Raw genomic sequence first — 71643 nt, 5'->3', positions numbered from 1 at the left:
GCAGTCGTTTTAATGTAAGAAATTGTTTGCACTATCTTTTTTCTTTATTTGTGTAAGTATGCTACTAATATTTTGTTGGAATCTCATTGTGTAGGACGAGGAGAGGCTGTTCTATTTCAGACTGATGATTTGAAAGTGCATTTGCCCCCTATGTGGGTTTTGGTGTATTGATGACATCCAAATTAGGGACTAATGTGATCTTAATGAGATATGTCGTAGCTATTACTCATTATGCGCTCTCCAATGGTTTTGTTTTTGTTTTTGTTTTTGTTTTTGAGTTTAGGATCCACTGCAGTATAAAGAGGGATGGAAACTTAGTTGGTCTGAGGAAGATATAGTGCTCAAGCATAAAAATAAAATCAAAAGAGAGACACTCTAGCACTCTACGAGCACGTAGAATATTTTTCACTGACTGTTGGTGTCGGAAGTCCCGACGTAAGCCGAAACTCCTGACAGTCGGAAGTCACGACTCATGCCGGAAGTCCTGACGCCCAGTCACTTAGCCTGTGCAATGATTGTGGTCGTCGAAAGTCCCGACGTGAGTCGGAAGACTTTCGACAGTCGGAAGTCCCGACCCAAGTCTGTATGATACGATTGGACTATATACATTCTAATAAATTTACATTTAATCTGTGTACTAGATTTGTGCCTTTTCAACACACAAACACATGAAATGGCATGTGAGATCATGTACCGAACTAGGGTACATAATTCATTCGACTAAACCTAACATGCCTTAGGTAATTAAACCAAACAACAAACACATAGATGTGCCATGTGAATAAGATAAAGTTGTCCTGGTAGTGTGGCCACATAGCAAATTGTGTTGCACCTTCTCCAAAGTAGCCTCCCATTGTTGGTGGTGGTGGTGGCGGGGGTGGCGGTGGAGAACCCTTGTTCCTATGATTAGGGCAGGTGCAATATGGATCATTGCAGAGTGCCTCCTGTGAATCGGCACCGTTGTTGTTGTCGTCCTGTCCGTCGTCCTTGTAACCGCTGTTAACTTTCCTTTCTAGATCGAAGATACGGTCCTGCAGGTAGTAGATGTACTCCGCATGCGGATAAATAGGTCGAGGATCGACCCACCTAGTGAACCCACAGTTTTCTTCGGCCATGGAAGACTGCAATAAGTATGTCATGTAAGTTGTATAGATGAGGAACATATTGAAGAAACAAATACTAATAGCAAGTATCCATGCTCGCGGGTATTTGAAGAAACGACGACCTTCATCTATTCCCTCGGTGAACATCTGCACTAGGCAGTCCTCACCATGCATGCATTTTGGCCACTCTTCTTTCCGTTCATCGTATCCTCTCAATGGTGCCTCTTTGGTGAAATCGCTTTTGCTCTCAACTGGGAACCTCTCATAAAGAGCTTCCTCAAAGAAATCGGGACCAAGAGGACCCTCCCACCTAATGGTTGTTCCCTTCCCCTTTCCTCTCCCTCTGGACGACCCTCCAGACATTGGTACTGCAATGAAAGAAAATGCTGAGTGCTCTTCTTTCTTGTGTTTGTCTGTGAATGAGAGGGAGTGAGGAGTTATTTATAGGTTGAGAGGAGGAATGGAGGCCTCTCAATGTGCCATGTCAGCGATCCGTGTGCCTCTTCACCTCAGCCCTTGGATCAAACAGTCATAAGATGGATGGTGGAGATGGAGTGGAGTTGTGCTTCCTTGCATGCCAGTACTATATCAGTGAAGTGATAAATCATTGCTGTCCTTGTAACCAAAAAGTCTATTTTCATTGTCTGAAAAGCCTTTATTCGTTTGTTGTTACTTGAAAAGCCTAGATTCATCTACAAAGCGTCTGTACGATACGATTGGACTATACATGTTCTAATGAATTTACATTTAATCTGTATACTACATTTGTGCCTTTTTAACAGTGTAGAATGATTAATGATTCACGGGAAAAAATCACAAGAGTTTCCATTGTTTCAGGAGCATCCACAGTTACAAACAGAGACAACATTATATAATCCAAACATTTAATCATCCAGAGAGCGCAATGCAACCACAAAGAACATCACAATCAACATAACATGTCCTACACAGTCCAAATAGTCCACAATGTTCATATACAGTCCCAAATAGTTATAGGAAAGTAAATACAAAATCCATAATAGTGCATACTAACATCTACCACAATCCTCATAGCCTCCTACTCTTACCCTTACCCTTGTGACCGAGAGTGGCTCGTACCTAAAGTGTAAGGGTCAGGTGGACGACATCACCTAGTGCCTGGAGGCTGTGTAGGCTAAATCGAGGGAGTGTCATAGAGCTGAGAGGGGCCAAGCTCCTTGTGCCTCTGGTCCACGTCATCCTCATCGTCGTCGTCGTCCCCATCCCCTGTAGCTGCTTGGCTAGAGGAACCTAAGCCTCCTCTGCCTATGGAAGGAACATACATGTCTTGCATTGTGTCTGTCCTGCAACCACAATGAGCAGCCGTACGGCATAGCCGACGTGACAGCCTCTGTTGTACAAAATTATGTTAACTCGATGTTGGCGTAGTCAAATTCTGTCTACTGTACCCTCAGCCTGCAACGTGTCGCACGCTGGTACCAAGCTTGGTACTGCCTGAACTCATGGTTCGTCTATGGCTCATTGTTCTCATCCACGTTGTCGTGCATCTCCTCCCATTGCTCAATGTAGAACTGGTGGTGCTTCTCCTAGTCAAAAATCTTTCTATTCTTCTAACGATCCAACATGCACGTATGTCATCGTTACTTGAATCCATGTACATGTCACCATATTAATAGAAATGGACCATCATGAGACATTTGAAATAGCAAAACACTTACTTGTGTAAGTCAACGCCAGTCGAGAACGAAGCCGTAGGCCAAAGCTGTCTCACTCCAAATTGGTGTGCCACTCTATCTAGCAGGTGGAACTCGATAGCGTAGAAGCATATTAGAGGGCACCTCGTCCTATAGAAGTCATCGTCGAACCCACAAATGTTGCTCAACTGAAAAGGAAGTGCCCCCTCTCTATCGTACGGCTCCCACTCCACCTGCAACATGTCCAAACAAGATGTTAGATGGTAGACTAATCCATTTCAAACCAGCATGGGAAATAAAATTTACTTACACTAGACATCGTCAGTGTGTCTAGCTCGTTCGTGAACTCAATGTACGTCCGCTCTAACCTTGCGTACGGAACCCTGACCTAGTCCCAAAGGTACGCCCACGTTGGCTGCTGACTTGGAGGCTGACCTTGGAACCACTCATGATGAGCCAGAACCTCTGGACGGCCAACTAAAGACGAGCCCACATCCACAGCTGGAGCAGGTACATGCATCCACCAAGTGACGCATTGGATGAAGTCCGACGACACCCCTCGCACAGCTATCGGTATAGAAAACCCAAGACTACAGAGCCCCAGTTGTAGTGACCCGCTAGGTCCTAGTCACTGAGGCAGTGGACCCACATTCAGGACATAGTGTCACCCATGGCGTCGGGGAAGAGAACACAAGCAAATAGGTGTAGGATCCACGCCCTAGAGTAGTACCCAACCGTCTCCTAATCTACTTCCTCAGGGCACTGTGTGAAATCTTGCCGGGGCCAGGAGATGAGAACTTCAGAAGTGCGAGCCCCTTGCTCGCCAAGCTCACACCTAAGGAAGGCCTCCACTCATGCTCTCCAGCCTTCTGACCTACATTGCCCGGTGACTGGATTGCCGTGAATCCTCAGGCCTAGCATCTTGAAAGCTCTAGTTTGGTTTTGGTTAATTGATGAAACCCTAAGTGCTAACCTAGTTTATCAAAGTGATTATGAGATAGGTAGCACTACTCCAAGTGATGAAGCAATGACGAAGATCATGACAATGGTGATAGCATGGTGATGATCAAATGCTTGAACTTGGAAAAGAAGAAAGAGAAAAACAAAAGGCTCAAGGCAAAGGTATAAAATGTAGGAGCCATTTTGTTTTAGTGATCAAGACACTTAGTGAGTGTGATCACATTTAGGATAGATAGCCGTACTATTAAGAGGAGTGAAACTCATATCGGAATGCAGTTATCAAAGTGCCACTAGATGCTCTAACTCATTGCATATGCATTTAGGATCTAGTGGAGTGCTAACACCCTTGAAAATGTTTGTGAAAATATGCTAACACTTGTGCACAAGGTGATACACTTGGTGGTGTGGGCACATCTACAAAGGAGGTGGTGTTTGAAGGGTTGAGATGGGTTTGGGGTCCCTCTCTCCCTCCCGCCGAGCTTGCGAGGCAGGATTCGGCGCTTTCAGGAAAATGAAATGCCTATTTTCTATTGCGCCGGATGTAAATTCTTGTGGTTGGCACATTGGATCAAGGGTGAAGAAGTTAGAAGTGAAAACGAGTTGATCGCGAAGACGCTGGCATCGGTCAACTGACCGGACGCTGGGTCTAAAAACACCGGACGCTGGTTTCTGCGTCTGGTCAAACTGACGGGTCTACACAGTGCCGAGGGTATTGCACCGGACGTTGGTCTGTGTCCGGTCAAGGTGGACCGGACGCGTTCGGTCGAAGTAATATGCCTCGAGGAGCTTACTGGAAACGACCGGACGCTGAGATTCTGCGTTCGGTCAGTTTTTGCCAGAGCGTCCGGTCAATTAATAGCCGTTGTGATCTGGCGGCTCAAGTTTAACTCAAAATGACACATGGCTTACATCTATGGACCGGACGCTGAGTCCAGGGTCCGGTCAGTATGACCGGAGCGTCCGGTCAGAGCGCGTTTTGCCCAGTGAAGGGGTATAACGGCTCTATTTGATGGGGGCTCTATTTATAGCCCCATGGCCGGCTCAAGGGACATCTCTTGCACATTTTCATTGACATAGCAACCTTGTGAGCTTAGCCAAAGTCCTCCCACTCATCTCCATCATTGATTCATCATCTTTGTGAGATTGGGAGAGAATCCAAGTGCATTGCTTGAGTGATTGCATCTAGAGGCACTTGGTATTCGTGTTGCGCTGCGGATTTCACTTGTTTTTCTTGGTGGTTGCCACCACCTAGACGGTTGGAGCAGCGGTGAAGGATCGGCACGAGTTGGTGATTGTTCGTGGCTGCCTTCGGTGATTGTGAGGGGAGTTGTACCTTCCCCGGCGGAGTGCCGAAAGGTAACTCTAGTAAATTGCTCGTGTCATTGAGTTACCTCACTTGTGGGTCAGTTCTTGCGGTGTCCTATCGTGTGGACGAGGTTTGTGAAACACCTCTTAGCCACCGAACCACCAAGTGTTGGTCGACACAACGGGGACGTAGCGTGTTGGCAAGCACGTGAACCTTGGGAGAAAATCAATTGTCTCTTGTCTTTGGCATTCTCCCGGTGATTGGTTATATATTCTTCTTGTGATTGGTTCATCCCCTACACGTCGGTATAATCACCTTACTCACTTATTTACATTCTTGCAAACTAGTTGATACAAGCTCTTTAGTGTAATTAGAATTAAAAGCTTGCTTTATTATTTACATTCATCTAGTTGAGCTCTTTAGAGTTGCAAGATTGAGAGCTCTTAGTGAGTAATTACTGTGGAAGTTGTGTGCCTAAGTAATCATTGCAACTAGGATTGTTGGATAGGTGGCTTGCAACCCTTGTAGAGCTAGAGCAAGTTTGCATTACGCTATTTGTCATACTAATCAAATTGCTCTAGTTGATTTGTAGAATTTTAAATAGGCTATTCACCCCCCCTCTAGCCATATTAGGACCTTTCACATCTTCTGACAGTCCTGGAGCGTGACTATCATCTCCCGAAAGGTAGGTGGAAGCTGTGAGTCTCTAGCCACCACCTATATTTTAGACAAAGCAATATTACATGTCAAAAGGCAAGCGCATGAACAAATGGCCATGAATGAAGGCAATGATTGAATATAATACCTATCAACCAACGTAGTTATGGCCGCTGAGTTGAACTTGGGCAACCCACAACGAACCTAAAAAGAGATGACATCCAGGCCAGCTCTTTGTAGGAAAAGAGTGTACATGTCGTCGTACTGCATGTCGAAGAACTCGTTGTGGGTTCTAGGATGAAGGAGCAGAAGGTCTTGCATGGAATAAAACATAGTCTCCTATAACTTCACGAACAAATGTACACTCACCAAAATTTGAACAAAACGTATAGATTATTACCTTCCCCTACTCTATGAGATGTCCTCGGTGGGTCGCCTCATACGTCGGGTCGAGCAGGTGGAATTGCGCCATCCTATAAAAAAATCAATGAATTAGAAATTCAATATACAATGAAACATGAACTTAGAAATGTACAAGTAATTTACACAATTACATGCATAAATTGAGACATGCATATTTAATAAAATGAATTCAACAAATATTAAATAATATAATCAACCAATAATCGCACCTCACTAATCTGCCAATAGCAACTTCATGAATTGTGGCCAAGTCTACCACACTTGCCACACTTGTACTGCTCGAGGTCAGTAACAAATGGGGTTCCTCTTCCACGCCTCGTTCTTCCAGGTATCTGATCCATAATCATCCTATGCCTCGTCCTCTTCCTTGATCCACGCTTGTTCCAACGGTAAGCTGGATCCGCAATATACTTCGGCCCATCATATGGAGGCCACTCTCTAGGGTCCCGGAAAGGCATGAAGCGGGGGCTCCATGTGTGCATAAGTGTGTCGACACTGAACTCGTGAGGTATCCTGCTCTTGATATCATAGTTGTGATGCCTAGCTGCTGCCACCAAATGGGAACATAGAAAGTGGTACTGTCTTGGTTTACCACAAGTGCATTTGAAATCTTGGAGGACAACCACATGCATACTCGACTCTTGGACCTCACCGTCGGACGTTGTACCGCCCCTATGCTCGACCTGATAAGTCCCTGTGGCATGGTCAAAGCATGTAAGCTCATGTGTGCCAGCCCTTTCATTTGCATTCTCTAGGTGTGCCTTTGGTTTTGGAGCCTATATCTCTCCATCACTCTGCAACTTCAATGCATGTGTGTGTCTATCGTTGAACCAGGCAACAAGCTTATAGAAGGTGAATTGAACGATTGCATTTATAGGCATACCACGTATCCCCAATAACAACTTATTGAATGACTCTGCTATGTTGCTGCACTGAAACTCGTACCTCCATCCACTGGCGTCGTGAGCTCTTGTCCATTTCTCCAAATCCCTCATCAAACCTATGAGCCATTGTCTACCTTCTGCATTTGATGTGGTTCTAACCTGCTCCAACTTTTTTTGAAAGTACTTATCCTCAAGCTATCGAGCCGCCTTCTGTAACAGATCAAAGTTACCCTTCACACCATCCTTCCGGAGTAGATTCTTGGCAAGGTGCCGAGTACACCAACGATGGTGCAAAGGTGCATACCCCTCTATCTGCTCTCGCACGACATTAAGTATGCCCTAGTGCCTATCAGATATGACGCCAACCTCCCTGTCAGACCCAACCATGTGTATCCAGACTAGCCTCAAGAACCATCCCCAACTATCATTGTTCTCCTTCTCAACCAAAGCAAATGCCAAAGAAACCAACTTGTTGTTCACGTCACAAGATATGGCTATAAGAAGTGTGCCCTGGTATTTGCCAATCAAGAACGTACCATCAATGGAGAAGACAGGACGACAGTGCCTAAAGGCCTTGACACACTGAGGGAAGCACCAAAAAGCATGGAAGAATATATGCGTCCCATCCTTCCATGCATTTGGTTTTGGGATGTACTCATAATGCATGTCTGGATTCATCACTTTGATTGCATTGAAAAGTACTAATAGCTGCTCGTACCATCCTCCCAGTCCCCATATATCATGTTCCACGCTCGCTGCTTAGCCCTCCAAGCTTTACCATAAGTTATCACATAACCTCCATACAACGCCTCAATGGTCCTGATAATTGTTCTCACCTTCATGTTGGGTTCTCTTTGCAATATTCCCATCATCCGCTTGGCAATGAGGGTAGATGTCAACTACCGATGCCTTAGTGTCAGCTCATGGTCAGCATAATTGTGTGGCCCGACAACTTTTGTGATCTTCCACTTTCCGGTGACCTTTTGCTTCCTTGCACAAACCCTCCATGGGCAGCGTTCTTTGTCACACACAACTGTGTAACGGCGCTCCGTATATGAATGCAAGACCTTGTAAGGTCTCTTTTGTATCACTGCAAATGCCTGCAACCACCTCTTTAATGCAGGGAGGTCCTTGAACACCCTCCCACTCTCAATTACCATGTTAGGGTCGGCCTCAGGAGCTTCTAAGAGCTCATCATCATGTCCTTCTACACACGCCTAATTGGAATGAGCAAGACACTGAACTCGTGAACTCTTGGATCATGGCGGTTGGGAAAGATACGCCTCAGCATCTCAACATCACTCTTTGTCAGCTCTCCAACAGGGCGATCATCATCAGAATCAAGAGCCCTTGCCATCTCATATGGCTCCGAATCATTCATAATTTTAACACTATTGGAGCCACGAAATCCATCTCCATAGTGCACCTGCATAGCAATAGGGGGCACATCAACATTCTCAGGAATGTCTCCTGCAACATAAGCAGAGAAATGAGGAAATAATGAAAGAAATGGATGTAAGGAAGGGGGTAAGCTCCCAATAACCATGCGATTAAGACACTTACTCAGATGATTATGTGTCAAAGGGATCTCATGAGGAGGATCTGCCACAACAACATAAGTTTGACAAGCATCTCTAACTACCGCATTGGGGACAGATTGAGCATCGAGAACCGTAGGTGCAACCTCCACATCCATATTAGGTTCCGGGATGGGAGGGTCGATGTGTGCCTACTGACCCATTGGTGGGGAAAACCCATGAGGGATGGGATCAACTAACACTCGATGCATGACCACGTCCAAACATTACAACCGGCTCTTCATAGCCGATCTCACATAGTTCTCCCACTGATCCGCACAACTAATTGGGATCATTCGACTAAGGATGTTGGGAGGAGAACCTAGGTGCAGTACACCCTCAACTGCAATGCCATCATCTCCAAGGTAATGCAGCTCCTGCCTAGCCCTTGCAACCATCTCACTAAATGAAGGTCTATCATTGAATAGCACAGGCACGCTTTGCATGTCAACAAACTCAACATATCCAAAGCGATCGTATTCAATGGTGCCTCCATGATATATGGTCACTAGGTTGTCCATCTAGTTTAAACACGTAACAAAACACATGCACTTTAGTCCAAATTAGACGATAGATAGTACCTAACAAGTACTTTCTAACTATAAACTAAGTAAATAAGATAATAACTACATACATAGATACAATGTACTAACTAAATAGCTAGGTCCTATTTAGTTAACTAAATATGTAACTACCTAGCTATCTAACTATATCTATGTACCTATGTATCTATGTTTCTATCTATAAACATATATATCTCACTAGATCACTAACTAAATCAACTACATGAGTCATCACATTAACTAGTAAATAACAAATATCAAAACTACTACACTACAATCAAAGCTAACTAAGTACGCACATTGTAAATTCATAACTTTTACCTATCCGACGATGGATTCGTGGACGTCGACGGAGTCACAGCGGACGCTGGGCATGGGTCCTACCGACGAGCCAGGCCGGCGGTGGCATGGTCGGGCGCTGCAGGTGCCGGGGCCGACAGGGGCGCGTCTGACGACGGTGGTGGCATGAGGCGGGCGTGGGATGCCCAACGCTCCGTGTGGCGAGGCGAGGGCAACATGTCGGGCGGTGCAAGGGCGCGACACGTCGGGCGCCGGGCACGATGGTCCGGCGAGGCCACGAGGTCCGGCGGTCCAGTGGGGGCGCGGGGCATGGTGCGGCGTGGGTAGTCGGGCATGGGGCACGGCGAGGGAGAGGATGCGCGGGCGCAGACGGCCGAGTGTGGGAAAGGGCGCCGGCGGTGGCGGCGGTTTGGCGCTCAGGTGAGGGAAAAGCAAGAGAGAGAGAGAGGGAGAGGGAGAGGAGAGAAAGGATTGGGGCCCATACATAAGGCAGGTTCGGCACCAGTCACCCTGCCGCCAAGCTCGGTGCCAAGATCTACGGCGCCGAGCTTGGCGCTAGGGTGACTGGCGCCGAGGTTCTCTGCCATGTCCCCGCCACATTGGATTCGAGCTCAATAGCTCGACGCCAGGGACGCTGGCGCCAAGCAATGTAAGCTCGGCGCCAACAATGATGGCGCCGAGCTAAGGGTCTAGATTTTGATATCTTTCCTCTAGGGATATATTTGCAAAAAAATTTCAAAAAAGGGCTAAAATATAAAAAATTTGGTCGACCTACACACCGTTGGCCAAGCAACTCTGCACTTGCCGCCCAAAACCGATTCAAAACCAGCCCAAAGGAAAGCTCACCGGCGTTTGTCAATCTACTTGATGGCCCAGTCTAATAGGCTGCAGGCAATGCTCAGGTGCATCGGGATAGCCAACAGGGTGACTTTGGTGAGGAGCACCCTACCGGCATTGGTGAGCAGACCCACTTTCCATGTCGGTATTCTGGTGGCGACAACATCGACCAGTGGCTGCTCCACCGATCAAATCGGCCTCCATAGCGACAGCGGGATACCGAGATACTTGCATGGGAAGGGCTGCACCACACATGGGAAGTAGATTTTTTTAATAACAATGGATCACCTTTTTTTGAATCAAATAACAATGGATCACCTTGTCTTCATCTCAATTGAGTTGAAGGGTTGAACATTATCAAGCATGTCCCTCGGTTGTGTACATTCCTCTGCCTCCTAGTCCTATGGGCCTAGTGGTCTCTTGAAGTCAAAGCCCCATTCTCTTTCCTCACAACGTTATGCTATACTACAAAATCTATTTGTACTCCCTCCGTTCCAAATTATAAGTCACTTTGACTTTTTTGGTACATCCATTTTGCTATGCATCTAGATATAATAATATGTCTAGATACGTAGAAAAATGGATGAACAAAAAATCAAAGTGACTTATAATTTGGAATGGAGGGAGTAGAATTTTTGGGACAACTGTTTAAGAGGTACATCAATTATCTACGTGCCCTCCCCAAACAAAGTCCCATTACCCCTATTTACTTTGAAGGTGGCTCCCCATTTGAAATAATGTTTCCCCTTTTCGGTTCCTTCCCAAAATTTTAGACCCCCTCATCCCAATACTTTTAGCAAAGAGATAATTAGACAAATATATCTTCTTTAAGAGATTGCACCATATAGCATTGGGGTTTCCATTATACAATCACCACACCCATTTCAGTAAAGTGCGTCATTTATCATTCTTGTATTCGTAATGCCCATTCCCCCATAATCATTAGGTAACACAACTTCTCCCATTTCACTATATGGTACTTGAATTTCTCTATCCTCTCTTTAGAAGAATTTGGCTTTGGCTAAATCCATATGTTGATGATTGTGGCAGAACCGCCCAAAATAACATGCTTCTGGAGGCGCTCGTCTTCCACTAGACACTAAGCACCTCAAAAGGGAGCTACATCGGACGGTTCCGTCGAGCACACCCTAAGGGAGAACTTGAACAATCCACGTTTTTAATCCAGGATCCAATAATGAGAATGAGTTTACAATACTTAGTACATTTCATACAACAAGAGTTCTCGAAAAATACATTATTACAATACCAAGTTTAGAGTGTGGAATTTTAATAGTGGAATTGAAATAAACATCTAACGATAAGATACAAGGATCCATCTGTGCCCACCAGAAAAATCCTCCACACAACTACCACTCCTCAAGCTGCACCTGCAATAGGGGTAAATAAACTCTAAGTACACAATGTACTCGCAAGACTTACCCGACTAGTGGGAATAATTTCCTAACTCCAAAGGATATGATAAGTTTTATGGTTTGTTGGGTTTCCTTTTTGCGAAAAGCATTACTAGTAGTGAATCCTTATATATGTGTTTTATTAGCAGTCATGATTAGTTCATTAGCTAACCATTCTATGTAAGCACCTGTTCTACTTTCAAGCAAGAGTTGAGCAATCAGATCCATTCATCCCCTTTCATCTTCTAGTTCTTACTACGGTGCTAGACCATAGCCAGGTCGTACCGTATCACACGGCAATTCGCGAACCAATGTATCCCAACTGGGTACCCCAAAACACACGTCCCACGTGTACCTCAGGCACAAGCAAGACCAACCCACCACTCTCCTGTCAAGGGGTCCAGGTCCCCGTCCAAACTTGAACTCCAAGCCCCCACTCCTGAGTCCCAGACTCAGTGTGGTGCTTAGACCTCCACCATCCCTGCCTCCAACCAGTCAATCCGGAAAGAGCCGGAACCCATGACAAGAGAGCAACGAGACTTCCTGCTCCCATAAGCAAGTATGTGCTTAGGATAATAAGTCTGTGACCTGACTACAATCCATAGCAACGAATGGTCCTTAACCGACACAGACAGGGAAAACAGTGTAACCAAGCTATGCCCCGTTGGCCATAGGACACAACCTATTATACCCACCAATACCCATACCATATCCCTGCCCAGTCTCCATTTTCCTTTTTCACTATTTTATTAAGAGAGTGATAATAATAATCACCTATTATGAGTAACAGCAGTTTACTGACGCTACCGATAGCCTAAGCATAGCAGCTACTCGACCTATGTTAGTAGGACTTATAGGTAGGTTTATCTATGCATGTAGTTTCAATATAAATCCTGTAACATAAACGCACATCACATATATATCCAGTGATTATTCAAAATAAGGGTTATGCACCGGGGCTTACCGTGGGCAGGCGGGGTGTCAACAAAGTCAGTCACTGGTGGCTCTAGGGCTCCCTCTTGTATGAGAACCTCCTCCTCGTACTCCTCGATCACCTCCTCGTACTCCTGCTCATCCGCAGTCACGAACTCCACCAACTCATTCTCTATATGCATGCAATGATAATGCAACATTTAGTATTACTACTACAACAACTCTTAAAATAACAATATATCTACCAAGCTACTAAGCTAACTCTAATGACTAAGATGGTAAGCTACCTGTCCTTTCCACTAAATAAGTATGAAACATTCAAGTATTATCTTAGCAACTAAAATGCATTTTTTCTTTTATTAACGATTTAATGTATATTAAAACAAAGAGCACCTAACTACCTTATTTCTCAATCTATTCTAGGGCCACAAAAATTACAGTGAGCACATAATAATACAATGAACCTAATGTAAAATTTCATGAACAAAACTATTACCAATTTGCCATAAAAATTCCTACAAATATTAACCTAAATAATGTTAAACACTCTCAAATGATTTAATAAGCCTTAGCATCAACTCAGACCTGCATAATCTAGTCATACCATTAGATAGACAACATTTTTAGGAACTCAACAAAATTTATTTCTCAATTTTTGGACACCTATGTGAATTGATATTAATTTTCAAAGGTCAGCTCAGAAATTAAAACATAAAGCTATTTCTAATTCCTTAAGAAAAGGAAAAACGAATTCACCAGCGCGGCCCACAACAACACGGACTCGGCCCACGCATACAGGCCGACCCACGATGGAAGACAGCCCATGAGCTGGCGCTTTTGCAGAGATGCCCCTACGCTACCTAGTATTCACATGGCATTGTTCGCACTATTCCTATAGACAACAACTTTGCAAGAACACCCTCGCAATCTCCCTCTACAACGATATGGTCCTCGACCATCCCCACGCGGGCCGACATGGCAAGCGATGGCACTAGCGCTTGCACCGACCACACGGGACCTACACTGACCTATCTACGAGGCCGACGCTCACCTAGGGTTTGACGCGAAGCGATGGGTGGTGGCTGCATGAACTGAGACGCAGTAGAAGGGCCTCTCCACAACGGCGGGCACCCTACGACAATGGCGATGGCATTCCGGTGAGCCATAGTATTAACAAGGCAGTAGGGATAACGAGTGAGCAACAGGGACTCACCACTGACCTAGCGGAGGTGATGGTTCGACCGGAGATGCCCCGAGCGAGCCTGACCACATACACCACAGTGACAGGGCCGTGCCAGCGACGAGGAGGCAACAGTAGAGGTGTGGCTTAGGTGCGCACGACGAGGAGGGGTTCTAGGCGGCACTAGTGGTGCAGCTAATTCGGCTCGAGACGTTGAGGATGGGGCTGGCCATGGTGAGGGCGGTGATGGGTCTTAATGGCGTGGTGGCAGGGCGAAGCTCCAAATTGGAGCTTGGCCTTGCACGGTTGAAAGGTCCTAATGGCTAGAGGGGGGTGAATAGCCTAATAAAAATTTCTACAACAACACTTAACAAAATGGTTAGACAATTATGAGGCGAAGCAAGTGTTGCGCTAGCCTACTCAAAATGCAAGCTACCTACCACAATTCTAGTTTAGATAGTATCTATTCACACAATAGCTATGACACTACCCTATGTTAGTGTGCTCTCAAAGGCTAACTAAAGAGCCACACCAAGCAAGCAAGCAAGCTCTCACAACTAGCTACATTAAAGAGCTTGACAACTAGTTTGCGGTAATATAAAGAGAGTGATCAAGAAGGTTATACCGCCGTGTAGATGAAGGAACCAATCAATCACAAGGATGAATAACAATGAATACCAATCACCTCGGAATCAATGATGAACACAATGATTTTTTACCGAGGTTCACTTGCTTGCCGGCAAGCTAGTCCTCGTTGTGGCGATTCACTCACTTGAAGGTTCACGCGCTAATTGGCTTCACACACCAAACCCTTAATAGGGTGCCGCACAACCAACATAAGATGAGGATCACACAAGCCATGAGCAATCCACTAGAGTACCTTTTGGCTCTCCGCCGAGAAAATGTCAAGAACCCCTCACAATCACCACGATCAGAGCCGGAGACAATCACCAACCTCCGCTCGATGATCCTCGCTGCTCCAAGCCATCTAGATGGCGGCAACCACCAAGAGTAACAAGTGAATCACACAGCGAAACACGAACACCAAGTGCCTCTAGATGTAATCACTCAAGCAATGCACTTGGATTCTCTCCCAATCTCACCAAAGATGATGAATCAATGATGGAGATGAGTGGGAGGGCTTTGGCTAAGCTCACAAGGTTGCTATGTCAATGCAAATAGACAAGAGAGTGAGTTTGAGCCGGCTATGGGGCTTAAATAGAAGCCCCCACAAAATAGAGCCGTTGTACCCCCTCACTGGGCACAACGCGGGGTGACCGGACGCTCCGGTCCAATCGACCGGACGCTGGCCCTCAGCGTCCGATCACGTGATTCACTCCACGTGTCCCCTGCTTCAAATATTGTTCGTCTGATTTCAATGGTCATCTGTTGACCAGACACAGTGCACAAAACTGACCGGACGCTCAGCCTCTAGCGTCCGATCATTTCCAGTAAGGTTCTAGAAATGATTTTCTTCGACCGGACACGTCCAGTCATGCTTGACCGGACCCTGCCAGCGTCCGGTCACTCTGTGACTTTTCTCTGCGCTGCCCGACAACAGGACCGGACCCTGGACCTCAGTGTCTGGTCAATCCAAGACCTAGTGTCCGGTCAGAGACCAACACTGGCGTCTTCACTGCCACACTTGACCGGACGCGTCGGTCCCTCTGAGACCAGCATCCGGTCACCTTGTGACCAACGAGACTAACTCCTTTTCACCTCTAACTTCTTCACCTTTGCTCAAATGTGCCAACCACCAAGTGTATCACCTTGTGCACATGTGTTAGCATATTTTCACAAACATTTTCAAGGGTGTTAGCATTCCACTAGATCCTAAATGCATATGCAATGAGTTAGAGCATCTAGTGGCACTTTGATAACCGCATTCCGATACGAGTTTCACCCCTCTTAATAGTACGGCTATCAAACCTAAATGTGATCACACTATCTAAGTGTCTTGATCACTAAAATAAAATAGCTCCTATGGTTTATACCTTTGCCTTGAGCTTTTTGTTTTTCTCTTTCTTCTCTTCAAGTCCAAGCACTTGATCATCATTATGGCATCATCATCATTATGCTATGATCTTCATTTGCTTCATCACTTGGAGTGTGCTACCTATCTCATGATCACTTGATAAACTAGGTTAGCACTTAGGGTTTCATCAATTCACCAAAACCAAACTAGAGCTTTCAATGGTTCAAGTCTGGGTGGAGGCGGGCAACGAGAGGACGTGAGAGCGTAGGCATAGGCATGTGGAATTGATGGGGAATGGCTTCTCGCATGCAGGCGGGCTGGCGCGGCTCGACGGCGGCAGCAAAGAAGAGGACAGGGGAGGGGCGAGAGACAGTGGGGACGCAGTCAAGGCTCGGCCTATGCTTGCTTGGTGGGACACGGTTGACGTGACCGGAGCGACCACGACCGGCACTAGCCGACGACACGCGCTCGAGGTTGGCGTGGCCCACGCGCTGCAGTGCCATAAATGGCATGGCGACGGTGGTTCGGCCTCGTGCATGCAACGTCTAGGCAGGCCAGTGGCATAGCATTGCGTAGCGATGCGACGGCAACGACAGTGGCAGCGACGTTGTCGTGGCGCGGCACAGAGGGCAGCAGCAACATGCGGCAACGGCAGCAGGCGAGGGCAGCGCGATATGATGAGTCGGGCAGCCACGGCTCCGCGCGGTGGTAGCCCGAGGCGGCCAATGATGCGGCCAGAGCGCTGGCAGCTCTGGCCGGCCAGCTTGCGGCCATGCGCACACTTGCACGCACCGAGCGCCACGACGTCGATGCCGCTCGGCATGGTGATCGCGTCCAGCCGGGAAAAACAGCCCGAGAACATGCTGTGCACGGATTTTAAAGCGTTCAAAACAACTACACAGTTGATCCAATCCCCAAACCACCTTCACTATTCTAAAGAGGGCACATTAGGCTATCAACAAGAGCTAAAGAACGACACCACTCCTAAACTCAATTTTTACAGAATAAATTACCAAACATAGCTTTATCAATCTGTTTCGAGACTTAAGAAATTGACTAAGTCTTGAGTTGGATTTGCTTCAAATTCATTTTCCAACCTATTAAAAATGTTAGCTAGCGTTATTATATTGTTAAAACAAAAGTTGCACTATCTTCTACAAAATGTGTACTTCAAACTTTATTAAGGTGTCACATATATGTTTTATAACGTTTTTGTTCAATAAAAAGTAGTTAACATCTCTACTTGCTAACTTTATAAATCATGAATTAACTTTTTGTTTTACGTTTTTACGACTCGTTTAAGTTACAATGCTTTACCTGTCCATCACACCACATGCAATATCACTTAAGTATGATGCTCATGACATGTTTTAGCAAGTGATTCACTGTGTAACACCGAGGGTGTTACAATGATTTTCTTCATACAATTGAGACATGCACATGTCATATACCGATAGACTACTTAGTGAGGTAGGAGTATTAGTCAAGACAAGTGTTCCCCAAGGTCAAGTGTTTGCCTTTCAACTTTCAAAACTTGAACTGTTTGCCTTTCCATGGTTGTAGTCTTTTCCTTATTTTTCTCAACTATCTCATCAAAACATGTATCCCCAAGTCTTTATCACTGAGGGTAACCCCGTGTGTTTCTTAGTTAACACCACTAATTCTTTTAGTTGAGCGTATTGGCTATCCTTACCTCCTCTTCGTTTTCGCCCAAAAAAATACACTTTTGTGTTAATTGATCTTACGCTTAGTCCACCAAAAGAGGACGATATGAAGACTAGGACATGAAACCCTAGCGCTCCCATGCCAAGGGAGCTTCCAAAACAAAATTCTTTGTACTCCTCTAGTCCTCTGGCATATAAGGCAGGGCAGGGGCACCTGTAGAAGGGATCAGGCCCCCATACAAATCCGAGAAACCCTAGATCACTACTCTCCCCGTCCCCAAAAAAAATGACATTATGGGATACGTGTCGGTCAAGGTTTCTCTAGTTTGACTAGCTTTATAGAAAATATTAGCAACATTTATATCGCTAAATAAATTTATTATGAAAGTATATTCTACGATTTATCTAACGATACTAATTATATATTACAAATATTAATATTCTTTTATATATAATGGATCAAAGTTAAAAAATGATTGACTTCTCGGAATGTGAGAATGAAATTCTTTGTGGGACGGAGAGAGCACGAGCTACGCTCTCCTACCATTTCTCTCTGCTCCATTGTAAGAACTCGATTGATCATTTTAACATGAAGAACTAGCTGCTAGACATAGGGTTTAGATGTTCGAACTAGGATAAATCAATCGTTAGAGTCCCACACATCGACCCATCCATCGAGCCACTAATCATTGTCGTGGTTACGAACCCACGACAATATATCTTTTGTCTTAAAAAATTGTTTGACTAAACTCTAAACCCTAAATCCTTACCAGACTAATTGGTATATTTGCCCTTTCTCATAAGAAGTAGCCGGAACGCGGGATTTTTTTTGTACTCATGTGCTTTTTATGTGAAAATTAAATTTATTACTGTGAAATTCTTATACACTTCCTGTGAAAACCCTATTTTCAAAAGGGGCATGAGATGTTGAGATTCCTAAACTGGGCCATTCTTATAATTTTTTTAATTCACATCAAAGAGGTGCCAGCGCGGGAGGATATCCGGTACAAAATTTTCACAATTCACCTACTCCGTGGTACTCAGCCGGGAGAAATGCATCTGGACATTTTTTAGAAACAAAAATGAATCACAACAGGTGAAACAGCTTCTATCTTACAATATACCATGAAACAGCTTTCTATCTTTACATTAATACAATACCATGGAACAGCCCATCGAAAACAGGATACTGGATACAGTTCATCTCAAAATACGGGCGCAGTTGTATCCGTGTGAAAAAGCTTGGACCTCATGTCACGAAATGCATGCGCCGCCGCGGCCTGGATGGAGCCAGCAGGATCATCTTCCTACCTTCCGTTTCTGTTCTTCTCCACTGCTTGTGCTTAACCCTGAGGCAAACCCTAATGGAGGATCCTGGCTAACCCGGCTCTTCTAAGCGGGCCAACAAATCCAAATCGTCCCCAGCCAGCAGCCAGCCACAGTGCCAGCCCCAAGACTTGAGAGGCAGCCGCTCCAGCAGCCCCACGGCCACGTGAACGCCATGGGGTTATTACCCTCGTTAAAACCTATGGATGTAGCATCATCTCAAGAACCCCAGACAAAAATCTCGCTTGCTTAACTTGTGAAACCACTGAGGTAGAAACAAAACCTTCCAAAAAGGGTTGGAAAGCAGATGATAAAAAGCCCACCCGGATCATCCCGAATAGAAGTGTTCAAGTAATCGAATAAAAAATTACATTTCTTTATCCCTCTGCCTTGACGGCGGCGGCGACCATGGCGGGGTGCGGGGCAGCGGCGGACGGGAACCCGGCGGCGGCGGCGGACGAGCTCGCGAGCGGCGCGGACGCCAGCTTGAATGCCTTCTTTGACCACGCGGTACCCGTTCTCGTTTCTCCCATGGCTGCTGCGGATGGGGTTGGGTTTGCGACATGGGCGCTAAAAAAATTCATCCTTTTTTTGGGGTGGTTCTTGCAGGGGTTGGACCTGGCGGCCGCCGGAGGTGGGCAGGGGGCGGACGAAGAGGAGGAGCTGGAGTGGCTCTCGAATATGGACGCGTTCCCTTCGGTGGAGACCATGTCGGCGGAGGTGGAGGCGGCGCCGTCGGCGCCGGCGGCGGGCGTGGGCCGCCTGGAGCCGCTGCCCCACGCGCACGCGGTGGGGCCGAGGACCAAGGGTTTGCGGCGGCGGCGGCGGGTGTCGGCGCCGTGGAGCGTCCCGCCGGTCCTGCCGCCGGCGCCCCCGCCCCCGCCCCCGGCCCCGCCCGCGGGCGGCGCGCCGCCGCGGCGCCGGTGCACGCACTGCGCGTCGGAGGAGACGCCGCAGTGGCGGCAGGGCCCCAAGGGGCCCAGCACGCTGTGCAACGCGTGCGGCGTGCGCTTCAAGTCCGGGCGCCTGTTCCCGGAGTACCGCCCCATCCTGAGCCCCACCTTCTCCCCGCTGCTGCACTCCAACTCCCACCGCCGCGTCATGGAGATGCGCCACCACGTGGAGGTGGAGACCGCCACCGCCGGCGGCCGTGCCGGCGCCAGGGCCCGCCGCGCCGAGCGCGCCGCGGCGCGCGCCGCCGCCGCCGCCAAGGGCAAGTGATGATACAGTGACCGGCCGAGAGGGACATGGGTCTTTTGGTTCCTTGGCGATGGAGGATGGAGGTGACTCGAGACCGGCCATGATTACCTTACCTCCGCTCGTTATCTGCGTAGTTTTCCCTTTGCAATTCTAGTTTTGTTAGGACTGGTAGGATTAGGAGGTCGATGAAGCAGCTGCAGACGAGAGAGACAAGAGCGTCATCGTGATCAAATGTTCTGTGCAACCTTGCTTCTGCTGTAACAAGACTCATGGAGTCATGGCGATGAGCTTGTGGGACTGTGTCCCTATATATCCAGCGCCAAACTGGATAAGCGCTTGTCAGGTCACCTCGCCTGTTATTACTCCTCAGTCCATCGGCCATCGCAGCGCAGTAGGGATGGGACATGGGAGGGTCAATCATCGAGAGCATGTGAGCATACATGGAGGGCGACATGTCTGGCACTCACCGGCCTTGCCTTTCCACCTCGCTAGGCGCATACGATTTTGACGGTTTTTGCTTCCGTCTCCCCGTGATTGAGGCCGGCAAATCACGCTCATCCATGTGATACTCTCCAACTACACGGAAGAGAAGAGACGGCTGCCTTCGTGGCACTGGCACGGTGGCACCGTCCGCGGATATGCTCTGCTCAGTGACCGTCGTGCAGCGCTTCCTGGCATTCTTCTTTCATCTTTCCTCCTGGCTGGCTGGAACTGGAATTGGCAACTGGCAACCTGCTCGCAGTCAGCTGAGTCGCAGCCTTCCAGAGCCAAGGAGGTCGGCAGGTCGCAAAGCCTAAGAGCCTAATCGTTGTTGGTTTTGTGGCTGATAAGCCCGACTAATGTTAGTTTGTTGTGAGAGAAAAACGCTATTGGTTGGCTGAGAAGCCCTCGCTGAAACCAACGAGGCTGTAAACCGGGCAAAGCTTATCACTGCATTGCATCCTCAGTGTCACTGGCTAGAACCCACATGGCGTTGCATTGCATTGCAACTTTGCTCGCTAGCAGCTGCTGGGTCTCAGCCGTCGTTGCAGCGCACGGCCCTGGCATTAGTTTGGCGAGCAGTGGCAGGAGCAAATGGAGTCTTTATGGCGGCAGAAGAGGGTACGACCCCAGGCGCATGTGGGCTGGATGTGGTGCTGCACTGCTTGCTGGTACTACCATGCTCGCTACTGTTTGCTTGGATTGTGCACTCGCAGGACCTCCGGATTCACAGAACTCACCTCTGCTTTCCACTGCCCTGTGAGCGGTTGCCGCTTGAATGATGCCGGGGTTTGATGTACTCTTCGTAACCATGTTCCCGCGGTGTTTTCCCCCCTCCAGACTTGCATAAAATGCAGCATAACTTTTGCTGACCCAATAACTTGCGTTTCAGGTCCGGTTTGGTTCTCGAGGGATCGAAAAGTAATCTAATAATAAAATAGAAAGTATTTTCTAGATATTAGTTTCAATTCATAGGATCTAAACATATTAGAGTAGCGCTAAGAGACTATTTATATCATTCCTAACTTATAGAAATAGAGATTTTTGTGAAACAAATACCCTCCAACAACCCCTTTAAATAGATCTCCAAATAACATATTTTATTTCGGATTTCTAGCTAGTTACAGATGGTAAACGATCCTTGCTCTCTATAGTGTGCATGAGACATAGAAAAGTTGTCGTACATTCAGAGAGGCAGCTGTTGCACCTGTCGACCTCGTCTCGGCCATCAGAGCAGAAGCGGATCGCTGGGCAAAAGCCGGAGCTTCAGGACTGTCCAGCTTGACGTTGCCGGGCGCACGATAGAACACAACGACAAACCCGTGCTCACAGATAGTTCTTAACGGCCATGTAATCTCTTTTAAGTTCCTGTTGTCGGGCCGGCGTAGGCTATTTGTAACATAAACTCTCTTCCTTCTTAATACAAATGATACGCATGCTCTTGCGTATTCAAGAAAAAAGACAGAAAAGCTGTTGAAGGGTACAAAGATATAGAAAGCGGTATTTACTCAAGTGAATATTATACTTTAGAGAGTAAATTTTAGAAAGACTCTTAGAGATTTTCTTAGTGTGTTTTATGAGATGGAAATTATAGCAATTCGGTAAGGTTCTCAACCAAACTAAAAAGTTTGCTTATACCTTCTGGTTAAGATAAAAAAACAACGTTATAGGACATAGTATCATCACTTGGCACTGACAAGTCATATATGTTTTTTGACTTAGCACGGGATTTGAACAAAAGTGAATATCAAGTCGTTCTTGATTTTTTTCACTTAGCCGTGAAAATGAAACCAAGTGAATGTTTCACGCAGAAGGAACCACTTTTTTTTTTAACAAAAATAAAGTTTGTTTATCCACCAACTGCTGTAAATCAACCATGGGACGCATCGTCGTCTGATATTCACATGACGAAGTCCTATTTTGGTTTTGGACGGCGGTTAAACCAAAGATAATAAGATGCACGTGAAATAGACTTTCTTGAAAAAACCTTTTGCTGGTAGCTTCCGGCCGTTGCACGTAAAGGCCTGATGCCAAACCCATCGAAGATGCACACACTGACAGTCTGACACACACCAAACGAAGGATTCACGAAGGACAGGCCGAGTCTCATCAGTTTCACCAGCCGCCCACCAAACTTGGCAAACTTTCCTCTTCCCCTACCGCGCGGCTCTCCCTCCCGCAGGCGCAGAGCAGCAGAACGCAGAAACCCAGAAAATTTCCCCACTCCCCCCGTGCAATGCAATCCGCCGCGGCGGCCGCGCCCTCCGCCCTGCCGCACAGCGTCTTCCCCAAGGACTCCCGCCCGCTCCCGTGCCTCCTCCTCACCTCCCTGCTGCTGCTGCTGCTGACCCTCCACCTCCTCACCTCCTCCTCCTCCCCCGCCCCCTCGCCGCCTCCACCACCACAGCCCCGCCTCGCGCCGCTCCCCTCCGCAGCCTCCGCGGGCCCCACGCCGCCCTCGCTCGCGTTCCTCCTCACGGGATCCGCGGGCGACGCAGACCGCCTCCAGCGGCTTCTCCTCGCCACCTACCACCCCCGCAACGTCTACCTCCTCCTGCTCGACCGCGCCGCCTCCGCGGACGACCGCGCACGGCTCGCTCGCAGCGCGCGGGCTGCCCCCGGCCGCGCCAACGTCCATGTCGTCGGGGACCCCGGGTTCGCCAACCCGCGCGGGGCCTCCGCGCTCGCCGCCACGCTGCACGGCGCCGCGCTGCTGCTGAGGGTCGACCGGGGCTGGGACTGGTTCGTGCACCTCGACGCCGATGAGTACCCGCTCGTGACACCCGATGGTGATTCCTCTCAACACCTATCCTGCTACATTTTGATGTATATATGCGGTAGACCCTAGTGTTCCTGAGAATTTTTATGTAGATCTAGGTATTTGGGTGATCAGAAGTGTATTTATCTATATCTATTTTGTTTTAATAGATTATTAATGTTTGCATGAAATGTGCCGTAGTTTGTTTAACATTGATAGATCTGTCTGCAACTCTGGATTTGGCGTTATCAAGTAGGTGAATCAATTTATTGTACATGATAGTTCCCTTTCAGAAGATCATACTAATGCATGAGAATGAATATAGAAAGGTTTGAAAGAATGGGGCTAGGATGGCTTTAAGGAATATAACTCGTTTTTTTGGTAGGTCTCTAAAGGAACAGGTTGAAACTAAATAATCAGTTTGTTGTATCATCTTATGCCGATTTACCAAGGAAAAAAATTCACTTCATCTATAAAAGCATGCTCATGTTAGTATTTTAATTGAATTAACACTCCCAACGATTAATGGAAGTGTCACGCTAGAGTTTGTAAATAAGATTGTATTAGCTAGCTTTACTCCTGGCCACTATTTTTAAATTTCCTGCCCCGTTTTTTTTTTAGTTTGGAAATAATACAATTAGAATGGGGGACAGAATTTGTCCCACAAAGAATATTGTAGTCTTAGTCAACCAATGCTTTCGATTGGTTTTCATTGAGCTTGGGCAGCAGATTATTTTTTTTCTAAGGTTTATGCTATTACTGCCTACTTGAGTCCTATGCACCTAGCATGCATTTATGAATGGAGCTTGAAGCCATGGGAACTTGCTACTTTAATCTTATCAGGGTTTACGATAGCTGTTTGTTACTTTTACTCATTTATGTCATAAATTGTTGACAGCTAGTGGAAAGGTATTAGTTTATGAAGGTAACTTGATTTCCAAATTGTTTGCAGACCTCCTGCATGTTTTTTCATACCTACCGAAGGATCTCAACTTCATTCAGCATACTAGCTATATTGGTTGGAAGGAGTAAGGGCACTTTATCATTTTTGGTTCTAGTCTCTCTCTCAATTTAGGGCTGGAAGTTATTTACATTGTCTGTCTGTCTCTGCATCCAGGGAAAGACAAATAAGGCCAATCATCGTTGATCCTGGTCTATATCTCTCATCCAGGAATGACATTTTTTATGCCACCCAAAAGCGTGATCTGCCAAATGCTTATAAACTGTTTACAGGTGAGGGAGTACTGTCTTTAATCTATCACTATCGCATGACTCACAATCCAAGGGTGAGGCATGGAAGCACTCACCATACTTTTTTTTTCTCTTTATTTGTCAGTACATAACGTTAGAACAATACAGAATAAAATGCTTTATAACGTCAATAGTCAAGTGATACACAGTTGACCAAGAACAGTGGTGACACGGTCCAATTATTCTGTTGTTGATGCCTGTTATATGATTACCAGAGCAAAGCATGCTTTTGTGAAAAACTACCTCTGTTGTGACCCAAAAAATGATTGCACTCACTTTTTTGAAACTTAGCCACAAATATACAAAAGGGATATTTAGATTTATAATCTGGAAATTCCATCATTAGATTTTTCACCAAGTAATGCCCGAGGTTTGTATCGTCCAAAGTGGTAATTAAGTGAAGATATTTTGGGGTGGGCATGGGTTTGTTACCAGTTAACTTTCTTTCGTTGATTATCATTCTATCGGCAAGGGCTATGGTAGCTAAGATTCTACTGGTTTGTTTGGTATGATGCACATGGTCATTGTTAATTAACAAGATCATTTAATTCTTTAAGTGCTCTTCTTTTTTATGTAAACTGTGGTCACTAATTCAATTAAGTTATAGATTTGAAGGCTGGCCATTTGAACTTTTAAAATGGAAGATCAATGTAGGTAGGACATAGGGTATTAGGGACCCTTTAGTAAGCTGGTCATTTGGTTTGCTGACCATATATATCCTTATTTAACTAAATGAAATGTCTCAAAGTCAGGGTTTCTATCAGCATTTCAATTTTTTAGCTGCCTTGTCTATTTCGGTAGAAGGGCATGACGGGAACTCTGGGTGGTCTATATACATCTTTGCATGGTGCTTTACTTCATGGTAATATCAAGCAAATTCTGGCATTTGTTGGACTAGCATATTGAAAATAGGACTGTATTTGAACACTGCAATTTCTGTAATTTATTGAATATTGGTACACAATGTTTTTTATTAATCCTTTCACTAAGCCTTACTCTTGGGACACTTGCAGACAAACCTTATGTTTTTGTGGCAATTCAAAGTATTCATAAACTAAGAAATTGGATGGCGATATGTATTTTATATTCATAGCTGATTTGCAAACTTACAGGAAAGAAATTTGAGTTGTATCGTGTTTCTTGGCTCGTGGCACATAACCCTGGAATTCATTGTTGTATGATTTGAAAAGACCCCACCATATCCTACTCATGCCCAAACTGGTGTGTCTGTCCCACTTGCAACCCCACTTTGTCTCAGTTGCAAAAAAATTTTGACCAGTCATGGACAAGAAAATGAATTTTTGCAGGCCAGAACTTCGCGCCTGCTTTGCATAACCAATTATGGCCGGGTTTAGAACTGTATCACCATAAGACGTTGGCCCTTGGGCTATGTAACATTAGTCATGAAATGCACCGATTTCTACAAGACTTCATCTGTGTCCAGTTGTCCACAGAACCTTGACATCTTATGATAATATGTTTAACTCAACATTAACAGATGTTTATGTATTCAAAACGCCCTATGCTTTTATTATTTTCCATGTATTGCTTGTGTGTTTTTTTGGTGCTGTTACTGTTCTAGAATAATTTCTAACTAACTTTACGCTTATATACAAGAGCTTACCGGCATGCTATTGTCCGTAGATATAGCATCATATTTTTAAGATTGAATTTCCTGGCTCATGGCACATAGCCCAGGAATTTATGGTTGTATGATTTGAAAAAGGCCCCACCATATCCCAATCACACCAAGACTGGTGTGTCAGTCCCACTTGCAACCCCACTGTCTTAGTTGCCTAATTCTTTTGACTAGACAACGTGGACAAGAAATGATTTTTGCAGGTCGGAATGGCACACCAGCTTTGGCATGATTGGGTTATGGTCTGGTTTTAGAGCTGTATCACCATACCACCATAAGACCTTGGTCTTTGTAACATTATCCATGAAATGCAGCAATTTCTACAAGACTTCATGTCTTCAAGTATGTCCATACTCCATAGAGCCTTGACATCTTCTGAATTAATAATATGTTTAACTCTACATTAACTACCGTTTACTATTCAAAATGCCCTATGCTTTTATTATTTTCCATATTTGTGTGTGTTTTTTCCTTGTGTCACTGTTTAAGAATAATTTCTAAGCAACTTACTATTCTATACAAGAGCTTATCAGTGTACTATTCTCCGTAGATATAGCATCGTATTTCTAAGATTGAATTTCTTGGCTCATGGCACGTAACCCAGGAATTTATGTTGTATGATTTGAAATGGCCCCACCATATGCGAATCATGCCAAGACTGGTGTGTCGGTCCCACTTGCAACCCCACTTTGTCTTAGTTGCCAAAGTTTTGTTGACTAGACAACGTGGACCAGAAAATGATATTTTTGCAGGTTAGAACGTCACGCCAGCTTTGGCGTAATTGGGTTATGCCCGGGATTTAGAACTATATCACCATATGACCTTGGGCTATGTTTCATTAGCATGAAATGCAGCAATTTGTACAAGACTTCAACTATGTCCATAGAGCCTTGACATCTTCTGAAATAATAGTATTTTAATTTAACTTAACATTAACTACCTATTGCGTATTCAAAATGCCCTATGCTTTTATTATTTTCCATGCATTGTTTGTGTGTTTTGGATCCCCCCCCCCCCCCCCCCCCCCTCTGGTGTCCCTGTTTTAGAATAATTTCTAAGCAACTTTACTATTCTATAGAAAGAGCTTACCAGTGTTCTATTTCCATAGATATAGCATCGTATTTCTAAGATTGAGTTTCTCGGCTCATGGCACATAACCCAGGAATTTATGTTGTATGATTTGAAAAAGGCCCCACCGTATCCCTGTCACGCTAAGACTGGTGTGTCGGTCCCACTTGCAACCCTACTCTGTCTTAGTTGCCAAAATTTGTTGACTAGACAACGTAGACAGGAAAATGATTTTTTGCAGGTCGGAACATCACGCCATCTTTGGCATAATTGGGGTTACGGCCGGGTTTTAGTTTAGGTACCACCATAAGACCTTGGGCTAGTGTAACATTAGTCATGAAATGCACCAATTTCTACTAGACTTCAATTAATGGCACATAACTTGGACATCTTTTGAAATAATGCTATGTTAACTCCAACATTAACTACCGTTTATGTATTCAAATTGCCCCATGCTTTTATTATTTTTTGTATATTGCTTGTGCGTTTTAGATTTTTTTCTGGTGTTGTTACTATTTTATGATAGTTTGTAAGCAACTTTATTCTTCTATACAAGAGCTTACCAGCATGCTATTATCTATAGATATAGCATTGTATTTTTAAGATTCAAATTCTTGACTCTTGGCACATAACCCAAGAATTTATGGTTGTATGATTTGAAAAAAAGGCCCACTGTATCCCAATCACGCCAAGGCTGGCATGTCAGTCTCACTTGCAACCACACTCTATCTTAGCCGCCAAATATTGTTTTGACTAGACAATGTGGACAAGAAAAAGATTTTGTAGGTTAGAACGTCACGCCTGCTTTGGCGCAATCGGGTTACGACGGGGTTATAGAACTGTATCACCACAAGACCTTGGTCTATGTAACATTAGTAATGAAATGCACCAATTTCTACAAGATTTCAACCATGTCCATATAACCTTGACTAATTCTGAATTGTTAATATGTTTAACTCAAAGCTAACTACTGTTTATGTATTCAGAATGTCCTATGTTTCATTATTTTCCATATATTGCTTGTGTGTTTTGGAATTTTTTTTCTGTTGCTGTTACTGTTTTAAAATAAATTCAAACTAACTATACTCTTCTATACAAGAGCTTACCTATTGTCCGTAGATATAGCATTATAATTTTAAGAATGAATTCTTGGCTCATGGCAACCTAGGAAAATTATGGTTGTATGATTTGAAAAAGGCCCCACCGGATCCCAATCACGCCAAGACTGGTATCAGTCCACTTGCGATCCCACTGTCTTAGTTACCAAAATTTTGTCGACTAGATAACGTGGTCAAGAAATTGATCTTTTGCATGTTGGAACGTCTTGCCAGCTTTGGCGTAATTGGGTTATGGCTGGGTTTTAGTACTGTATCACCATAATACCTTGGGCTATTGTAACAGTGGTCATGAAATGCAGCTACAAGACTTCAACTATGGCCACATAACCTGGACATTTTTTTGAGATAATACTATATTAAAACCAACATTACCTACCGTTATGTATTCAAATTGCCCCATGCATCATGCATTTACTATTTTTCATATATTGCTTGTGTTTTAGAATTTTTTCTGGTGGTGTTACTGTTTCAGGATAATCTGTAAGCAACTTTATTCTTCTATATGAGAGCTCAGCATGGTATTCTCTATAGATATAGCATCATGTTATTAAGATTGAATTTCTTGGCTCTTGGCACATAACCCAGGAACTTATGGTTGTATGAATTGAAAAAGGCCCCACTGCACGCCAGCCTCACTCTGTCTTAGTCACCAATATGTTGACTAGATAGACAACGTGGACAAGAAAAAGGTTTTGCAGGTCAGAGTGTCATGCCTGTTTTGGCATAATTATGGCTGGGTTACTGCATCATCACTAGACCTTGGGCTATGTAACATTAGTTACGAAATTCACCAATTTCTACAAGACATCTTTTGAAATAATACTATGTTTAACTCAAACTTTACCCGTTTATGTATTCAAAATGCCCCATGCCTTTATTATTTTTCCATATATTGCTTTTGTGTTTGGGATTTTTTTTCCTGGTGTTACTTTGTTATGTTCATTTCTAAGAAACTTTACACTTCTACTCAAGATCTTACCAGAATGCTGTTATTTATAGATATAGTATCATGTTTTTAAGATCGAATTTCTTGGCTCAAGTCACGTAACCCTGGAATTTATTGTTGTATAATTTTGAAAAAAAACTCGACCTGTGGGGGGGGGGGGGGGGGGGGGATGGGGGGGGGGGGGGGGGGTAAGACAACCCCCAGGCATTGCATTAAAAAGAAGAACTTCTCACGCATGTCGAGAAAACCCCCGAACCCCTGCCCCACTCATACACAGCGGCACCGTAGCCCATGTGAGAACGACCGGGGCCAGGCCTTAGACCTGTGCTTTGGCGTGGGACAGACGAGGGGATTTTTTTAACCCCAACCTGAAAATTCGCTCCCACAGAACTCAGCACCTGAGGAGTGCTACTCGGACCACCTAACCAACTCAGCTAGAGGCCGTTTCGCATAATTTTGAAAAACATATCCTAAGGAGGCCAAGGCTGATTTGGCAGTCCCACCTACAGCACCACTCTATCATAATCGCTAAATGTTTTGTCGACTAGCCCATGTGGATGACAAAATGATGAGGCACGTTGGAACATCATGCTTGCTTTGGCGTTCTTGGGCTACAATCTTTGTTTAAGATCTGTGTAACCATTAAAACTTGGTCTATGTCACATAAGTCAGGAAATCCTTTATGCAAGACTTAAGGCCTCTTTGGCACGGCTTATGCCGGCTTCGGCTTCATCTATTTTGCGCAAATCGAGGCACTGTAGCGTGAAGCCGTTTTGTAAGCCGGGGTTAAAATGAACTAGAAGCCGGGAAAAGCCAGTTTTTCAGGCTTCACCGGCTTTGGCTTCACCGGTGAAGCCGTTTTAGATGAGCCGTGCCAAAGGGGACTTTCAACAAGGACTATGACACCTGGACTTCTTCTGAAATACTCCCTCCGTTCCAAATTATAAGACTTTAGCTTTTCTAGATACATTTTTTTACTATGTATATTTGGACATAGTGTATATCTAAGTGCGTAGCAAAATCTATGTATCTGGAAAAGCCAAAACATCTTATAATTTGGAATGACGAGAGTATATGCTATGGTTGATGCCAACATTAACCTACATTTATTTATTTCCTTGACAAAAAATGCCCCTTTTTATTTTCTTTATATTCCTTGTGCAATTTGGATTTTTTTCCACTGTTACTTTTTTCTTGTCCATTTCTAAGAAAATATACTCTTCTATATACAAGAGCTTACCAAAATGCTACTGTCTATAATATTGTGTTTTAAGATCAAAATTCTTTGGCTTATGGCAACCTTTGATTTTGTGGTTGTATGATTTGAGAAAGGCTTGACCATAGCCTAACAACACCAAGGCTGGTGTGGCTGTGTGGCAGTCCCAACTTGAGTTGCTAAAATTTGTTGACTAGTCAATGTCGATGACAAAATGATGTTGCGTGTTGGAACGACATGCACATGCCTGCTATTGCTGTTGGATTACGGCCGGGCTTTAGAACTCTATGACTATTTTTTTTGTGTTATGTAACATGAATAGGGAAATCCACCAATTTCTGCAAGGCTTCAAAGTATGACCTTAAAACCTGTTTTTCCTTTAAATAAATACACTATTTGAGTTCCATTTGACCACCATTGTGGTACCTTGACACAAAATGCCCCTTTTTCTTTTATTGTTTTCTGTATATTACTAGTGTACTTTGGATTGCTTCTGTTATTGATATTTCTGTAGGTTCATAAACTATGGTACACTCCTGTAGTCCTGTATAAGAATCTTGGGATGTAAAATGATGATGAATACCATATGAACTCTAAGGCAGATGGATAGAACATTCTGTTTCAAGGATATGCATATGCATGAAATGTCTTAAGATTAAATTTCACAAAATGCCAGGTTGTATTGTATTGACATTGGTACAGAACCCTATATTTCTTGGATTTCTTATTATGTTTACTCTGGTTTTGTGGACATTTGTTTATAATACCTTTGTTATTGTACCATTGATATAATTCATTAGGTGTCCTCCCTTACTGATCTAAAAAAAGGACATGTTTTTCTATCGCTAGACACAAAACCTTCAATAAAAAGATTTCAAAACATAAACGAGAGTTGAAGATGTCCACAGATTTCTTTGTGATCTTCAACTTCATCAGATGACAGTGACAACACTACATAGCTGCTACACATCATTGTTTAGTGCTATTTGACTTGTTTCTTGTTTGTTGTATTGATAGTTTACTCTGTTTTTGTTTATGTCTAAGGGTGTCTATTGTTTCCTTGCAGGCTCTTCGTCTGTTATCCTTTCTCGGAAATTAATTGAATATTGTATTGTTGGTATGGATAATCTGCCAAGAACTCTGCTGATGTACTACACTAACATGCCCTTGCCACACAGGAAGTATTTTCAGACAGTTCTTTGCAACTCCCCTGAATTCAACAAGACTGTAGTTAACCATGATCTGCACTATTCAACATGGGATGCTCATTCCAAAAACGAGCCACGCCTACTGACTATAGATGATGTAGAAAATATGACCGATAGTGGTGCAGCCTTTGGGACTAGATTTCCGAAAGATGATCATGTGCTTGATCACATTGATGCTGAAATTTTAAACCGCCTTCCTGGAGAGCCAGTTACAGGAGGATGGTGCATAGGTGTTGGGCATGACAGTCCATGCGACATTTCAGGTAACCCAGATGTTCTTAGACCTGGGCCTAAAGCTATAAAACTTGCTAAGTTCCTTGCTGAAAGGCTGTCATATCAGAACTTTTATGGCCATCAATGTATATGGGATTGATAATTGTATAATTTCATTATCAGGGAACCCGATCTTTCAGGTTATGCGTTTGCGGTTTGCTTCATAAGTTTATATGCTGTCTAACCTTGTTTCCTTGTAATCCACGCTAGTTGATTCTTCTGTGATAACCTAAAACAATATAATTGAATCATAAGAAGAAATGTTGGACAATAAGCAGCTGTGGTGGCATTTTATTTGATACTCCCTCTATCCTAAATTGTAAGTTATTCCAAGAATCTTGGAGAGTCAAAGTTTTTCAAGTTTGACTAAATTCATATAACAAAATAATAATATTTATCATACCTAGTAAGTATCATTAGATTCTTTATTAGTTATATTTTCATATTATACCTATTTGATGTCATCAATCTTTGTGTTTCTCTCTATAATTTTAGTCAAATTTAAAAAAGTTTGACTCTCCAAAATTCTTGGAATGACTTACAATTTGGGATGGAGGGAGTATGAAGCAAAGTTGTGGTAGGCGAGAGATGAAACGACACGTTGTGGTAGGCGAGAGATGAAACGACACGGGAGAAGTACTAAATATGTTTTTAAATATAGATAAGGGCCTTTTTTTTTGGCATGGCTCTGGCTTCAGATCTAGCAATAGCTTTTGCAGAGGAGTTGGAGGAGTCGTTTTTGGGTGAGAAACTAGAGCTATAAAAAGTACATTCTCAAGTGTTCTGGCTCCTCTGGCTCTTGAGGAGTGCGAAACGAGCCCTAAAGTGCATCGCTGTAAAGAACGATGGCCCAAGGGGTGATTTGGGTTTTAAAAAAATTATAAAGCGATAAACCTTAACCTATCGAAATTCTAAACCTCTAAAGGTTATTAACTCCTAAGTTCTTCATCAAAAAGCAAACTAGCGAGTCTTTAGAGCCAACAAGATAACCATATATATATATTTTTTATCAAGGTTCACAGTAAGATTTCTTATCAAGGTTCACACTATGATTAATATCCTTCGAGTGGGTAAATGAAACCTGTGCTAACCACACACTAACAAGAATTCTAGTTGCACTTAATGAAACTTGCAAGCAAATAAAATAAAGTAAATATAAAAGAGCATGGTAAACAAACAACCAGATTTTCGTCTTGTTTTTAAGCACTATTTTAGCAGTACTTTTAGTGAAGGAATAATGTTTTTCTCTCACAACAAATCAGCATAAGCAGTAGCATAAGCCAAATTTCTCGTGGTTTAGGGTTATTGTCACACCAAGAGTAACATGTCAGACTCCAAAACCCAATCAAGAGCACCGATGGCACTCTAGGCTAACACTCAAAACGTCACCGAACAGCTTGGGTGGCTCTCCAATATTTCACAATCCACGTGCTGGCATATACGGGGGAAGAGTAGCTCTAATGAGTCCAGCGGGGGATAATATTTATATAGAGGGTTAAGAGACTACTAGCCGTTGAAAAACATGACAAATACAGTGAGCATCGGATGATCCGTCAAACTATCTCAAATTCAATGTCTTGAACCCCTTAATAGTACGATCAAAGAAAAACAAAGACATTACACACTACTTAGCGAATGCTGTCTCAACGACCATAGTCTACAATAGCTTCTAGAGTGTGCTTAGCCTTCATGTAATGCTTTGCGCAAAGCTCGTTTAGACGCCAAATCATGGGGCCACGGCATTTGTGGGCTCGTGGCCATTCTCACTTCTTTGGGCAGAACGCATGTTAATCACACGCACTTGTGTTCACAATCACTAAAACCCTATTTTTCACAATAGAGTCTAGATGTGTTCAACAGGCGGGCCATAAACTTGTGACGGGTGCCACTTATGTCCATCAACTCTAAAAATACATTTATAGATCCATTAACTTTCAATGCATGTCTATACCCTTCGTTTGTGTCTGGTTCTGACGTGGCATCACCACCGCGGCACATACGTGAGCATTGACTGTTGAGTCAGGACTTAATTTTGTAGCTTTGCTCCCTGTCTTCGTCTGCAAACGAAATAACAGCGCAGGATGAGTTCACTGGACCATACGTGCCACCAAGAGAAACAACAGGCACCGCCATATCCATGCGGATTCCTCATCTCGTCCTTCAGGCTACGGTCAACTTCTCCACGAGCCATGAAACTTGGCCATGGCTGTGAGCGGCAGCCCCAGTAGGACATGGCGGCTCCCTCCTCCCCGCACGACAGGAATAGAGCCACCTCCCTCTCGGGCAATGTCATGGGCCGCACGCTGCAGGTAGGCCCCACCCAAAGTCGGTAGCACGGAACGACAGCTGCGATCACGCCGTGGTGAGCAGCGTCGATGCCAGTGATGGCCAGGCGCGTGAATTTTTTTGTATTTTGGTCTCTTTTGAAAATATTTTTTTACAAAAAGACCTATGCCAAAACGTTTGCTGAAAATAGACCATTTTTAGGCGTCTTAGAATATGACGCCAAGGTATGAGGGTCGGCGTCGACTAACACGACGCCGAGATCTTGCCACGTCACGGACGACCCCGGTCGACGGCGACACGGTGGCGCATAGGGTTCGACACGTCGGCGTCGTGTCAGCCAACGCCACAGGCCGAACCTCGGCGCGGTGGGGCTACACGCCGAGCTATTGGCACCATCCGGCGCGCGGCCCAGGCGGCCCAACAACGCTTCGTGGCCCAATAGCTCGGCGCGGGGTCACTTAACGCCGAGCCACCAGACTCTGCGCGGCCCGACTCAACGCCGAGGTCTGGGCTCTTGAAGCCGCGCCGCGGCCCCCTTCTTCTTCCTCCCTCCATTCTGAAGACCGGCGCCGGCTCTACTCTTCGACTCCCCCCACGCCCCCACGAAACCCTAACTCCCAAAAGCGACCCTAGGTGCCCCGATCTCGTCTCTCGAAGCTTTCTCGAGGTAATGGTCCCTCCCCTCCTCCAATCTATCCGCGTAGATGTGCTTGCATTGTCTCTAATCATGTGGAATCATGGGTGTATGGTGTTTTGGTATATGTGTGTTTGCATTTGCAAAATGTATGGCTTAGGATGATTGAGTGCATTGTTGTTTAACTGTTTTATGTGCTGAACATGTTAGGTTAGTTTGGTTTCCAGTTATTTTGGTCATTAGGGTTCTTTGTTTATTGTAGGTGTCATTAGGGTTAGTTATTTGTTAGTCATTAGGGTTAGTATGTATTTTAGTTATTTGTTGGTCATTAGATTTCAATTTTTTATGACTAGAAATGATTATGTTGTTGGAGTTGAAAAAGATTAAATGATATATTTTAGTTTTTACTTATTGGATTGAAACTCGCATGATATATTGATATGTGACACTACTTGTTGTGTGATGGCTGTAGATGGATAAATTAGTGAGGTTGCATCATGGAGGCCGTATTGTTAGGACAAGAGATGATAGTTTGGAATTTCTGAACATGTGTGAGGAGTTGTTGATTTTTTCTGAAACACCATCTTTGACCCAGTTAGTGGAGCGAGTGAAGGTTAAGTTAGGCTGGAATGAAGGAGACGTGCATGTTCAGTTTGAAGGTGTCATAGATGTTGGGTCGTCGAAGGGTCCTCGGATCAAGCGGTTGCTCAAAATTACAAGCGAGTCTGAATGGAATGATTACAAGGCAGTTGTATTGGCCTTAGAAGTGCGATCTTTGGATTTAGTAGTAAGGAGTCCAGCTTAGGAAATGATAGCTTCGAAGCATGCCCATCTTCCCCCGCTCACATAGGTTATGGTCCTTTGTCTGAAGAAGAAATACTTGTCACACAATTAGGCTACGGTGGAGATGAGGAGGAGAATGCGGTTGCCGATGGTGAGGGCAATCATGATAGTTATGAAGAGGATGATGATTATGTATTTGGTGATGTAAAAGAAGGTTTGGACGACGCTAGCGGAGACTTTTCTATTGAGGATGAGCTTAGCGACGAAGATGATCTTAGTGGTGAAGAAGACTTTGGTGATGCTAGGGCTACGAACCGTTTTGACATGGAGATAGCTAGAGATGATGAATCCTTCGTAGAGGGAATAGCCGAAGACTCTGATGACGATCGCCCTGTTGGTCGTCTCAATTTTAGGGAAATAGAGATATTGTCTAGGGTCTTGCCTTGGAGAGATCCACTAGTTGGTGATTTCGAAGACCTTAGCCATGGTCACAGGGCAGTAGCTGATGGTATGCCAAGTGATACAACAGTGCCTAATGTTAGCGGTTGCCTCATCATACTGAAGGGCATATTGTTTGGTACCATGGATGAGTTAAAAACATGGTTGCAAGAGTACTCCATTGTACACAACCGACCTTTTAGGGTCATCAATTCATTCAAGGAGAAGAGGTACACGGTTTCTTGTGAAGAACAACAGTGTGGTTAGAGAGTATTTGCTAGGAAGACGAAGGCAGGCAAATGGAAGATTACCTCAGTGAAGCAACCACATATTTGTGCCACTGCTGAGGCAGAAGAGAACCATCTGCAGCTCAATTCTAGGTTCATTGCAAGGCAGTTATGCCCCGTGGTGAAGCATATGCCAACCATTACGGTGTCCGCGTTGGTTGAGATCATCTTCCAACGGTACAATTACTATGTCAAGTATGGAAAAGCATGGAGGGCAAAGCAGCGTGCACTGGAAATAATATTTGGAAATTGAGAAGAAGCTTATGAGCGCCTCCCTGTAATGTTGAACGCAATGAGGGCTGTAAATCCTGGGATGCACTTCGAGTATTTACCTAAGAAGGGTGAAACAAGGAATGGTAGCCAGGTATTTGGAAGGGCCTTTTGGGCATTCGAGCAGAGCATCGAAGCATTCAAGCATTGCAGGCCCGTCGTCTCAATTGACAGGACCTTTCTTATAGGGAAATTTGAAGGCATAATGCTTATTTGTATTGGGACAGATGTAGAAGACCAGCTTGTGCCATTGGCCTTTGCGATTGTTCAGAAGGAGGACACAGATAGTTGGTGTTGGTTTCTCAGGCTAGTAAGACAAGTGATAATTGGTCTGGGACGTGATGTTTGTGTGATATCCGATAGGCATGGTGACATTCTGAATGCCGTAGAACAAGAAATTCCTGGTTACGGCCAAATACATCACCGGTGGTGCATCAGACACCTTGCTCAGAATCTTATAAGGCGTGATCACACAAAGGACAACTTCAAATTATTTGAGGAGGTTTGCAGGCAGCAAGAGGTTCAATTATTCAAAGACAAGCTAGATGCCCTGAAGTTAGCCACAAATGTTGATGGCAGGCAATTCTTGAGCGAGTTGATGGCGTCGAAGGATAAGTGGTCACTTGCATATGACACCGGAGGTTGGAGATGGGGCTTCATGACTAGTAACATGGCAGAGATGTTCAATAGCCTTCTAAGAGGTTGTTGTGGTCTGCCTGTGACTGCTATTGCCTCATTCACCTTCTACAAGTTGAATGCTTAGTTCGTTTTGAGGAAGAAGCATGCGAGGTCTCTATGGACAGCAGGCAAAGCTTGGCCACTTTTAGCATCTCAGGAACTAGCTTTCTCAAGGAAAAAGTCTAAACGACAGAAGGGTTCATGTTTCGATTCGATCAACCATGGATATGAGATTCTAGATGGTGGTGGAACTAACATTGGTGGTGAAGACCTCCGCTCGACATTTGCTAAAACTAAACCAGAAAACAAGTTGTGTGGATGTGGAGCAAGACATGGAGCACTATATATAGAGATGAAGACAGGTTCACCATGAATGCTACTTGACAAAAAACTTGTGTGCGTACTCATTTATTGAATCTGCAAAGGCTAGATGCTTCATCTGAAAAGCCTACAACCATGACTGGTCATTTCATCTGAAAAGGCTACACCTGTGTTTTGTCACTTCATCTAAATGCAGTACATCACTCTGATATTAATTCATTGCATATACGAATACAACAGTAAACGAATCTAGGCTTTTCAGTAAGTTTTCAAATAGACTTTTCATTGACTGCAACAGTACTTGTAGCCCTTTCAGTGACTGCAACAGCACAAGTAGCCTTTTCAGTGATACAAATAGTGCATTACAACATAATAAAAAAGCATAAGACCATCTGAAATAAAAGCATAGTGCATTACAACATAATAAAAAAAAGTCCAGGGAATAAGTTCATCTGAAATAAAAGCAGAGTGCATTACAACATAGTAAAAAAAGTCTAGGGCTACACGACATCGCTCATGAATAAACCAAATACCTACTGAGTGCAACGAGGCCACTTTCCCTTCCTCTGGGCATCGGGATTCTCTTCCATCGCTGCCTTCGCTTAGCGCACACGCTCAAGCTTCTTCTCCCTCTCCGCCCTGTACGCAGCAACACGCCTCCTTTCCTCCTCTTCCTTATGCTCCTTTTTTATAGCCTCCTGTCTGCGTCTCTGCTCAAACCTCTCCTTAACCTCCGCATCCCACTCCTTCAGTTCTTCTAGATGCTGCTTGTCCGACTCTTTGATCTTAGTGTCAATCCACTGCTCAAAGTCACACAATGGTGGAACGGTCTGGAAGAAAAACAAATTGTTACAAAACAAATAAATAAGCAATACTTAATATCACAAGAAAATTAATTAACACACAATAAAAATTTCTCACAATCGATGCACGACGTTGTTGCTTTGTAGGTTCCCATGCATAATTGGGACACGTCCAGTACCTCTGTCTATATGTTTCCTCATCTTCAGAGATGTCTACCTTGTAAGGATCACCATAAAAGCACATTGGTCAAGGAACAACTTCAGGGAGAGGCTTTAGGTCGTAGGGATTTGCCCTCTGGCGACCATAGCTATAATTGAAAGAATTTAGTCATATTAACGGAGAACCAAACCTAAACCTAGGGTTTTCTATTTGTTGCACAAATAATGAATAAACATTGGGATTACCTTGGAATACGAGCTTTACCACGCCTTGGCATCCTAACATTACGTTGAAAAAAAATCAATCCAAAGTACCTTGCAACGAATGTAAAGCTACTAACACTAAATCACCATACCTCCCAAATAAGCTTTTCATTACAAACCCTAAGCAAATTTGAATCCCAACAAACACAAAATTTAACTCAATGATTATAAACCAGAACATATACAACAACAACAACAACAATCATACATTTGGGTCATTCAATCATTTGAACCACCATACATTGCACGAATGACATGGACATGAACCAAACCTATAATGCCAAGTTAAAAAACAATCGAATCTAAATGGATGAAATGAAAGAGGGGAAAGAGGAGTACCTTGGCAAAACGTTCTAGTCATAAAAAATTGAAATCTAATGACCAATAAATAACTAAAATACATACTAACCCTAATGACCAACAAATAACTAACCCTAATGACACCTACAATAAACAAAGAACCCTAATGACCAAAATAACTAGAAACCAAACTAACCTAACATGTTCAGTACATAAAACAGTTAAACAACAATGCACTCAATCAACCTAAGCCATACATTTTGCAAATGCAAATACACATATACCAAAACACCATACACCCATGATTCCACATGATTAGAGACAATGCAAGCACATCTACGCGGATAGATGGGAGGAGGGGAGGGACCATTACCTCGAGGAAGCTTCGGGAGACGAGATCCGGGCACCTAGGGTCGCATTTGGGGGTTAGAGTTTCGTGGGGGCCGTGGAGGGATTTGGGAGACAGAGAGCCGGCGGTTTCAGAATGGAGGGAGGAAGAAGGGGGCCGTGGCGCGGCTTCAAGAGACCAGACCTCGGCGTTGAGTCGGGCCGCGCCGAGTCTGGTGGCTCGGCGTTAAGTGACCCCGCGCCGATCTATTGGGCCACGAAACGTTGTTGGGCCGCCTGGGCCGCGCGCCGGATGGTGCCAATAGCTCGGCGTGTAGCCCCACCGCGCCGAGGTTCGGCCTGTGGCGTTGGCTGACACGACGCCGACGTGTCGGACCCCATGCGCCACCGTGTCGCCGTCGACCGGGGTCGTCCGTGACGTGGCAAGATCTCGGCGTCGTGTCAGTCGACGCCGACCCTCATACCTTGGCGTCATGTTCTAAGACGCCTAAATATGGTCTATTTTCAGCAAACGTTTTGACATAAGTCTTTTTGTAAAAAATGTTTTTAAAAGGGATCAAAATACAAAAATTTCACGCCAGGCGCGCGTCACCTCGAATTCCTCGAAGTAGTCCCTCCATGGACCACGTTAGCCATTAGGGCCCAACAAGGCTGAGTCAGCTAGCTATTTGGATGTACAGATCAGCGTGTATCCTACGTGGAGTGGAGGAAAGAAAAGGTGCCTAAAAAATCAAGCCAGCGACGAACTCGTCGCTCATCTATTTGTGTCTCACGATACAAAAAAAGCTACGCAGTGCATCACCTTCTTTGCTTTAGGAGCGGGGACCAGCAATACAGGTGGGGTAGAGAGAAGTAAATTGAATAAAAAATTCTTGTAAGTGGGATCCACGTAAGTTGACGTGGCACTCAGATGACCCTTTCCATTGAGGACGCCCTTAGGCCTCCGTCGCGGCCTCTTGCGGCACGACGCCCGGCAAGGCAACGACACCGTTAGCTCCACCGTGGGGCATGCCGCACCAACAAGGCAACCAGTGACGTGCTCTATTAGAAATTTAGATACTTTTATATTTAATTTAATCTATAAAAAATAATAGTAAATTTGTAACCACATAAATGTGCACGTGTGAACCACTCCCTCCATTCAAAAATGCTAATAATCGTATTAGACAACATAAAACCAGAAAAAGAAAAGACAAAAAAGGACATTAATTTTCTCCGATCTCTTCTCCATCCATTTTGTTGTGGTTAGATCTTACCACAATGAAGAACTAGGATAATAAGTTTCATATCAGTCTTTCTTATTCTTCGGTGGTAGAAAGAAGAAGGAAGACACGTGAAAGAAGAAGTTTCTCCACTTCGCCTGCAGGAATGTTGACCGTCGTTCATTGGGCATATGTTCTTAGGCATTTTGCTGAGTGTTTGCCTGTACGGTCATCTATACGAATCGTCGTACAGATTTAGAGTTGATATTTTGGGCTATACAAAACGTGGGTACAATTTAGATGATCAGGTTCTAGATATACGTAGTGTATTTTAGTGCGCTTGTAACGTAATGATGTACTCAGCTATAATCTAATATAATTCTTCTTTTGTCTAAAAAAATCCCGCTCAAAATAACCAGGCGGATGGAAAAACAAAAAAATAACGAAAAAGTGGAAAAAGGATATGGACGGATGAAAAAATTAGAGGTATTTATTAAGAATAAAAAAAGCAGGTCGGAAGAAACACTTCCCTCTTTATATATCTGTAAATTATGTATATGTCATTATAAAACAAGAGGGCGGTAGAAAGACGCAAACAGATACAGATTCAACATTCATGGAGTTAGTTAGAGAAGGTGGACGAAAAAAATAGCTAGAAATTTTACTTCTTCATTATTAGGTATGGATATAAAATAGATAGATACTCGTAAAAAAATATAGATATAGCTAAAGATACAGAGAGAAATAGAAAAGGTTTATTTTTTCTCTTCCAACTAGCGGATGCTAAGGGCGTCCCCAACGGGCGTACAAGTACCAGCCAGGAGCAACGCTCAACCAATCAAAAGAGAGAGAACCACAAAATTTTGCTCGCTAGCGCTTCCGCAAGAGGCTAACTCGCACGCCGCTCGAAATTTCCTAAGTCACTGACGTATTTGCTGCTGTGCTAAGAGATCTACTTCCTCGGGCCTTTATATATGTCGTTGTTGGTGTACGTGCCACAAGTTCGATTCAGTTTATAGAAAATACGTACAACATTTATATCTCTAAATAAATTTATAAAAAAACTAGATTTAAAGATATTTCCAATAATACTAATTATGTACTATAAATATTAATATTTTTTAATATATATTTAATCAAAGTTGTTTATCGAAAAACGCAAACGATAGATATTTAGAGCAAGAAGAAGTAAGTTTTTTCTTTTTTAATTGTTTCTTGCATCCAGCTCAGCTAGCGATTTGTACGAGCTGTTGGGGACGCCTAAAGCATGCAAGCGCCAAACGGCACAGGCGTCGGGCGTGCGTGCATATCAATATATTAATAGATGTATATATCAATATATTAATAAATAAATAGATATAGATACAGATACTCGCAAAAAAAATAGATATAGATATGGATAGAGCTATAGAAATAGAAAATGTTACAAAACAAGATTTTTTTTTCTGTTTCTAGTAGATGCTAAAGCATGCAAGCGCCAAACGGCACAGGCGTCGGGCACGCGTGCATGTCAATTTACCTAGACAAGCCCGCGGTGACTCCAAGAAGGAGACACCGTCCACGTCGCTCCAATTAATTCCGGCCGTTCGATCTTGTGATGGACGGCCCCGATTTTTTGAAGCCAATTCCTCCTGAAGCGGCTGCTCGCGCTTCTTGTTGGATTCTTTGGCTCCTACCCTGCTTCTCGGCGTCTCATTCGAAATCAGAAAACCAAATAAATACTCCAACTTCTATTTCTTCTTCCAGATCCTCCTTCCCGATAGTTCTATGTTCTTCCCGACCCCGACGCTCTCCCGCCCCGTAGCGCCTCCACCCTTGCCGCCGCCTCCGCCCCTTCCTCCCTCCTTCTCCCTCTCCCTCTCCCTCTCCCTCTCTCCCGGCGTCGCGGCGTGCCTGCCGGGCCCGGGCGCCGCCCCGCGCGGGGCGCTGCCTGGGCGACGGCCCCGCCGGTTTGGTGCGCGGCGCGGCGGCGCGCGTGAACCCCGGCGGCGGCGGTCCGCCGCCACGGCGCGGTGCTAGCAACCACCGTCGGTGGCCGCCAGCGTGCTTGCCCCACGGCGCTGGCTGGTCTCGCCGGTCCGCGTCTGCTCCACGAAACCCTAACTGACGCCCGCCGCTGCACTGCGAACTGCTCTTGGAGTTTGAGGGATTGATTCCATTCGTTCAAGAACACAGGTGCTTGCTCCTAATCTCCGTCCCCATCTCTCTATCTATTATGCACTGATGAACATATCAATATATTCGCTCCTTTTGTTGCAAGGGGAACACGTACTATTCAGGTGTGTGCGTGGTGTTTGGCCAGCGAACATTGTGGCCATTTCCCCCTTTTTTTATATCTTTTTTTAGATTGGCACTGATCTAGGTCTTCGCCAGTTATTCCGAGCTGCAATCGGGTGTTCTGAGATGAACCAATTCTGCAGGTCAAAAGCTGGAGAAGATGGTGTACGAGTCATGCCCACTGCGAGTGGTTTTCTTGGCGATTCATCTATGATATATGTAAGATTGGCAACCTCTTATTTGGCTCTCCTTATCTTGCCAAGATTGGCCATTGCAAGTGCATTAGAATTTTCATATATCCACTATAATTGCCTATTTACTTTGGGGAGCTGATATCCAGTACATTAAAACTGCAGCCTGGGGAATCTGAGTGGGATGATGAGTTTGACATTTATATGTTTCTGAATTCTGATTCGGTTCCTTCTCAGCCTGCTTGCTAGGCGGTTGATGCTTCTGAAAATAATAAAGTTGACGAGGATACTGAAATAAAAGCACTTATATTGATACATCCGCCCTTCACTTATAGGTGAGTAACCTACTGGATTAGACACCCCCTATTTAGACCATATTCACAGAGTTCCCAGGTCAGTGAGGTCGAAGAACATGGTACACTACTTGCTAGAAGCTTTTACTCGGCCAGGTCAAAATGAACCCGCGAACCCGGGTCTAGGACGACGTTCCCGAGTCGAGGGTCCATGCCTTCGACCCTGCTTTCTGTGACCGCACTGGGTGCCAACTGATAGATCTGTCGCTCTTACTATGCCAGTGTAATGCTAATCAAATATTGGTTCTACAATAACAATCTAATTGGGTGGTTGATGCTTTCAGCCAAATCCCTGATGGTTCTGGTTCTGGAAGAGACTATGGTAGAGGGATCGGTGGCAGAAGGCTGGCCGTCACTTTGGTAATGCTCTGTGCCCTTTTTTCGACTAAAGAGTTAGATCTTGAGGTATTATTAGAATATATCTTTGTGACAAAAATGCTATATCCACCTTTGTAACATGGATATTCTTTTCAAGTCATTTACAGCCGACTCAGGTTTGTGAGAATTTTTAAATTGAGTTTACATAGTACATGCAAACGCGAATGATTGTATATGAATTAGTATTGTTAGTTTCCTACAGGATTTCTCCAGGAAGTTATTCCCTCACCAACATTAATTGTTTTTACAGTTTGTTCTGCTCTACAGCATAGCCCCATCAAGTTTGATATTACAGTCTGTAATCAGTCACCAATCAAAGACTCCACAAACCTTTGATTAGCACAGAGCAGCTACAGCAGTGCATAGCATCGGTTGAACACCGAACAAGTTCTTGTAGCCTATTCTTTTCATCGCAAATTTGCCAGGTGTTATGAAAAAAATAGAATGCAAGAAATTGTTCAGTGTTCACCTGATGCAATGCACTGATTTTAGTCCAAATCCCGCTCCACGCATCATTACACGCTGACACAACACCCTAGCCTTCCCTATTTTCAGGTTCTCAAACCAAACATATTTTTTTATGCCGCAGACTGATGAGAAGAATCCCCCTTGCTCTTACCATCTCAAACCACATCGTCAGAGACTTAACAAGTTCTTCCCCCATTTATACCTCACTCTGTTTTCAGTTATATACATTATCACAGACAATTGGAATGCCGAAACTATATGAATATTAAGTTGCACTGCACTGCGTGTGTTTAGATTGTAGTGAACAACCGTACTTTTCCTAGAATATATATGTCCAGTTTTAGCTAAAGAGAATGAAGAACCCATTTGGAATTAACAACCTGGACATAATTAGTTGTACTCGATTAGCAGCAGCCCTTGATGTTTGCTAGAACACAGTGTCCTTCCCCGGCTTTTATCCTTTTAGTTTGTGCTTGAGCGGTTGAGCCTAAAGGCCACTCAGTTAAGATGTGCTACATTCTAAATCATCCCTTTTACTTAGAGACAACAACAGCGGCTTCCCAGGAATCCAGCATCCGCCACCATCACAGCAGCCTCCGAAAAAAGAAACTCAACTGCTTCAGTATGTATTTCATTTCACCATGTTATTTTCTATGCAAATAATTGAATAGAAATGTTTGCATTTTCAGCTTTGCGCTTCGTTTTCCATTTTTCCAGTATGCAGGGTGCAACAGCAGGATGGCAGCCACAAAAGCAGCCTCCCAATTTGTTGCTCCACTACAAGTGCCCACACCATATTTCTTGATCGCTACAAAACCGGAGGCTCCTTCTGTAAGATTTTGTAAACTAACATTTTCTGCTATTTTGAGATATATATACTATCATGCCCAGACTAGCAATTTCACGCAGATTAGATTTGCCATCTAAGTTCTAGCATATTTGGTTTTTTCAGATGTTGCAAAAATACTGGTTCTCGATTGTTACTCATCTTAGCTCATATCTGGATGTGAGTCATCTTAGCTCATGAAATAGAGTTTACAATTTCCTTATGAAATTTGTTTCCGCATAGCCTTTTTTGTTGACCATATGTTAATGCCAATGATGCTAGAAACAAATATCTTTTTTCTGAAAGCCTGACCATATTTCCATGCTATTGCTATTTTCCTTTTTTTCACATGTCAATGGCAAGGATGCTGGAAACAAATATCTTGGAGACCAATGAGATAGTTTCCTTTATCCTCTGCTTCATTTGTCGCAGGCATATTTGTAAACACTATTGTTAGCATGTTCTTGCAGCCCCCTTCTCCATAAAAGGTATGATGTTGTCTCAGAATAATGGTGCTCCTTTTATAATATAGTTCTTAATTAATTTTAGATGGAAGAAGGAAGTACCTATTGTTTTTTGCGTCTACCAATACTTGCCTTTTACTTTATTAGTAATCTGTCCTATATTGTTATTCCAATTTAATGTTCATGCTTTGGTACTCTGTTTTTTTCTTCCCTCTTCCAGAGTCCTTTTGGATTTTGTAACCAGGTGTTGCATCGTTGGAGTTTTTTAGACAACTCAGCTTGATGTCCATTTTGGTAATGGCCCTAAGCTTAGTAGTTAGTCATCCTTATATGAGTATAATTTTTTTTAATTTACTTGCCCAACCATCTAAGGGTCTGATGATCTACACAGCTATCCCATGTGCAGTGGCAATCAGCGACCAGTTGGACCAGGGGAATGTGCACGGAATCGGTTTGCATCTGTACTGATTGGTGGTTGAATTGTAAGCTATTGTTAAATTACAGTCATTATCTATAGCTTTCAGTTTGATTCAAAAAAAATTTGGCCAAATCTATTGTCGTGTTGGTGTGTGAAGAATGCTTCTATTTTCCTGTTGGTGTGTGGCCTAATATTTTTTGGTGACCCAAAAGTTTTGCAAGATGTGTAAATTACTATTGTATATGCTAGGAATTCTTGACAATATATGGTTACCAGGGGCTATAAGAAATTTACGCATGCTAAGATTCTTTGGAAGCATAATCTGATCTAATCTTTAGTTTTTTTCCTAGCAGCAGTCAGCAATGATGCGCCTACACATTGTGTGATGCTGTTATATGAATTACTTTGTCAAAAAATGCAACTGTGCATCCTCCTGTTTAGTTCGTTATTTCTGTCTTACATATACATTCTGCATCTTCCTATCTAGCGTGTGGCTTCAAGAGTTTATATCCTTTGTTTGAAAATAATCCGTTCTGCTTCAGTTCATAGCTTATTTTGCTGTTCATAACTTATTTTCATTTTTGCATCGTGTATTCCATTGCGATATTGAAAATTCCAATTTTGACCACCGTAATGTTATTCTGCAATTTGCAACGAGATTTAGTTATGTAACTATGTATTTGAGCTGTCAACTTTATTTAATCCAATATGGACAATAACGATGAAATATTTTGCACTTGATTAGAGGTTATTGGTTTATTGGATGCCATCCCTTTCTACTCCCCCTTTAATCAGACTATGGATAAATGTAAAAAAAAATGGGAAAAACATGCCTCTTGGGTTTGAGATTTCCCCGCATAGGTTGTTTTGTTACAAATGCCCAGCACTGCTTAGCTTTGTTGAAAAAACCACGCATCACCGTATAGTGCCTTATGTATTTAGGTTCATATGTTCTGCTCTCTTGATTTCTATCTTATTAACAACTGACGTGGTCAACAAAAAAAATTTAGGGAAGGGGATGTCAAGGTTAAAGATATATCCAGTGGTTGCATTTCCTTTTGTAGTTATTAAGTCTAGCTGACATCGAAATGTTCTTTGCTCCTGTGATTTCCATCCATTCTCTCTTATTATTGTTGCAGGCACACAGCCTAAACCCTATTGACTGCCCCTCTATTTTCCTTACGTGCATTCAATCAGATAACAAGTAAGAGGTGAAAAAGGGCTCAGCGTGCATTCAAACTGAATGGACAGGTGAAGAGCTTGACTCTGGAATGCTTCTAAACTGTTTTTTTATTCATTTCGGTTACTTATTGATGAAGATAGAGATTAGCACAACTCAGGTTTCATGCGATCTGTGAACTGTGATGGATACGGAGTTACAGACCATTTATTTTCAGTTTCGTTTGTCAGTATCGAAGATGCAAGTTGCTTTCAATTTTGCTTTTCCCCTTGACTTATAGTCCTTGTACGGCCTTGGTTGCTTTTTCTCTCCTATTTGTGGCTTCCCACTGCTGATTTCACAGATGAATATGCAAACCATACCATGCTGCTGTTTATCATGATTATACCTTTATGTTCGGTCTTAACTAATGACATGCTCTGTTGCGACATATTGTCTTTCTTCTTTTTTAAGTGTCTTCCTCTACTGTGTCAAGTTCTTTCCCTGTCTGTCTCAAACTGAAATTTCTGCATAGTTGAAAAATAGGCCAGCAGATTGACAGATTGAAGAAATAATGTCTGCTTTCTGTAGTTGCCATGAAGTCCCATTTTTCTTATTTTTGGTTTCAGCCAAAACTCTTTTGAAGATAAAAGCAAGGATGTCATAGAAATGGAAACAGGGGAAGCCTATGGAATCATACTGAATGTTGTGCTGAAATGAGTTGGGAACAAGTATTTTTTGTCACTATGTCACCCAGTCATACAAGGTAGACTAGCCAGATGAAACGTGACAACCTCTTTTTATAGTTCTAATTTCAGATGACCTATACATATATGGTACTGCTTATAGTTTTTCTAAAACTGAAGTTCGTGCAGGTTACTTCAACAATACCTTTGAATTCAGCATGCGTGCCTGCTGCTTCGACAACCAGGTGAGGTTCTATTTGAGATAATTGTTTATTTAGTTCTATCTCACATTGATGAGGATTCCTGCACTTCTGATGTCTTTGTGTTGTATTTTCCTGAAGTGCTTAGAGGCGTGTCCTCATATTGTCACTTCATGCCATGATCCACATATATTCCTACTCCTTGTTCTTTAAATTGCACCGATTACAGCTCTCCAAAGATAGGGACTTAGTTTACTCATTACCCTTATTATATTGTGCTGTTCAAGGTTACCTTCTCTGCCCACCTTATTGTTTCTATATGTTTCTTTTCCAGATTCTTATTTAGCTGCTCTTGACCTCCTTTTTGAAGGTGTCATGGCTACAATCTCTTATATGTACCTGACATGCATTATTCCGGTTGCCTTGACATGTTAGACCTCCCTTTATGTCGCGGATCACTCCAATGCTCGCAGTTCTAAACTCATCAGAAATAACATCTCATATGCACTGAAGTTTTGGAAGGACAATGCGCTACGACCACGCATATATCAATCCATGCATTTAAGGATGTTTAGCATCAACTAATACTATATGCCTGTGTAATATTCCTCCACCTTCATGATCTACCACATGAATTACATATGTATCTTATATATAGTATCAATATATACCTCTCCTTACATTTTGAACATCAGATTGAATCGCAAATAATCCCATAATCTATATTTGCAACACCGACAGACTTCATATTGAAAATTTTCCATATGCCTGAACATGCGCGCGATGGCGCGCTCCCTTGCCTGCATAGGCAGCTTAGCATATGTACATATAGTAGACATTAGCTCCTGTTGCGTAATTACATCAGCGCTACCGTCACTGCTTTGCCTGCACCCAGATGCATAAAGCTAGCAGCTGTTGTGAATTGTTATGTAAGATCTGCAGACCGGACCTATGCGGTTAAAATGGACCATTACAGCACTTATCAGACCTATCGATGTAATATAATCATATGCAATGTGCTCGTGCTACGAGCCTGAGTATTTGTCGTGTCAGTGCGCGTCAATGGGCTCATTTTGGGAAAGTTTATGTCAACGTTGAATCCTGCGCTGCATCTTAAGCTGCCTGTTGACGCGCGCAATGGCGCGCGCAACGTACTAGTATATATACACATGTAGTCACCAGCGGACTCACAGAACACACCACACCAGCAGGCCATTCACGTCTCGGACAAGCAGCTTGTTGCAATGGGTCCCGAGCAACAAGAGCGCGGTAGTGGCCACCTCCTGCTCTTCCCATTCCTGGTGCAAGGCCACCTCATCCCGTTCCTCAACCTAGCCAAGCGCTTAGAGAGCCTCGGGCAGCGTGGTGGCAGCGGCCAACACCGTCTCGCGATCACCATCGTCAGCACGCCTCGCAATGTGGTAGGGCTGCGGCGCGCGCTGCCGGCCAGATCGTCCATCCACTTCGCCGAGCTGCCGTTCTCGCCGTCGGACCGTGGCCTGCCACCCGACGCCGAGAGCGCCGATGACGTGCCCCTCCATGCCTTCCCCACTTTCTCCATCGCGACGGAGCTGCTCCGGCCATCATTCAAGAAGCTCCTGATTGAGCTCGCGGGGAGAGAAGGGCGCGGGAACGTGTGCGTCCTCACGGACATGTTCCTAGGCTGGACGGCCGAGATCACCCACGCCCTGATCAGGGGCGTCCAGCCTAATAGGGTTGGTGGGCCCCCATCGCACAGCGCCATATAAGGAGGAGGTGGGGCCACTGGAGAGGGTTACGAGGTTCGCCGCCACCAGTCACCCCACCGTCCTAACTCTAACCGATCAGGGAGGCGCTGCCAGCGACGGGAAGTTTCACCGGCGTCGCCACTGCTTCCTCGCCACCGGGACCGAAGCCATGGCGCACTCCTTCTCCTCCAAGAACGTAGACGATCAGATGCTCCCACATACCTCTCTTCTCTCTCTCTGCATCCATGTGTTCTAGTTCTTTCATACCGAATGGAAGTCAAAATACCCACTGATCTACACCTAGTTCATCCCTAAAGAACTCTAACAATGGTATCGGAGCTAGTTTGGTTGTAGATCTAGCTCGGGGTAGTATCAGATTTGAGCAATTAGAAAGAGGAGATTTTGATCTCGAATCAAAACCAAAAGAAAATCGAATTGGGTTAACCCTAACCTTAACCTAACCCAAGAAGAACGGAGGAAACAGGGGCCTACCTGGGGCTTACCTGTCACGAACGACCGCCGGTGCGCGGGAAGAACAGTCACGCCGCCGCTCTCGCCGGTGCGCGGAATAGAGCCGAGCCGTCGCTCGTTACTGTGCATGCGGGCTCGGGCTCAGGGCGCAGCCACAAGGCCACTCGACGGCGGCGCGCTCAGCCTAGGGCTAGCGTGCGAGTCGGCAAAGGGCCCCACCACCGCACCGCCACCTTCTCTCATTTCTCCAGCCGCCATGGGTGTCCACTGCTGCTCGCTGTGGCGCTAGAACAGAGGAGAAGGGGAAAGGGTAGAGAAAGGATGGAAGGGGAGCTGCCGCGGGACATACTCCGGGGCTCCATCCCCTCACCGTCGCCGGGGGCTGCCGCGGCCATGCGCTCGTAGCGGTGGCTGCGCGTGCGAGAGAGAAGGGAACGAAGGAAATGAGAAGTTAGGGTTTGAAGGAGAGGCTACCGATGGGGTTTTGCTCCTCCGATAGGCGAGGACAACCGTCGGATCGCGTTGAACGGACGAGATCGCTCGGACTGACTTTTGGCCCAGGCGGGGTGCTCAAATCCTGGCCCAGGCCCAGGTTACGGCCTGGACGCGGGGAGGGTTTTGCTATCGCGGCTAGGCCGTGCGCCGCTGGGCCGAGGAGCAGCAGCCCCTTGCTGGGCTGGCCTGCCGAGCCGCTACAGGCCGAGCTGAGAGCGCAAGCAGGCCGAAAACACAGTAATGATTTTGAATTTTGGTTATTCTTTTTCAGAAGTAAATTTTAAAGAATTATGTATAGTTTTGATCTCTATTCAATTCGAACCAACGGGAGAATTGGTTTAGAGAGTAAAAAAGTACAGTAAAATGCTTCTGAAAAGTAGATAAAGAAATTTTGTCAAGTTTCCGCTGCAAAGTTAAAGTTTGTTGTCTTCTTATTAAATTCGAACCAACGGGAGAATTTAATTTGAAGAAAAGTTATAGTTATTCAGTAAATGATGAAAAGTTTATCCTCCAGTTAAAATTGGAACCAACTGAAATTTTTTTAATTGAAGCAATAGTCGGTTTATAGTTAAGATGAATTATAATATTGTTATTTTCTGACCAACATTGATGATAACAATATTATAAGTTTATTTCTGAGTTTAAGTTTAAAATTAAATTATGGTATTGTTATTTTCTGACCAACGTTGATGATAACAATATTATAATTCTATGAGTTTTATGTTTAAAGTTTAAATCTCTGATGAATTTTGCATCAAAGTGACCAATTTTTTAGAGAATAGATAAAGATCAAGGAATGCTCTTAAACTAGAGAAATGTATTTTCATGTTTCCGCTGCAATGAAGTTGATTGTCTTCTAATTAAATTCGAACCAACGGGAGAATTTAATTTTGAGGAGCAGTTCTATGTTTTCAAGATTATTGTGTTTCTATACGTTAATTCTATTTCTACTCAACGGTGATGTGGAATTAATGTAGAAGAATGATGTTTTATTCTATTTCTGCCCAATGATGATATAAAATAGAACATAAAGATTTCAAAGTTTAATGAGCATTATTGTTGAATATTTTTCCAGACAAAAGACCTCCATGCTTTCATTCTTGAAGGCAGTAAGAGAAATGAGTTGGGTACTTGTGACTCAGATGATGAAATGTCCAAGGGCAAGTTATGTATAAAAGAATGCCATTGCTTAAGGGACTGTGTTCTTTTTAAAGAATGGCTTGAAAAGAAAAGAGCTAAAGGATATTGATCCAAGAAAAGGAGATAGAGCAATAAGAGTTTGTTTAATAAATGTAATAAGTAACATGCATGTTTAATTTGACCAACGTCAGATTAAGCATGTGTGTTAAAGAGTATTATGATTTGGCATTTATGTCCGTTCAAGAGAATTATCTCGTATGGCGGGAAAAAGTTTGTGATAGTACCCGCGTGGCGGGAAAAGTTTGAGAAAATACCCGCATGGCGGGGTAAAGTTGGCATAGTACTTATGTTAACCAATCCTGCATGGCGGGGGAGTTTTGGTATAGTACTTATCCCGCATGGCGAGAGAAGGATGTGATGACTCATGTGCTCTAAGTGTATCCCGCACATGGAGAGAAGTTTGGGGTAGCTCTTATGCTATCCTAGTATTGACCGTACACTCTGATTGTGTCATGGTCATTAAGTACTCAATGAGTTTAAGAACAAAAGAAAGCTGTATGTGAACCAAAAGATAAGAATGATATGCAAGCGTGACTTGCAGAAGTGTTGATAATAATAGACTATGTTGAGTTTTGAAGTGAAATGAGAAAAATGCACTCACATACGAATTAAGAAATAACTTTGTTTGCATGATGTAATCATGTGGATGAAGTAATTAATCAAAGTTTCCTCATTCATAAGAGTTCTGAATGTTTTTCAAAATTATGGTAGAAAAGTTCATACCACATTTCGAGGGAGAGAAATGTGAGATTAATTAAGAAAGACAATTAAGAAAGATACTTCCCCATACTTCAGATAATACAATGCATACTATGCATCGAAGGTAAGAGTGATCTATAAAAGATGAATGTGATCGTCGGGGGAGTAAGACGGTCATAATAATGATACTCCTAAAGTAAAGAAATAGCTAAATTCCTAGACCTTTTATAGTTCCGATAGGAAGATAGCATAGTCAGCTAGTATTCATACTGGACGAGTTAAGAGTTATCAAGGTGGTGCTAAACGCGCCATATGAGTTATAATAGATTAAACCCAAATAAGAAATTTGAAGATACACCATCTTTACACAAGATGGAGTAATCTGGGGAGCATGGTATGTAGATACCTAAGACTTGAATAGAAGTGGGATTGCATGCCCACTCTAGTGTTTAAGAGCAACAAATTGCTTAATACCTGTTGATGTTGTATGACATATACAACACCTGTTGTTAGCTCTTCAAGCAGATGAATAAGTAAACAAGGATCTTGTAATACAGGAGCCTATAGAACAATTGCCTTTTGGCAATGAAGAGCAACAATAGCCCTATATGAAAGAAGTGCCATGAGGCCCTAATAGGTCTCAAAGAATAAGAAAATCAGTTATTTCTGGTGACTAAGAAGTCAATGTTAAGAAAGGAATTTAAATAGAGGGTGATTCCACCTTATTTGAAGAAGCCATGAGAGACGTTCACTCGTCTAAATGGCAAGAAGCAAAGGAAGATGAAATGAAATCAATAAATACCAACGATGTTTGAGACTTAGAAGAAATTCCTAATAGAACCAAAACAGTAGGCTATAATGGGTCTGCAAGACAAATGTGACTCCAAAGGGAATATGAAAAATTATAAAGCACCACTTGTGGTGAACTAATGTACACAAAGAGAAGGAATAGATTATAATGAGCATGCAAGGATTCTTTTAGAATCATAATGGCGTTAGTGGCACATTACGATTTAGAGTTACGTCAGAAGGATGTAAAAACACATTCATCAACGGGGATTTATATGGAAAAGTTTACATGGCACAACTCAAAAGGTTTTGTCGTAAAAGGAAAAGAACATAAGTGATGTTGCCTGAAGAAATCCATTTATGGATTAAAGCAAGCTTCAAGACAGTGGTACTTGAAGTTTGACAGTACAATAAGAAAGTTTAGGTTTAAAGAGAATGTAGAGAACAATTGCATTTATGCAAAGTTTAAACATGTGAAATTTATTTTCCTAATCCTGCATGTGGGTAGCACCTTGCTCGCTAGTAGTGGTGTTAATCTACTGTTGGAGAAGAAGCAGTTCTTGTCCTCAAGTTTCAATGAGAATGATCTTGGTAAAGCGTCATTCGTTCTAGGAATTGGAACTTACCGAGACAAAAGAAAAAGAGGTATTAGAACTATCTCAAGTGTATACTTAGAGAAGACTCTAAAGAAATAAAGTATATATGTGAGTAAGCCTACGCCTGTTCCTATAGTAAAGGGTAATAGTTTTGGGAACTTCCAGTGTTCCAAGAACCAATGTGAGATCGATCAAAAGGACGTCATATATGCTTCAGCTGTTGAAAGCTTAATGAATGCTTATAAGTAAGAACTTACCCAGACATAGTTCATGTATCCAGATTGTTTTGGCAGAAGTCCAGTCCAGATATAGATCACTAGAATGGAGTTAAGATGTCTTGCAATTGTGCAAAGTTTTATAGGCCTTATGGTGAGTAAGAAAGAATAAGTACTCTTAAATAGTTGTTGGTACAAATGTTAAATTTTGGTGAGATGTTTAGTGAAACCCACATAGTAGCTAACACTCGTAGTTAGAGTTTTATTGTGGAAAAGCTCCAAAGAAACAGTTGTGGTGTCATCAAAGATAAATACCCATAGTATAGCTTGTTATGAGGCTTAAGGACAGGCGAAATGGTTAAGAGAACTTACACCCGGAATTGATAATGGTATACAACAACAATAACCATTTAAGTAGTTTCCTCCTATGACAACGAGTCAAGTGTGCTGCCAAACACATTGACATTAAATTATACGTTGTAAAGGAGAAAGTCTGGAATCATACTAAAAGTATTGAATATATAAGTAACAAGCAAGTGCTTGCGGATCCACGTATAAAAGGCTTACCACCCAGTGTGTTCAGAGAGCACACAGTCGACATGGGTTTACGGGAAAGCCTATGATTTTCGGACAATAAAGGGCCCAAAGTTAAAGAATCTATTTCAGAACAGAGACGTGTATTGTACCTGTTAAATCTATCGGCAATTGACCGTGACGATGAAGCATGTTCTATGCACTAATCTGTGATGGAATGGTGAAAGAAATAAGTATAAAGTTTAAGTCTAAAGTTTAAGAGATATGTTGAGATCAAGGGGGAGAATGTTAGGTTGATCTCCATCAAGTTGGCCCAACTTGGGCCTTTGATCCACGCCCTAATCAGGGGCGTCCAGCCTAATAGGGTTGGTGGGCCCCTGTCGCACAGTGACATATAAAGAGGAGGTGGGGGCCACTGGAGAGGGTTACGAGGTTCACCGCCACCAGTCACCCCACCGTCCTAACCCTAACCGATCAGGGAGGCGCTGCCAGCGACGGGAAGTTTCACTGGCGTCGCCACTGCTTCCTCGCCACCAGGACCGAAGCCATGGCGCACTCCTTCTCCTCCAAGGACGCAGACGGTCAGATGCTCCCACATACCTCTCTTCTCTCTCTCTCTCTGCATCCATGTGTTCTAGTTCTTTCATACCGAATGGAAGTCAAAATACCCACTGATCTACACCTAGTTTATCCCTAAAGAACTCTAATACGCAGGGGTTCCATGCTGAGTGGCTCCCCGACGACTTTGAGGAGCGGGTCGCGGCGGCGAGGCAGGGCATGGTGGTGCGCGGGTGGGCGCGGCAGGTGCGCATCCTGGCGCACGCGTCCACGGGCGCGTTCCTGAGCCACTGCGGGTGGAACTCGGTGCTGGAGAGCCTGTGGCACGGCATGCCGGTGGTTGGCTGGCCGCTCCTCGGCGACCAACTGTTCGATTCCCGCGTGTTGGTGGAGCTCGGTGTCGGCGTGGAGGTGGCGTCCGGGAGGTTCTTCGGCGGGCTGGGCAGCAAGGGGTGGGAGCGCGTCAGGGACGTCGTGGAGATGGTGCTCGGGGACGGCGACAAGGCCAAGGACATGCGTCGGAAGGCTACCGAGATGAAGAAACTGGCGCGTGCGGCCGTCGGAGCCGCAGACGGGGACAGCGAGGGCAAGGGCTTGTCCGTGCTCGCCATGGAGCGCCTCGTCGATAGCGCCTTCGACTGATCATGGCAAATTTGTCATTTGGGACACAAATAAATTTTGCAGGGACATCATGTTCCAAACAAGGAGCTTAGTTGTCAGTATATGCAGCTTTAATACAGTCCTACAAACACTGTTATATAGATTGCGGTGTTGTACTTTATCGTTGTATGAACTTAGTATAATAATAACGGTGTGCCTACTTGTCACCGGTTTTCCGTACCAGCATGACAACAAGCAAGCCCGAAGTCTTGTACATTTGGTTTACGTCCAGAGTCCAGACCATGCCATAGCTCGACACAGCTAAGATTAGCCTCCGTTTGCTTTGCGACCAAAGCTGCAGCAATGTGTGGCGTGCCGCATTCACCAAGACAGCACATAGTGTATTTTCTCTCCTCTTATCGCCAAAAGTATTTTTTTAGAAAAAGGGTTGGATTTCATTAAAATAGAAGTTTTACATCTAGCCCCCTGACAAGGCACTCCTAAAAGAAAGAAAATTACAAATGAATTCACTGAAGGAGCACCCAGAGACCGTCGCCGTCGCCGACCGTTGTTGCCACAAGCCAGATCTTCCCCACCTCCCGCAATGAAGAAGACCCAGGATGAAGTTCATGGCCGGATCCCGAATCGACGAAGAGTCAACTTTTAAGAAGGCCATCAGTAGCACACCGAAAGCATGTAGTTTATCCGTTGAACGCTAAGGCCAAACCTCGATTTCACCAGGATCAGACGCCGATCGCCTCACCGGCCAACCCCAGCCGATAAGCAACTGACCCGCAAGGGGGATCGAAGAACACCAACCCGTGCAAACGAGAAGGTGGAGAAGTAACATCACAAGGCAATTCCACTCGACGCCGCAACCATCATAATCACCTTGAAGGGTCAAAACAATCCTCCAGGCTCCACCAACCACGTCGAGGGCTATGGTGCTAGTGCCGCCACTGACGATATGGGCACGAACGGTGTAGTGAAGCTCACAAAGGATACGAACACCAACACAGAAGAAAACATTGAAGAAAACATCGCTGGTGCCGATCCCTCTGCATATAACACCATCATCGTGCACCACACGTACAACAACAGCCACCCAGCCCCAACCACTTCCGACATAGGAGTCCAAAAGGAAACAAAAGAGTCCCGACAAGCATCCCACCAGGAACAAATCCAACCCTAACATTATTCTTGGGAAGAACAGGAGCCAAGGTACAGAACCAAGCACGTCGATGACGCCGTCGCCGGAACCATCGACATTGCCCAATCCGCCTTGGGAGGAGAAGATCCACACCACAACCATGCTGAAGAGAACGAGGAAAAGCCCACAACAGACATGGATGGGAAAGAAAACTAACATAGCTCCTAAAAAACACATACTAGAGCTAAGTATATACACCCATACCTCAACTCCTCGGTTCCCCACAGCTCCAAGGCCAAGAAGGCCACCGGAGGCGCAGGGAACCAGCAAGGATGAGCCGGATCGAAGGAACTCCCTTTTCATCGCTACAGTAGCGAGCGAAGGAGGAAGAAGACTCCGGAGAGGACGGGAGGCGACTAGCCGTGGTTGGCTCTACTAGGATTGTCGCCAAAAGTATATGGCGTAGCTTTTGCTCGCCGCACATGTGGCGTTGCTCGATGTTGGTTGTGGCCACTTCAGGTCTAGAACCAAACAGGGCCCTAGAGCCGTAGCGCGACAGTGCGAGTTTTGGTTCGTGCCATGGCATCGTCTCTAACGAAAATATTACTATGAAAGGATACACTATGCGCTGTGGGACATAGTCCCCGGGAACCCTGCAAGGAAAGGCGAAGACCTGGTCTGACTATAACTCTCCGTATGTAATTCTAGTAACATTGCTACCTTATAATCCTACTATGACTCCTTTATTGTAACCGACAGGAAGACTTTGCCTCTTGGATTATATAAAATGAGGGAAGGGCTTCCTATAGACAACAGACGTGTAACAATCAATCATACACAACACCCAACGCGAAGGCATCACACGCCTAACTGGACTAGGTTATTACGCTATTACAGTGGCCTGAACCAGTATAAATAGTTGTCTTTGCGTTTACCGCCGAGTTCTGCATACGGGCAACCCTAACAACGACAACTGACGTGTTAAATAGGGACTTTCGGCGCAATTGGGATCAAGAGTTCGAGAGACCTCAGAATCAACACATGTTCCTGGCGACAGCCCTGTGCGTCCAACAACTCGTACATGCTGCCGTTGGGAAGTTGCTCGTACAGCAGGACGCAGGAGGCTCGCCGCGCCGTCCGATCTCGAGATAGTGCACAAGCGCGTAACCACGTTCACGTGCCGGATCGTGTTCAGGCCCGCACCTCAAGTCGGAATTCTTCGGCCGATGATTCCCGCGCGGACCGAAGCTCGCGCAGTCGCGCCGAACGGTACCGACGTAGCAGCTACGTATATGGGCCGTATGGGCTTTTTTCTCTCTCTTTCGTGTATATAAGCCAGCGAGGAAGTTTGCTTGATTAGCCTGTACTGTGAACACACAAGAGCGTGTATATGTGTCTATATACATAGACTTAATTTACTTTTTCTTTTTAATTTATTTATATTTCCTTATTCTTCTCATTTCTTTTCTCATTTTCCATTTTCATGCTTTATTTATTTTTTATTTTTATTTTTGTTCTATTTTATTTGTTTTTTATTATTCTTTTCTTTTTTATAATTTTATCTCTCTTTTATTTCTTTTTCATTTTTTATTTCTTTTTCCTTTTCTTTCCTTCCCTTTTCTTATTATTTTTCTTTCCTTGCTTCAATTTATTTTTTCATTTTCGTTTCATGTGATTTTCCTTATTCTTTTCATTTTATATGTTTTTTAGTAATTTTTTTTACTATAATTAATTGTTTTGTCTGTTTTATTATTTTACTTTATTTTTATATTTTGTTCCTTTTGTTTTTCCTTCTTTTTTTCTTTTCTCTTGTGTTATATAGATTTTTTTCTTTTCCATTTTACCCTAATTAATTATTTTTTATATTACTTATTTTGTATTCTATATGAGATGCTACGATGTTCATGTAGTATATATGTGGTGTTCGATGATGTTTTTTTGCGACGTTCACGTGGTATATACATGTCATGTTCTATGATGTATTTTTTATGATCTGGGATATATTTTTGTGATGTTTACGTGGTATACACGTGAAGTTTTATAATGTATTTTTGTGATATTCACGTGATATACATGTTATTTTCTATGATGTATTTTGTGATATTTACGTAGTATACGTGCGATGTTCTATTATGTTTTTTTTATGTTCACATGGTAGACATGTGATGTTCACATATACATATGATGTTCACGTAGTATACATGGGATGTTCTATGATGTTTTTTGTGATGTTCACGTAGTATACATGTGATGTTCTATAATTTATTTTTTGCGATGTTCACGTAGTACACATGCGATGTTTTATGATGCAATCTATGATGTTCACGTAATATACATATGATGTTCTATGATGCATTTTGTAATTTTCATGCATCATATATGTCATGTCATATGTGTATTTTGTGATGTTTACATATTATACATGTGATGCTCTATAATGTTTTTTAGGATGTTCTATAATGTTTTTTGTGATGTTCACGTGGTATAAATGTGATGTTCTATGATGTATTTTTGTGATGTTCATGTGTATACATGTGATTGTCGATGTTTCACCACCGATAGCCTGCCACGGGGGTACCTGGGGCAGTATGTTCGGGCTTCGGCGTATGCCGAACTCAATGGTTAACGCAAGAGACAGCCGATTTATCCTGGTTCAGGCCCTCGATCGTAGATCGAGTAATAACCTTACGTCCAGTCGGCCTTAGCTTTTGCGTTGGATTGATTGTCAAGTGTTGTGTTGTACAATTGTTCTCTCTGCCTCAGGAGCCCTGCCCTCCTTTATATAGTCAGGAGGCCAGAGTCCTAGTCGGTTTACAATGAGATTTCCTGGTAGGATTACTTAATAGTTCTACTACTAAGATTACATGGGAAGAATCCTAGTTGGACTAGATCTTCTCTCTCCCTTGCGGGGTATCCTGTGGGTCCCGCATCGACAAGCCCCCGAGCACTTCATGGTTGAGCTCCGAAAGTCTCGCTTTGCTCTTTCAAGTCTTGTTGAGTAGGAACAAAAAGTCATCCGAGGGCTTTCTGGAGTGAAACCTTGTAGCGCTTCTTGGGATCTTCGAGTGGTGAGTGCTTTTTGAAAAAAGTACATCCATCTGGTTGTAGCCCCCGAGCCTCTTGCTATTTGGAACAAGGAGCTGGAGGATCTTGTCTTAAAGTTGCTCTGATTGTTCGTTGAAGTTTTATGAAAAAAGAACTCGAACATGGCTCGTTCCGGGTTCTTTTTGTCGTAATGTCTTGAAGTGGTCTGCGTTGAGGAAGTCTTTTGGTGACGTGCGCTTTTTTGAAGAAAAAGTGCACTCACTGAGTGTAGCCCCCGAGCCTCTTGCTATTTGGAACAAAAAGTTGGAGGGTCTTAATCCTTTATGTTGTTTTAAAATTTGTGTTCTGAAGTAGTTCCCGAGACTTGGATTATTTCATCATCCGAGTAGTTACGCGGCATGCAGCCTCCGAGCTTATGTTCGGGTTCTTTTTGGTTGGTTGCAATTTTTCATAAAAATTACACTCACTGAGTGTAGCCCCCGAGCCTCTTGCTTTTGCTTTGCAAAAGTTGGAGGGTCCAGATTCTTGTCTTCAAAAAATTCTGTGGTTATGTATCCTGCTTTCTCTGAGTTCTTCTCTTTTAGAAAAGAGGTTGGATGAAGAGTCTTGATGTGTCCTGTATTCTTGGTCCTTTGTCTTTGGTTCCGAGCCTCCGGGAGTAGTTGAAAATGAAGGCCGAGCTCCCTAGCTTAGTGTTGATTAAGCTATGATGCTGGCCGAGCCCCCGAGCGTATATCCGTGTTGTTTTGTTCAGGAAGAACTCGGATGCGAGGTCTTGGCGTATTCTTTTGATAGTCTGCTGTTGTCAGATGTAGTTGTGTGGTGGTGGTTGAGTGTAAATGCCTTTTGTTCACGGGTTGTACTATGCTAGTATATTCTTCCGAATATGCCCGTCTTCGAGTACTGTTTCTTCTCGCCTGAGTCATCCATTATTGAGTCCTGTCTTTTCACTGTGTCCTTTGTTAGGCTTATTTCGTTGGTACTCCTGGTCCATGTGCGCCGATCCTTTGGCCTATAAATACTGTCCCGGAGTGCTTGTTTTCATCCATTGGACATTCTGTTGAAACCTTCGCGGTTGTGAACATGGTAGTTTGTGAAGTAGAGCAGCCCCCGGGCGTATTTTGTAGTTCCTGTGTTTCTTGTCATAGCTGGAGGAAGTCTTGTGATAGGGATTAGAGGTTGGCTAATCCCGCGACAGCATTGTGCCAGGTTGTACGTGGTGGTAGTTGGAGGAAGTCTTGTGATGTGGGCTTCATTCCTTCATCCGGCAGTTCTGGGTTGATCCTCGTCGCCTGTCTTGAGACCGTCCGGTGCAGATCAACACCATATCCAGCATCACATCGGTCTTGGGTAGACAGATGCCCGCCGGCCTTCTCTGCTCCATGTTGCCCTGCCGTGCTGCCGATTTCCGCCTTGGATGCACTGCGTCCGTCCTTTGAAGAAAACAGTGTAGCTGATGGCGGTCTGTCCTTCTAAGTAGCAATTTGGGACACGTAGTCGTTCCAGAGCCTAGTCGTGTCCGTGTTCCTCTTTGCTACTTTGCTTTTCGTGGTGCCGAGTTCGTTGGGTCTTGTAAGATTTGTAATCTTCTATTTTTGAAGTCGCTTGTAATGTAGCGAATCTTGTCTTCTGAGTTGTCTTTGACTTTTCTGTTGTGATCCCTGTCGTTCATGAGACTACCGAGTTCTTTCTTACATAACCGGGTTCTTTTGTTCCTCGTGAGGTAGCCCTTTCTTTCTTCTTGGTTCAACGAGTTGTTCTTGTGGTTATCTGATAACCCTACTATGGTGCTGTGCGGATAAGTCTGAAATCTGCCTGTTGGTTTGTACCGTTGTGTGGATTCGTGCCCTTCGTCGTTTTAGCTGCGTCGGTAAATGGACCGTTGCGTTCCCACGCTGTGCTTTAACGGGCCTTATGGGCCGTTTGTATCACTGAGAAATCTATTTAAAGACCTTTTATCTTCCTTTCCCTTGTCGCCCAGCTCTTGCCTTTAAACCCTAGTTCTCAGAAACCCGCCGCCGCCATTGTCGCCATCGCCCGAGCACCATCATTCTAGCTTCATCCTCCTTAGCGCCTTTTTTTGCTTCCGCCAGTTCATGGGAAAGAAGAAGACTGCGAGCAAGTCTCAGGCGACCTTCGTGGACGAGGAGTCATCCTTGTCTTTGATTGAAAACCAGGAGTTCGTGGCCATGAGGGCAGCTCAGAAGGTTTGGCCGGCTCCAACAACCAGCGAAGACCAGCTGCGCGAGCTCGTTAGTGATGGCTTGATCTAAAGCAAAGTCATCGCTGAATGGAGAGTTCCGGGCGAGCATCGGGTTCCGGCCGCGGGTCCTGGTGAGATTGTCCTTTTTGTTTCTTTTGTCCGCGCTAGACTTTGTCTTCCTGCTTCCGCCTTCCTTCATCAGTTTCTTGGTTATTTCGGGGTTAGTCTGAACCATTTAACCCCCAATGCCGTTCTCCATCTTTCTGTTTTTGTTCACCTTTGTGAAGCCTTCCTTAGGATCCCTCCTTCTCTATCTCTTTTTCGCTTTTTCTTTCGCCTGAAACCTCAACCCCGCCGTGAGGAAACCGGTGCCCTCGGCGGTTGCGGGATTCAGTTTCGCCAGGGTCTCAAAATTAAGTTTTTTGATTATGACCTGGTCGATTCTGTCAAAGATTGGCGTGCCAAGTGGTTTTATGCTGCCAATTTGATCCCTTCTCTTGTCGTTCACTCCGGATCCGGTCCTGTGGTGAATGACCGATGGGACAAGAAGCTTGAGTCACCTGCTAAGATTCAAGCGATCCAGCCACTCCTTGATAGGATTAGCATGCTGAAACAATAGGGTTTGACCGGCTTTGGTATTGTTTCAAGTTTCCTTCGTCGCCGGGTTCAGCCCCTGAAAGAGCGGGAACATCTCGGCTTTGAGTATTCTGGGGCCAAGGATCCTTCACGCATGGTCCCAGCTCTTGAGCTGACCAGTGAGGAGGTACTCGAGCGCCTTCAGAAGATGCTGAAAGGAGTGAGCGTCATTCCTCCTGCCATCTCTGAGTTCTCGGCCATCAACCCGCCCCTAGCTGTGAGTTGTCTATCTTTTTTATTTGAGTTCTTTATGTACTCTTGCTGCGTCCGTTCTTGCTTAGCTTTTCCTTGTCTCAGTGTTTTGTCTTTTTTCGCAGGAGCTTGGGCGGAACTTTGTCGATCCGATCCCCCTTGATGTTCTTCCTACCGTGGCGGAGACTGGGGATCGTCTAGCTGGTACTTCTACAATTAGTAAGTCTCAAACTTTTACAGCCCTTCCTGGGGTTTCTTTCAGATTTGTTGATGTATATGAAGAGTATGTTCCTCGTCTAGTCCCTCGCGGTCCTCACAGTGTCCCGAAGAGGGGGCGAATGGACGGGTCTTCATCTGGCTTGCCTGTCTCCAAGAAGCCTCGCAAACCAAGTACTCCCTCAGGTACTCCAGTTGTTGCTAGCATGCTCTTAGGTGAGCACATTTAATACTCTTTGTTCTTTTATTTTCATGTTTCTCTCTTGAACCGAGTACTTTTCATCTCTTTTTCAGCAGGTGCTCTGGTTTCGTTGGCTGAGGAAGAAGAGGATGATGAAGTCCCCCTCATCATGCGGCGGTGAGTTGTTTTTCATATTCTTGTTGCATTGAATTTCTCCTCTTTGTTTTGAATTTTAGTCTTGAACTTTTTCGAAGTAATCGGAGGTCGGGTGTGAGTTCTTCCGAGGCTCTCGCGCCGACTTCTTCTGAAGCTCCGGGGTCGAGTTCTTTGGTTGCCTCTGTCCCGAGCTATACCGCTCCTTCGGTGCGGAGTTCTTCCACGGCTCTAGCCCCGGCTTCTTCCGCGGCTCCGTTGTCAGCTGTCCCGCTCCCGTCGCCGGGTGGCGGGGACATCTTCGCCATCGTGGTTCCCCCTGCGAGGCTTTCTCTTGGCTTCGCGAAGAAAAAAGTAGTCGGGTGAGTAGATTCTAACTTTATCTTTTTGGCTTTTATCTTCCTTCCTCTGGTTCTTATTGGTGCTTCCTTTTATCACTTTTCAGTGTTTCGTCTTCTCTAATTTCTTCATCGACTTCTTCTCTGCCTCCCGCCGTGCCAACGAGTTCTGAGCCTCGAGACTCACAACATTCTGTTGATGAAGTCGCGGCGGGGGCTTCAGAGCTACCTGGTGGAGTCGTGGACTTGGTTGCTCCGGAGGTAACTATGGCCGTCGCGCCGGGTCCTTCTAGGGGTTTGGCTCCGGCTTCCCTGGAGGTTGCTTTGGTCGTTCCTCCTTCGCCCCAGCCGGCCTCTCTTTCCCCTTCTCTTGCCTCCGGCGGCCCCTCCTTGTCCGATGACGTGGTGCAACAGTTCGATGCCACTCATCGGTTATCGGAGCTGACCGCAGCCTGGGGGAGCTTGTCGACCCTCGTGACTTCTTTTGGTGAAAAGCTCCAGGTAAGTTTTTACTGCCACTCCTCTTTTGCATGTTTGTTTTTCTTCTATCCTTACGCCTTGTTTCTCTTTGCCTCTTTCTGCTCAGTCTTTTTCTCGTGATCATTCTGGCTTCTTTTTCTCATCTAAAAATGAGAGGAAGTTGTCTTCGGAGGTGGACGCTCTGAAAGCTGATCTTGACCTCCTCCGGGCTGAGTTGGAGATGGAGCGTCAAATGTACCAAAAGGAGGAGAAAGCCCTTCGCGCCCGGGTAGTGGAGACGGAGAAATAGAGAGATGCTGCGGTGGAGTCTGCGAGGAATGAAAGCAAAGGTGCTGCGGGTTCTGCCTGTTTCTTCTTGTATTTTGACTTCTTTTTCTGCTGACTTGTTCTTGGGTGTCCTGCCTAGCTCTCCGAGTTGAGAAGCAGAAGCTCTCGGAGAGTATTGATGAAATGAGGGCCCTTGTCCGTTCTAGTCATAATAGAGCTGAGGAGGTAATTACTCATGCTGAGGAAGAACTCGCCCTTGCTAAGCTGATTAGGCGCAGAGCTGACAGAGATCTTGTGCAGGCCCAAAAAACTATTGAAAACTTGTCCAGGAAGCTGGCGACGGCTACTGAGAATTGGAATGCTTTGTGGAAATCTTTTCGTTCAGTAGCCGATGTCCTCCGGACTTCGGCGGATGACGGGCAATCTTGGGCGCAGTTCATTCCCCGGATTCCAACTCGTTTCCAAGAGTTCGCGAAGAGGTGTGCTCAAGTATGTACCAAGAATGTGCTGGCCTAGGTCCGGGTCCTTGCTCCAGAGGTGCCTCTCTCCAAGATAGCAGAAGAAGCTGAAAGCCAAGAATATCTTGACGCCGTTGAAAGGATGGAGCCTGAGGTCAAAGATCTAGCCAGTAGGGTTGTAGATAGTCTAAATATTGACATTTCCCTTTCTGATGACAACGCCTGACTCGATTGAGCATCCCCTTGTAATATTACACTCCTTTTGAAATGAAGATTCTTTATTTTTGTTGATGTATTCTTTGCCTGGGTGCGGTTGAAGTTATTTGACTTGCTGAGTACCTTGTCCTGTTCCCGTCTCTGCTCCGTAAAACAACTCTGTGCTTTATTCTGACGAGGCCCCTCGATTTGTCGAGTACTTTTCTTTTCTTTCTCCCTTGTGATCCGTCGAGTGCTTTGTCCATGCTATGACTTGTTAGATGTAGATCTTTGCGTTAACATCCTTTCTCCTGCGCTATGTAAAACGACTCGGTATAGAATGTTGCCTCGACAAACTTCGGCATCCGAGTGCTTTCTTGAGTGGCGCTTGTGCTTTTGTGAGGAAAAAGTATTCCTATCTGGATGTAGCCCCCGAGCCTCTTGCTTTTCGGAACGAAGTGCTGGAGGGTCTTTTGACATTAAATTTCGGTCGACTCAGCCAATTTGCTTTTTGTTAGCTTTTAGCTACCCTCATCAGCAAGTTCAAGCGTTTTTTCAGCTATTTTGCTCTTGGTCGGGATGCTCAGGCAAGTTTTCAGCCATTTTGCTTTTTTGTTTCGGGTGTTAGCTTTTAGCTACCCTCATCGGTGGGCTCAAGCGTTTTTTTCAGCTATTTTGCTCTCGGCCGGGACGCTCAGGCATGTTTTCAGCCATTTTGCTTTTTGTTTCGGGTGTTAGCTTTTAGCTACCCTCATCGGCGGGCTCAAGCATTTTTTCAGCTATTTTGCTCTCGGCCGGGACGCTCAGGCATGTTTTCAGCCATTTTGCTTTTTGTTTCGGGTGTTAGCTTTTAGCTACCCTCATCGGCGGGCTCAAGCGTTTTTTCAGCTATTTTGCTCTCGGCCGGGACGCTCAGGCATGTTTTTAGCCATTTTGCTTTTTGTTCGAGTGTTAGCTTTTAGCTACCCTCATCGGCGGGCTCAAACGTTTTTTTCAGCTATTTTGCTCTCGGCCGGGATGCTCAGGCATGTTTTCAGCCATTTTGCTTTTTGTTTCGTGAAAACAACTCATTGGAAGTCATGACAAGACATGCTGCGGATGAATATCATCTTTATTGATCATGAGTATAAACTAATACATATGTTGTTGAAGAGTATTGTCTTTCGTTGATTGTGAACGTAGGTCCCTTGTGGCTTGCATATCTGCTTTTTTTTCTTGAGTTGTTTTTACGCGTAGAATCTTCTTAGCTGGCTGATGTGCCATGTATTGCTGACTTCTTTTCCATCTTCTGTCATTAACTTGTATGTGCCTGGTCTGGTGACTTTTGTGACAATGAACGGGCCTTCCCATGGACTGAGTAGCTTATGTCGTCCATCAGTCTTTTGTATCCTTCTTAGCACTAAGTCTCCAACTTGTAGTGATCGAGGTTGGGTACTCTTGTTGTAGTGCCGTCTTAAGCCTTGTAGGTATCTGGCTGATTGGAGGGTAGCGTTTATTCTGACTTCTTCTGAGCTGTCGAGTTCTAATCTTCTGGTGTGTTCTGCTTCTCCTTCATCATATTGTTCTATTTTTGGGGATGTCCAGATCAAGTCGGCGGGTAGCACGGCCTCTGACCCGTAAACTAGGAAGAAGGGTGAGTGGCCTGTTGCTCTGCTTATTTGAGTTCGTAGCCCCCATACTACTTTCGGTAATTATTCAATCCATTTGGACCCATAGTCCACTAGTTCTTCGTATAACCTTGGTTTTAATCCGGCTAGTATGAGTCCATTAGCCCTTTCTACTTGTCCGTTGGCTTCTGGATGTGCAACAGACGCATAGTCTATACTGAAACCACAGTCTTGTGCCCAGCTCTTGAATTCTGTAGCTATGAAGGGGGAGCCTAGATCTGTGATGATTCGATTGGGCATGCCGAAGCGGTGCATAATGTCTTGGATGAACTCGACTGCTTTGGTTGCGCTGTACTTCGCGAGTGGTTTGTATTCAATCCACTTGGTGAATTTGTCGATTGCTACGAAGATGTACTCGAAGCCGCCTTTTGCTTTTTTCAGGGGTCCTACTTGATCTAGCCCCCAGCAGGAAAAAGGCCAAGCGGTTGGGATGCAGATAAGATTGTGAGCTGGTATATGGGCTTGTCTTTCAAACATTTGGCAACCTTTGCATTTTCTGACAAGTTCTTCGGCGTCTTTCAAAGCGGTTGGCCAGTAGAATCCGGTGCGAAATGCTTTGCCAACCAGTGTCCTTGAGGCGGCATGATTTCCATAGCAACCTGAGTGTATTTCATTTAGGATTTCTTTGCCTTCTTCAAATGAGACACATTTTAGTAGTACTCCTGATGATGATGCTCTTCTGTAGAGTTTATTCCCTACTAAAACGTAGTTTTTGCTTCTACGAACAACTTGTGTGGCCTCTGCTTTATCTTCTAGCAGTTTATTTTCTTTGATATAGTCAATGAAAACTTGGGTCCATGAAGTGTTGATTATCAAGATCTGAACGCCTTTAGCCTGAATTTCATGTGTTGTTTCACCGGGTTGTTTGATAGATGGAACTGATAGTTCTTCTATGAATACGCCGGGTGGAACCTTTGCTCTGTCTGATCCGAGCTTGGCAAGGACATCTGCTGCAATGTTGGAATCGCGTAGGACGTGTAAAACTTCTAATCCTTGGAAGTGTTTTTCAAGTTTCCATATTTCAGCACAATAAGCACCCATGTTTTCTTTGGTGCAGTCCCAATCTTTGTTGACTTGGTTGATGACCACTACTGAATCGCCGTATACGAGTAATCTTTTTATTCCGAGGGTAATCGCGACTCGTAGCCCGTGGATGAGGGCTTCATATTCTGCTTCGTTATTTGTAGCTTGCCATAATATCTGAAGAACGTACTTGAGTTGTTTTCCTTCTGGAGAAATGAGGAGAACGCCTGCACCGGCCCCGCCTAGTTTGAGTGATCCGTCAAAGTACATCTTCCAGTGGTCGAGGATTGTATCTGATAAGGGCTGTTGAATCTCTGTCCATTCAGCCACGAAATCGGCGAGGGCTTGAGATTTGATTGCTTTCCGTGGGGTGAAATTGATGTCATGAGCTCCAATTTCAACTGCCCATTTGGATATGCGCCCTGTGGCGTCTTTATTGTGTAGGATGTCTCCGAGTGGAAAATCTGTCACTACGGTAATCTTGTGGCTTTCGAAATAGTGGCGAAGCTTCCGTGAGGTAATGAGTAGAGCGTAGAGTAGTTTTTGTACATGTGGGTACCGGATTTTGGATTCTGATAGTACTTCGCTGATGTAGTATACTGGACGTTGCATTTTATACACGTGCCCTTGTTCTTCTCTTTCTATGACTATTGCTGTGCTGATTACGGTGGGAGTTGCCATGATATATAGCATCATATCTTCATCTTTCTTTGGAGGTGTCAGGATAGGCGATGAAGTGAGGTATTCTTTAAGTTTTTTGAAAGCTTCGTCGGGTTTTATTGTCCATTCGAACTTGTCTATCTTCTTTAGTAGTTTAAAGAAAGGTAACCCCTTTTCGCCGAGTCTTGATATGAAACGGTTGAGGGCCACCATGCATCCTGTTAGTTTCTGCACATCTTTGACACTTCTAGGTGGGCCCATTTCTGTTATAGCTCAAATTTGCTTGGTGCTGGCTTCGATCCCGCGCTGACTGACCAAAAATCCGAGTAGTTGTCCTAAGGGAACTCCAAATACACATTTATTTGAGTTCAATTTCCATCTCCATTTCTTCAAGTTTTCGAAGGTTTGCTTTAAATCTTCAATTAGAGTGTCTGGGTTCTTTGTTTTCACCACCACATCGTCCATGTATGCCTCCACATTTTGACTGATTTGATTCCCAAGGCAAGTCTGGATAGCTCTTTGGTACGTGGCGCCAGCGTTCTTTAGTCCAAACGACATGGTCTTGTAGCAGTAGGCACCAAACGGGGTGATGAAAGATGTCTTGCTCTGGTCTTCTTCTTTTAGTGCGATCTAGTGATACCCTGAATAGCAATCGAGAAAAGATAATAACGCAGATCCTACTGTCGAGTCAACTATCTGGTCAATGCGTGGTAGCCCGAACGGATCTTTTGGGCAATGTTTGTTGAGATCTGTGTAATCGACGCACATACGCCACTCGTCCGTGTTTTTCTTTTGTACAAGGACCGGGTTTGCTAGCCAATCTGGATGAAGGATTTCCTTGATGAATCTGGCTGCCATCAGTTTTGTTATTTCCTTTTTAATTGCTGCCTTCTTGTCGGGTGAGAATCGTCGTAGCCGTTGTTTTACAGGTTTGGAGCTTTTGTTAACATCAATTCTGTGCTCAGCCAACTCCCTTGGGACTCCTAGCATGTCGGCTGGTTTCCAAGCGAAGATATCTTTGTTGTCCCGAAGAAAGTTGGTGAGCGCGAGTTCCTATTTTGCCGAGAGGTGAGCACTGATAGTTGCTGTCTTGGAGGTATCGCCTGTGCCTAAGTCGATTTGCTTGACGTCGGCTTCTTTTGGTGGTGTGATGATACTGGGTTTTTTAGCCGGTATTTCTAATTCTTCTTGGCTTGTTTCTGCAGCGATTGCGGCTATTTCTTTTCTTCCATTGTCGGCTTGTGCTTTAGCTGCAATTTGGATCGCCTGAACGTCGCAGTCAAAAGCGCGCTTTAAATCGCTTCAAAGAGAAAGGATACCGTTGGGTCCTGGCATCTTAAGCAGTAAGTACGGATAATGTGGTATTGCCATGAATTTGGCCAGTGCTGGACGTCCGAGGATTGCATGATATGATGAATCGAAGTCGGCGACTTCAAATTTGATAAACTCTGTTCGGTAGTTTGAAGGAGTTCCAAAGGTAACAGGTAAAGTAATTTGTCCGAGTGGCATGGCTGCTTTGCCGGGTACTATTCCGTAAAAAGGTGTGCTTGTTGGCGTAATCATTCCGGTGAGTTGTAGTCCCATTTTCCTTAGAGTTTCTGAAAAGATGATGTTGAGCCCAGCTCCTCCATCGATTAATACTTTGGTGACGGTCATACCAGCAATAGTCGGATCCAGAACCAATGGATAATGGCCTGCGTTTCCCATGCTAGTCCATTGGTCTTCTCTGGTAAATTGGATAGGATACTGTGACCAATTGAGGTATCTTGGTGTAGCCGGTTCTGCTGTCATAATGGTCCGTAGTGCTAGTTTTTCTTGATGTTTGCTTCTGCAATCCGGAGCTCCTGAGAAAATCACCGCTACCGTTCCCCTAGGTTTTTGGAATCCTTTGTCCTCATGGTTATCTTCTTCTCTTTTCTGATTGTCCTCTTTGGTGTTTTCCTTACTATCTTTTCTTGTGTATCGATCATTGAAAGTATAGCAATTTCCGATGGTGTGCCTCCCACTAGGGTGCAATGGGCAACGTATGTTTTCAATGTCATCATATCTTCTGGGTTTGGGAAACTTCTTTGATTTGTCGGCCATTGCCACAGTATTGTCTGGTCTACGTTTTCTATCTTGATGTCTGCTATTTCGATGATTTTGCTTGTCCGAGTTGTCCTGGTTGTTTCTGTCCGGGAACCTTTCTCGTGTTTTTTCTTCTGCAGTAATCATCTTTTCTACTATTCGTCTAAATTCTTCATTGTTTCTCGGATTTTCTTTGCAGAAGTCTTGAAATTGCCACCTAGCCATGATTCCGTGAGAGAAAGCTTCAATTACTTCTCATTCGGTTATGTCATGCACTTGAGCTCGTAGTTCGCCGAATCGTCGATAGTAATTTCTGAGACTTTCACCTCCCTTTTGCTTGAGTCCTTTTAGTTCTGCATGAGTGATTGGATGTGTAATGATTCCTGCAAAATTCTCGCAAAAAGCTCTTTGCAAATCCTCCCAATTTCTGATAGATCCTGGGTTCAGTTTGTCGAACCATTGGAGAGGCAGGGCTTCCAGTGCCATGGGAAAGAACAGGGTTTTGATATCGTCGTCTCCTCCGGCTAGTTCAATTGATTGTGAATATATTCTGAGCCATTGCCTTGGTTCAGTTTTGCCATCATACTTGGAGTGGTTAGACGGTTTGAATTTGTGAGGTAATCGTACCAATGCAAGCCTGTTCGCGAAACAGGGGAATCTGTCGTGTGTCTTGGTTTCTTTGAATTCGGATTCAGCACCTTCTTC

The 71643-nt window shown here is 44.3% G+C and overlaps 3 protein-coding genes and 2 long non-coding RNA genes across 5 annotated transcripts; all 5 read left to right on the top strand.

Moving 5' to 3' along the window:
• Positions 1–18584: 18584 nt before the first annotated feature.
• Positions 18585–20818, top strand: LOC136507945 (GATA transcription factor 7-like). The gene is made up of 2 exons (XM_066502540.1): positions 18585–19283; positions 19383–20818. The coding sequence occupies exons 1-2, from the start codon at positions 19182–19184 to the stop codon at positions 19992–19994; spliced, it is 714 nt and encodes a 237-aa protein (XP_066358637.1). The 5' UTR covers positions 18585–19181; the 3' UTR covers positions 19995–20818.
• A 1739-nt stretch (positions 20819–22557) lies between these two features.
• LOC136553101 (beta-glucuronosyltransferase GlcAT14A-like) lies at positions 22558–32081 on the top strand. The gene is made up of 4 exons (XM_066544582.1): positions 22558–23242; positions 24164–24239; positions 24329–24444; positions 31516–32081. Exons 1-4 carry the CDS (start codon positions 22690–22692, stop codon positions 32028–32030), a joined length of 1260 nt encoding a protein of 419 aa, XP_066400679.1. The 5' UTR covers positions 22558–22689; the 3' UTR covers positions 32031–32081.
• Positions 32082–42478: 10397 nt separating this feature from the next.
• On the top strand, positions 42479–45625 carry LOC136507938 (uncharacterized). The gene is made up of 8 exons (XR_010771794.1): positions 42479–42878; positions 43124–43199; positions 43409–43506; positions 43809–43884; positions 44912–44992; positions 45088–45201; positions 45323–45376; positions 45560–45625. It is a non-coding gene; the product is annotated as an uncharacterized lncRNA (long non-coding RNA).
• A 425-nt stretch (positions 45626–46050) lies between these two features.
• Positions 46051–48560, top strand: LOC136507931 (uncharacterized). Its single transcript, XR_010771791.1, has 4 exons — positions 46051–46142; positions 47218–47329; positions 48113–48168; positions 48458–48560. It is a non-coding gene; the product is annotated as an uncharacterized lncRNA (long non-coding RNA).
• An 807-nt stretch (positions 48561–49367) lies between these two features.
• On the top strand, positions 49368–56049 carry LOC136469426 (UDP-glycosyltransferase 92A1-like). The gene is made up of 2 exons (XM_066467627.1): positions 49368–49838; positions 55564–56049. The coding sequence occupies exons 1-2, from the start codon at positions 49368–49370 to the stop codon at positions 56047–56049; spliced, it is 957 nt and encodes a 318-aa protein (XP_066323724.1).
• Positions 56050–71643: the final 15594 nt, after the last annotated feature.

This window comes from Miscanthus floridulus, chromosome 1 (assembly GCF_019320115.1).
Source record: "Miscanthus floridulus cultivar M001 chromosome 1, ASM1932011v1, whole genome shotgun sequence".
Classification (NCBI taxonomy): Eukaryota; Viridiplantae; Streptophyta; class Magnoliopsida; order Poales; family Poaceae; genus Miscanthus; species Miscanthus floridulus.
This window is presented reverse-complemented; position numbering and strand designations above follow the sequence as displayed.

Bases quoted from the DNA above. Each gene is read 5' to 3' on its own strand.
- LOC136469426 (XM_066467627.1), top strand. From the start codon at position 49,368: ATGGGTCCCGAGCAACAAGAGCGCGGTAGTGGCCACCTCCTGCTCTTC. The intron at 49,839-55,563 runs GTTGGTGGGCCC...TCTAATACGCAG, and splicing joins GGGGCGTCCAGCCTAATAGG to GGGTTCCATGCTGAGTGGCT.
- LOC136553101 (XM_066544582.1), top strand. From the start codon at position 22,690: ATGCAATCCGCCGCGGCGGCCGCGCCCTCCGCCCTGCCGCACAGCGTC. The intron at 24,240-24,328 runs GTAAGGGCACTT...CTCTGCATCCAG, and splicing joins AGCTATATTGGTTGGAAGGA to GGAAAGACAAATAAGGCCAA. The intron at 24,445-31,515 runs GTGAGGGAGTAC...GTTTCCTTGCAG, and splicing joins TGCTTATAAACTGTTTACAG to GCTCTTCGTCTGTTATCCTT.
- LOC136507945 (XM_066502540.1), top strand. From the start codon at position 19,182: ATGGCGGGGTGCGGGGCAGCGGCGGACGGGAACCCGGCGGCGGCGGCG. The intron at 19,284-19,382 runs GTACCCGTTCTC...TGGTTCTTGCAG, and splicing joins ATGCCTTCTTTGACCACGCG to GGGTTGGACCTGGCGGCCGC.